This window comes from Lissotriton helveticus, chromosome 3_1 (assembly GCF_964261635.1).
Source record: "Lissotriton helveticus chromosome 3_1, aLisHel1.1, whole genome shotgun sequence".
In the NCBI taxonomy this organism is placed as follows: domain Eukaryota; kingdom Metazoa; phylum Chordata; class Amphibia; order Caudata; family Salamandridae; genus Lissotriton; species Lissotriton helveticus.
Genome location: NC_136061.1, coordinates 1,582,739,519 through 1,582,811,607, shown reverse-complemented (window position 1 = coordinate 1,582,811,607; position 72,089 = coordinate 1,582,739,519). Strand labels below are relative to the sequence as shown.

Sequence of the window (72,089 nt, the reverse complement as noted above, 5' to 3'; positions counted from 1 at the left end):
AATGTATGCGAAGGGCTAGGTATTCGGCAGAAGTTCCACGCTGCAAATCACCCCCAATCAGGTGGATTAGTAGAATGTTACAACGGCACGCTTAAGTTAAAATTAGCCAAAATCCAAGCGAGCACGGGTCTTAAATGGCCTGACGCTCTACCCTTAGCACTCCTTAGCCCTTAAAAGATAGTCTTTGGCCGACCGGCCAACATATGGGGAGTGCCTAGACCCAAAAAGTTTAGCGAACTAGAACATCCTGTTTTACTTGATTAACTGTATGAATTGACGGCTAAATTGCGTGTTTTGCATCAACAGGTCAACGACACCCTGCTTACGGTCTCTGAAACTCCAGGCCATGAATTCAGCCCTGGATCCTGGGTCCTCGTGAGGAATTTTCAGAGAACAAAAAACGACCAGCCCAGGTGGACCGGGCCGCACCTCGTCCTTCTCTCCACAAGATCAGCGGTCCGAGTGGAGGGGAGGAAACATTGGATCCACGGGGTCCACTGTAAGAGGATCCCTCTTCCTCTACCATATGACCAGTGGGTCCAGGAAGGTGTCGCTGACTCAGAGACTAGCACTGTGCCGAAATTTGTACCTTTCAGTGATGCACGAGTAAAAGGAACTAACTCTGAACGTGAAAACAAGAACATTCTACAAGAAGCTGTGCCACCGTCAAAGCGATTGAACACTTTGGAGCCTGAACTTCTGTTTCAGGACCACACCATACCAGGACGAAAACGGTATAATTTGAGACCAAGACCTATGGACCAATAAAAGAATCTTTTTTTTCCCTCCAAGTACCTATGGACTAATAAATAAAAGATTCCTTTTTTCCTCCAAGTACTTTTAAGCGCAGCTCTCCCATTAGAAGAAAACTTGCTCAATTTTGTTTTTCGAACCGCCATCCGGGTTCCGCTGCTAGGGCCGCGGTTGCCTAAAAGTCTTTGGGGTGCAGCTGACGACGTTAGGTCGGTAGTTCTGGTTGGTCTAAGGGAGTTGCCCTGGACTGACAGAAGCATCCCTTAGCAGAATCAACCTCCCACCGCGGGCAGCACTCTAGAGAGGATGGAGTTTTCTGAAATGGAGAGACCTGCCAAACAAACGAACTCTGAACACAAATTATGTAGAGTGATGACAAAGAAAAGTTTTTTAATATTGTGCATTTTCATGATATTCAGTGTGATGATATTTTTAATAGGATATGTTTTATTCTCCTTTCATGTAACATTCACACCACCTACATCCCCTACACCTCCTCCTCCTACTGTCTCCTCTCATTCTTTCCACTCCCTTCCTGACCATGAATCCAATAGAAGATTAGAGTTCATTAATAACTCCTTCGTTCAGCTCTTGCACCAGCACCAGCTAGTAATGAACACAACTAACTGTTGGGTTTGCGGCCTTATGCCTCACACTACTGATAAAGGTATCCCTTATCTAGTCCTGCCTTTCAGTCGTAATGGCTCTGTGTGGGCATACAGAACGATGTTCATATATGCACGAGAAGTCCAACTCCTACGTTCTGTAAAAGACAACCTCAAGACTAGCGCCCTAGTCAAAGGAATAGTTGACATGATTAAGGAAGTAACTTCTTATGAAGATACTCCGGATGATGAGATATCTGCATATGTAGGTTGGAACGTGACCGGATATGGAGCCACTGTAAGTGAGAAACAGCAAACGAAAAGGTCTTCCCCGATCTGGATTGTACCCCATCATGGCAACCTGTGTCTGCAAGGTATTGGCAATAATCCCAGAGCTCAGTTAGGGAAAAGTGTCTGTACAGAAACGTATGTTTTTGGGTCTCAGACTTCCCCTGCGTTTTTAGCAGCTAAGGGTACTTATTTCATCTGTCATGATAGAGCCTATACATGGTTGCCCCCTGACTTCTCGGGCTCATGTTTTGTTTCCTTCCTGTTGCCTCCCACCTACACAGCAGCGGCGGATTACCACAGGACAAGGATAGTTAGAGGTGTCTTGAGTAAAGAAGACACTGCAGGTCAAGAATTTGGGGACTTTGCAAGAGGTTTTCTGCCGTTCTGGGGACCCATGGTAAACAGTAGGAACATAAGGCAATTGACAAGGGTAGTTGAGTCCACCGTGATTGAAACTGCTGGTGCCCTTAGTAACTTGACTGCTGAGCTCCAGTCGGATCGTCTTATGCCCCTTCAGAACAGGGTTGCTTTAGATGTCATACTTGCAGACCGAGGTGGGGTATGTAGATTGATCCAATCGAGCTGCTGCGTTTTCATCCCAGATAACGCTCCAACAGTGTACCAGGCCATCTCCAAACTGCATAAGATTTCCGAATCTACTCATGTGGATAAAGGAGATTGGTCATTAAATGGGTGGTTCTGGGAACTGATATCCGGCTGGGGATGGAAAATTCTGATGGTCATTGGGATGGTCTTAGCCATCCTTTTCCTGTTCTGTCTGTGCGTGCAGTGTGCTCCTGCAATATGTGGCCTCTGTGTCACATCATGTGTAAGGAAACCTGTATCCAGAGATGAGCTAAGTACTAGGATGATGTTACAGCAACATCTCAATGACTTTAGGAATATCGACCTAGACTCAGATTAGCATGAGATTAGGTTAAATTGCCTATGTAAGGGCAAAAGGAGGGTTTGTAGTACTGAAAATCCCGAACTCGTGTAACAATTCTGGACTCGAGAATAAAACTTCGTCGTAACATGACGTATTTGGTATCAAAAGACCGAGAATGACGAGTACATTATATACAAGCATTTTTGTCTCGTTCGAGTAATGATTTCACCTCGAAATCGTCACTTGTACCTTGAACCCTTGGCTTCCATTTTGTATATGGCAGCCATTTTGTGTGTTGCCCTTCACATAGGCTTAATTCAATATCAAAAGGACACGTACGCCTTGATTGACTTCCCCGTGACCTGGGCAGGTTGAAACCACAGCCCCAGGTTAAACCCGTTTGGTCAGTTCCTCTCCCAGTGGCCGGTCGAGATAGCATCTAGGCGCAACCGGCCATAAAACCCTTTCATCACACACACACCCTGCCTAATCTTGCCCCCACCTGTCTCCACTCTTTTTCTTTGACTTGTTTTATGATGGGGACGTACTCGTTTTATTGGGGGAACACCGATATCTGATGGAAATGCCGGACCTTGCCGGGCAATTCATTATGGATTGGACAACCGAAATGTGAGCTTGTCATCATAACTCTGTTACTTATTTGTGTTCGCAATATGTGAATAGTATCAAGAAAATCTAGGAATGTTTGCCTGAAGCTTATTATTTTGCATAAGAAGAGAAGCCTGACTTCGTGAATTGCGGCAGTCTCCTGAGAACATACTTGCTGTGTGTTGTACTTCTAGGACGCTTGTTACCTTGGTTGCAGCCAATAAAATCGATCTTTGACTTCACTTAGAAGACTCTGAGTTTCTGTGGTCTGAATCAGGAAGAACTCGAGGTCTTTGGGTGTACCCTGGCACCGCTGGGTTACCGGATCAGTACCGGTTCTAAAAAACCCAGTACCTCACCTTGCTCACTTTGCCACTGGATTCAAGCAAGCCGGGCTGAAGACGGCTGAAATGCCAGAAACCGGTCCTCGGTAGATTGTTTCCGGTCCAGGATAGGCATGGCTTGGCAGTTCGGGCTGAACTGTTCCCATGAGGCACAGGGTCAGACTGATTTGCGTATGGCCATGTCTGAACTGGGGTGGCAGAGTGGGCTAAAGAACGGTGAGGGATTAAACCCAGATCAGTTGACTGGGGGTGAGTGCTGTATTGTCAACGCTCTGTCCATCATTACCTTTGGTTTTTCTTTGTTCGCCATAAGTTGGCAGGGTATGCTCAGACGTGAGTCCCTTGCTCACTTTGCCACTGGATTCAAGAAGCCGGGCTGAAGACGGCTGAAATGCCAGAAACCGGTCCTCAGTAGCTTGTTTCCGGTCCAGGGAAGGCATCGCTTGGCAGTTTGGGCTGGACTGTTCCCATGAGGCACAGGGTCAGACTGATTTGCATATGGCCATGTCTGAACTGGGGTGGCAGAGTGGGCTAAAGAACGGTGATGGATTAAACCCAGATCAGTTGACTGGGGGTGAGTGCTTGTATTGTCAACGCTCCGTCCATCATTTCCTTTGGTTTTTCTTTGTTCGCCATAAGTTGGCAGGGTATGCTCAGACGTGAGTCCCTTGCTCACTTGCCACTGGATTCAAGCAAGCCGGGCTGAAGACGGCTGAAATGCCAGAAACCGGTGCTCGCTAGCTTGTTTCCGGTCCAGGGAAGGCATGGCTTGGCAGTTTGGGCTGGACTGTTCCCATGAGGCAAAGGGTCAGACTGATTTGCATATGGCCATGTCTGAACTGGGGTGGCAGAGTGGGCTAAAGAACGGTGATGGATTAAACCCAGATCAGTTGACTGGGAGTGAGTGCTTGTATTGTCAAAGCTTCGTCCATCATTTCCTTTGGTTTTTCTTTGTTCGCCATAAGTAGGCAGGGTATGCTCAGACGTGAGTCCCTTGCTCACTTTGCAACTGCATTCAAGCAAGCCGGGCTGAAGACGGCTGAAATGCCAGAAACCAGTCCTCGGTAGCTTGTTTCCGGTCCAGGGAAGGCATGGCTTGGCAGTTCGGGCTGGACTGTTCCCATGAGACACAGGGTCAGACTGATTTGCATATGGCCATGTCTGAACTGGGGTGGTAGAGTGAGCTAAAAAAAGGTAATGGATTAAACCCAGATCAGTTGACTGGGGGTGAGTGCTTGTATTGTCAACGCTCCGTCCATCATTTCCTTTGGTTTTTCTAAACAAAATGGCTGCCAGCCATATGGCTAAAACAACAACCAGCAAGGAGGCAGGGCCACAACTTACAGCACATGCAGGCCTATGGCAAAAGCACACTGGCTGCCTTCATAAAATGACCACAAGCCACATGGTCAAACAACAAGCAGGAGGCATGGAAAACAAAGGACACATACAGTTGCCTATGGACACTGACTATACAAATAAATGGCCCCTGGTCACATGGCATGGGAAACAAAGACAAATGGTGGCCCATGGCAAACACTCACACACTGGCCAGACTCAGGAAGCATGGTAACACACAGAAAGCAGCCTTGGTTCAGCAATGCTCCAAAACAAATGAACTGGGCTAAAGCGTTTTATAACAATACACATCCCCTAAAGGCATCACATATGATTACCCCACCACTACACAGTTTTCAGTAAAAACACGAATTACCCCAAAAAACACAAATTTTGTAATTTAGTCAAATGCCATTGACAGCCTAAATGACATTTCAATTCAACTGACACCACAGAAACTGTTGTTTCATTCAGCCATTACGAGTACTGGGTCCACTATCTGGAAGGCCCATTGGCAGACTAGGTCAGGAACTGAATTACAAAAGAATATTGCACATTTATTTAGAAAAACTGGGAGAAAATGTACTTAACTGTGCAACATTTTTCCTTTAAAAAACAAGAAAAATTACATGCAAAAAAAAACTAGGCCTCTTCTGAAACTGCAGGCCACCCACCACAATAAATTTTACAAATCAAATAAAAGTAAAAATAAATCCTGGCGCATGCCCCCAATCAAACAAACAGCACCATTATACAACAGTTTTTGAACTTACTTCGGAAATCTCAAATACTATGGGCCCGATTCACAAAAGTAATCTGAGACAAAATCCTAATTTTACGGCTTTCGGTTTTCACAATAGACGTAGTAAAGTTAGGGTTTTGTTTTAGGTTTGTCTTGTTTTGGTTTTAAGACAAAATCAAATTCTAACTTAAGTTAAATTTAAGTTAAACTTAAGCTAGGATTTTGTCTTAAGTTTATCTTAAATTTTGGTCTTGAGACAAAATCCTAACTTAAGTTAAGCTTAAGTGAGGATTTTGTCCTAAGTTTTGGTTTTAAGACAAAATCCTAACTTACATTTAACTTAAGTTAATCTAAAATTAGGATTTTGTCTTAAGACCAAAACTTAAGACAAACATAAGACAAAATCCTAATTTAAGGTTAACTTAAGTTAGGATTTTGTCTTAAGACCAAAACATAAGAGAAACTTAAGTCAAAATCCTAACTTTACTACTCTTAAATGCCTTTTGTGAATATCGAAAGTCGTAAAATTAGGATTTTGCATTTGTGAATCGGGCCCAACGTCCTTAAATCCAATGGTATGTATGCAGCAGACAAAGACAGTGATGCTTCCAGCTTCAACAACCAATGAAAATTGACCAGGAGATGGACAAAGCACTTGGAGGCACCTGCTGGACGGGAACTGGAAGTTTAAGTCCCAATGGCAGTTCCTTCCTGTTGTAAAAAATTGTAAAAAACGGCTTCTGGCACACAAAAAACCAACTATAAATGCCAATTTGTGAAGAAAATCCCCTTGAGAAGCCTTTCAGCTGCTTCTCTAACACAAAAGCTGCTTGAATGGTGCTTTAGAAATTGGCAATACAATGGGGCCATCGTGGCTAGAAGCAGTGCAAGCGATTGCAAAGTATCACACAAGTTCACAACTGGCCCGAGTTTCGAAGTATTGCGCAAGCTCTTAAGCAGCCCCAGTTTAAAGTGGCACTCTCGAGCAGGCGCCAAAACAAATCTTGAGCACGCGAACAGAAAAAAACCTTCTGCTTCACTCTCATGAGGGTGGAATTTAGGAACTCTGTGCTCCTCCGCAGAGTGCCCGAATTCCGTAAACTCCATGAGCGGAGTGGAGTTTTACACCCAAACCTAAATATAAGTAACATAGCACAATTTAACATAGCATATTGATACATTACTACAACACTGTACGAAAACCTGAAACTATAAACAAGTGAAAATCATTACTTTTAATATTTCTAAATACACACAAACGCCACAAACAACACTATAACTAAGTATCCCCTCTAAACCCCCGCACCTTCAAAACCCTTAAAAATCCTCAGAAAATATAATTACCTGTTCTGACAAATAGCAAAACCTTAGTCACCTGGTTCAGGAAAACAGACTAAAAATAATGCAAATAGATTGCAAAAAATAAGGTAGCAGGAAAACAAAATGCTAGCTAAAATAAATACTATTTCCCCATGGAACTGAATGGATTATAATGTCAAAATCTTGAATAAATTCATGAAACAATATAAAAAATTATTAAACATGTAAAACATGTTAAAATGCAATACAAATGTTACAATTTGTACAAATTAAATAGGTGCGCAACACAAGGATCTTTTTCACAGACACGCTTGTGGGACTCGTAGAGATACAATATGGAACTTGACAGGGTTCCATGAGATACCAAATACGCGAAGGAATGGCACACATTGAAAAGATTAATACTGAATGGAGATTTACATCATAACAAAAACTATGAAAAATATCTGTGGCACTTTGAGTACAATAAATAGGGAATTACGACATACTTATTTTGAAACTCATGGACTAGTTGGGGACATAAGGATAACAGTTTTCAAATAGCAAGCCTTGAGGAAGCCCAGGAGGGCAAAACGTGCATCGGCTGCTGTGTTCATATAAGGAATAAAAGATTGATTTTGGATTAACTCTACAGCTGCGATTATGAAATTGTGACTCTTTTTGCGACATTACTTTCAGAACTCTGAACAAGAGAATGCTGGATGTTTATGGTGACAGTGCCTAATTCATGTAGGATAAAAGTAAAATTTAAAAGGTGTGCTCTGCTGTCTTTGGTTCACAAATTAAATAGTAGTATTAAATGTATACAATTATCTATTATAAACGAAAAAACTTATGTTAAAATGATGCGGAAAATATGTACATAAAACAATTTAGGAAATGTTAAAAAAAGTGAAAAATGTAGAACATACAATATTATTTAAATATAATTTACATTTTTTATTTAATAATAACAAACATTAACTTTTTAAATAATATAACTATATATAAATGTTTATTTTTAAGCTGAAATAATATATGTTTGCAAATGTGAAAATATAAATTAAATAAAGTTTGACAAAGTAAATGAAATGCAAAAAATGTATCAACACTTATATTCTATATAAAAATGTAATTAATGAAATTATTGCCTACAAAAATTCAACAGTTTTCATGATATTTCGAAACACCAACAAAAATTAATGACATAACTCATACTATTTCTGCTACATGTAAAATAAATTAAAACAAAGGGTTTCAGACTAAAATTATAAAATGAAATATACACACTGCAACATAAACAATTTTTAAGAAAGTGTTGGCATTAAAGGGCTGATATGTACTATTCCCACTAAAATCTAAGCCAATGTGGGGAAAGTATCGGGCAGTATATGGGTAACATTTAGTATTCCGATTCCAATCTAAACCAATTTAGGGAAAGTGTTAGCCATTAAAAGTGTGCGATTTACTATTTCCACTCCAACCTATGCCAATTTGGCTAAGGTGTTGGACACTAAATGGGTAACCTTTACTACTCCCACTCCAAGATATACCAATTCAAAGAAGGTTTTGTCCACTAAAGGGGTCAACAATACTATTCACACTCTAATCTTAATCAATTTGGTAAAGTGTTGAACACTAAAAGGGTGTCATTTGCTATTACCACTCCAACATGTACCAATTTTGTGAAGGTGTTGGACACTCATAATGTAACATTTAATTTCCCACTCCAACCAAAACATACACTTTGTGGAAGGTGTTGGACAGCAAAAGAATGACATTTACGATTTCCACACCAAGCAAACCCAATTTGGGGGAGATGCTGGACACTAAACGGGTGACATTTATTATTCTCACTCCAATCTAAAAATATTGGGGAAAAGTCTTGGATACTAAAGGAGTGAAAGTTACAATTCCGAAGCAAATCGAACCATATGGGGGAAGGTGTTGAGCACTAAACGGGTGACATTTACTATTCCCACTCCAACCTTACCATACTGGGTGAAGGTGTTGGAGAGTAAAGCCATGACATTTATCATTCCCACCTAAATATAACCATATTGGGGAAGGTGTTGGATACTAAAAGGGTTAAATGTACTATTCACACTACAATGTAACCACATTAAGGAAAGGTGTTGCACACTAAAGGAGTGAAATTTACTAGTCCCACTTCAATCCAAGCCTATTTGAAGAAGGCGTTGGATACTAAAGAGGTTAAATTTACTTTTTCCGCTGCAATCTAAAACATTTATACAATGTAATAAAAATTAAGCATTTTTATATACACAATAAATATTCCATACTTACACACAGTCTTTTAAATATAAATAAACTAAACACACTAACCAAAACTACAAACGTATATATTCATATTTACACATTAACATATATAGAAAATATTTTTATTACACTTCATAAATGATATTTTTCATATATTTACTACCATCCCTAAACTTTAAACCATAAAATAAAAAATACAATCATAATCCAAAATTAACAACCATAAAATAAAAAGATATACAAAAACGAATTTAAATTAAAAATATATTTTCATATAAAATTCTAATTTTAGAACAAAAAATAAAAATATTTGTATAATTTAAAAACAATTTTTAAATATATATTTTTAAATGTTTCAATAACAACATTCTCATTGTGTTACTTCTTTAATATACATGTTTATATATTTTTGATATATTTTTATAATTTCTTTTTTTAATATTTCAAAGAATATATTTAAAAACATTAATATATATTTTAAGTAATTATACATCAGAATGTATAAAAACTATTAATGTAACAAAATAAATGTAAACATTGAAAAATATAAATTTGCATATCATTAAAATAATTAAAATAACATTTGCTTTAAAATATACACTTTTCAAAAATCTCCCCTACCCTTATCACCTAAAAACCCAATATGCTGCTTCAAAAAAATTATAAAGCCATTATTCACACATATTAACCCAACTTACAATCAAAATGTAAACTATTTCCTAACTAAATAATCTTACTAAAAACACAAAAAAAATTTATACCAATATAGAATCAAAAACAATTCAATAGATTACATACTCATTAACACTTACAAACAATATTACAGACAACAATGTTTTCTACATCAATATTTGTTACAACAATATTAAAAAGAACACTTACAATTATATTTTGGCCTTCGATATTACTGTCAACAATATTTTTGACATCCTGATATTCTTGAAATAATATGTTTGTATCTCAATATTGTTTTCTAATATAAAAACCGATAAAATGTTTCCTCCAAGTTCCCACATCTCGGGTATGCAGAGCTTTCTGCTCTCCCCATCCTCCACTACCTACTCAAGCTGTAATAAACCCTGTGAAGATAATTGACTGCATTTCCCTAAGATTTGATGGGATAGCAAGTGTTATTGGTGTGATTCTTGCCTCCTGCCAGTCAGTGGTATCCAATTCCCTAATGCCCACTTCCCAGGCTGTGTTTGTCCCAGTCACTTTTTTGGCGCATTTAGTAAGAAAGATATTTAAAGTCTGGAGATTAGCCCAGGTCCTGGTGTGTCAAGCACCAATTAGCCTCCTGAAGGTTGAACTCCAGAACTCCTGGGAGCTCCTTTTTGTGTGCTGCTAGTGTGTGTTGCAACTGAAAATATTTGAGGTACTGTGATTTATGTTGGTGAAAGCCTGCCACTAGTTTCCCAAATTATCTAATATGTGGTCCACCCCGTAGATCTCCCAGTTAAGAAAGGCCAATAAGATCCTAGTTCCTAAAGCCAGGTAGTTGGAATACATGTTTTAACTGGGTTCGTGCCATTACGGCGTTAGGCTAGTCAGCTTATTAAACTATTTAATATATCTCAATGCCTCCTGCCAGCAGTACAATAGAAGCCAGGTTATCTGTGAGAGTGAGTGCGAGGGAGATTACCATAGAGGAGGTTCAGGACACCGCATTGGTCTATAGTTATTAGCTTGGGTTGAAAACTAAGGTCTGGCCTGTCCATAAAAAGCCATCCAGCTATATTGATTAAATATGTGGCCTAGTAGTAGAGTGAAAGATCGGGATGCCTAGTCTCCCTTCAAATGCAGACATAGTGCCATTGGCATATGGGACTCTAGGAACCTCCCCCCCCCTCCCCATATATAACTGGTAACTAGGGTTTGAAGTTCTGAGAGTGAGGAAGGGCATACGGGTAGTTTAGTAACAAGGACAAGTAGCAGGGAGGCATAATCATTTTATACAGAGCTATGGGCCCATCAGTGCAAGCCGTGGCTTGACCAAATAGCAATATGTTTATGACTATGTTGCAAAACTATGTACAAAAAAGGCTATGTTCCGGCCACATGCTGTATCTGCCTGTAGGTAACTGCAATTCCCAGAAGAATTGATTTTTCCCCATTTCCATCGGAACCCATAGGGTGTCTGGCGGTCTGGTTCTCTGTATTTGTATGTAAGTGGATTTATGCCAATTTGCAGAAAGACCGGATACTTCACCATATATGGGCAGGATATCCAGCAGACAGGGCAGGGTGTTCTCTGGCTGTTGAGTGTACTGTAAGAAATCATCCACACATTGGGATATTCTGTCTTTAAATCCATCTGGCCGGCTGAATCCTCTAAATTGTGTATTGGTGCACATCCATACTACCAACAGCTCTACTTTCGTAGTGAAGAAGACTGGGCAAGGGGCAGACCAGTTGAGTACTTCTTTGTATGCTAAATGGGTCAGAGAGCACCCGTCTATCTTGACTTGCAGTCAAGGACCACATATAAAGCAGTGATGTGTGCCAGAAAGAGCGAGGCAAAATTCAATTTGTGTAGTAATGACATTAAAAATGACCAGTGGATGGTATTAAAGGCAATTTCAAAAGCATGTAGGGCAATGGCTGCTGAGGCCACCAGGTCATTTTTTTCTCTAGAGTCAGCTGCACACGTCTTAAAAAATGTCTGGTTCTTTCACTAGGAGTAAATTCATTTAAATCTGCTTGGATTTTAGGTGACAGATGGGTAGTCAGGACCTTAGGCAATATTTTCAGTTTGGCGTTGATCAGAAATACCATTCTCTTCTATATGAGGAGCAGAAGCCAGCAGGTGTCTGTGGTTTATGAATTGCAGTTATTGTGACCAACTGGAGGTCTGCTGCACTGGGGCCCTTATTGGCTGCAACCTGGAGGAGGTGTGGCCCTACCATGGGAGCATATCCCTTAAGTAACTCCATTGTTATACGGCTCGTACCATGGGATTTCCTTTTGGGGGATGCGGCTATGCCGGCCAGTTTCTCTTCAACCATGAGAGAGGAATTTATTTCTGCACTCTCTGCTGCATAGAGGGTTTACAATAGAATAACCTTGATAACTGGATTTGACTCTTCAGTTGGAGGAGGGGGGCGTGCTTGGTAGAGTTGCGCATAGTACTTGGCAAAGGCGACGGAGGCAATGTCACAGGAATTAGTGATGGGTTCATTAGGATCAATACGGATCAAGGGAGTAAATCTGGAGGAGATGTCTCTGCCATCTAATACAAAAACTTCCCTGTTTAGTTGCTTTGTTCATAGACACAGTACTGGGAAAGAATCCATGCAGTTTTCACTGTGTTCATTAATTTTTGCTTTAACCCCTAGCTGGAGGAGGGAACGTTGTGCCTGCTCTGTGTTGGGGAGACTAGATGAGCCATTCTGCAGAAACATTTCCTGCATTATGTATCTCTGCTATATGGAATCCTTCTTTTCCTTGGGCCCAAGAGAATGCTTTCCCTCAGATCACTACTGTGGACGCTACCAGTTAGTGGCAGGTGACAAGACAGAGTAGGTGTTTAGATTAAAGTGCTTGGTGGTGGCTTCAAGGAGCTAGTCTAAGAATTGTTAATCCTTGAACCACCAGGCATTTAGCTGCCATTCGCCGTGAGGGGCTCAGTTAAATTGTCCCAAAAAATATTTATTACACTGTATTTAAATCTTTAGACAGGCATTTCAGATATTGTGTTACATGCTTGCACGCAGATTAGAATGAGAAAATAATCTTTGTTAGGCCCTTTTATAAGGTACTGTATAACATTATTTTTGTACATATATGTAATGTGATCACTGTTTCATTTAAGGTTGCTGTTGTACTTGGCCTTTTTTACTTTAGGGTCATCCCAGAATGTCTGCTTTCTTCCTCCTCATTATTGCAGAATCTCTTTTTGTTTGCCTTAGGACTCTGCACATCTTACCACTACTAACAAATGCTAAAATGCTTCTGCTCTCTCCTCCAAACATGGTAGAACTGGTGCATACCCAATTGGCCGGGAAACATCCTTTACAATGCAACTTTTACCACGCAGTGCTTGTACATCGCAACTTTTACAACGCAAACCATTACAACGCATTGCGCTGGGGGGCGCTCTAGGATAGGGAATAGATTTAATTTACTATACAACACCTTCCCTACCATCCACGGGGACTGGAGTTGGAATAGTAAATTAAACTATTCACTATCCAGCACCCCAAAGCGCTATGCGTTGTAATGGTATGCGTTGTGAAAACTGCGATGTAAAAGCATGCGTGGTAAAAGCATGCGTTGTAATGTCATACATCCCAATTGGCCTATTTACTTTACTTATAAGTCCCTAGCAGAGTGGTACTACATGTACTCAGGGTCTTTAAATTAAATTTTACTAGTGAGCCTGTAGCACAGATCTGATCGTTCCACCCACTTAAGTAGCCCTTTAAAAAATGTTCAGGCCTGCTATTTCAACCTGTGTGTGCAGTTTTAAACTGCTATTTTGAACTGCCAAATTACTTTTCCCCAGGCCCGAAACATCCTTTTTAATACATATACATCACCCCTAGGGTAGTTCCTGGTGAGCACAGAGGACAGGGTACAGTATATTTAAAATGTTGGACATGTACTTTTATGTTTTACATGTCCTGAGATGAAAACTCCTAAATGTGTTTTTCATTACTACAAGGCCTACCTCTCTCATAGGATAACATTGGAGTTACCTTATTACCTTTAATAAGCTGCTGCTTTGAAATGGGAATCGGTAACCAGTTCATGTGTGGTGTATTTGCCATTGTAATGAAAAATGGTCTCCTATGTTAAAGTCAGATCTTGGATTACTATTTGAAAATGTCACTTTTAGAAAGTTGAAACTTTTCTGCCTTAGCCATTTGGTGCCTGCAGCCTGCGTCAGATGACTTGCTGTAATTGGCAGTTCTCAAAGACAGCCACACACAATAGAGAGCTTAGGTGTATCTGGATAGGCCATCACTGCCAGGATGGGAGGGAGGAGCTATACACAGCCATTCTGACACTTGAATAGACTGTGTCCTGCCACCACACAAAGGGCTGCAAACCCCTTTTAGTTAGTCTGTAGCCAAGGCAGGGGGGTGGAAAAGCTGGGCACTTCAAAGAGAATCCCCTAGAAGCTTCTACCAGGTCAAAGGAGGCACTTAGTATAAATATTGGACCTCAGTCACCAATGTTTGGACCTGTGTAGATTCTGTCAGAAAGAAGGAAAGGACATTCAGATGGACTACTACCCTACTGGACTACTAACTTGATGAACTGCTGTCTTTCTGGATTGTTGCCCTGCTGCCCTTGGACCTGCACCCAGTACTCCCAGAGTGAATCCAAGGGCTACTCCACTGGTCTCCTGTTCAGAGGACCCAAAGGGACATAACAGGCTCACAACCACCTGAATTAGCACCTGGGCCAGCTGGAGTAATACCTCGATACCCAAGTGATGCCCCACAGGTCAAGGACTCTTGGTGTGGACTCATAGAGCCTGAATTTAAGTTTTTGGACTCTTCGCAACCATGAACAGGCCTGTTTGTTCCAAAACCTTGTCACTCGCACAGTCCGCCATCGTGAAGTTCTGTCAAGCCAACTCTTCCACGATGCCACCTGAGCTCTTCCAGCTACATCGACGACTGTCTGTGAGACTTCTCTGCTCCTCGCGGCCCCCTCCACTGTGAACAGGACTCCTTGTGCTGAACTGAGAATTTAACTTCTAAGCAGAACTAATCTGGTCCCTATATCTAACACACGCTACATCGGAGTCAGCCCGAACCTGTGACTTTCTTCCAGTCTTGCACAACTACATAGCCGTCAGTGTCACTGCTGGCTTTTTTGGCCACTATTTTCACTTAAATCTATAAAATTGCATATCTCCAGCTCTATTGATTAGATTTTTGTTGTTTTGATTGTGATTTATTTATAAAACGTTGCTCTATTTTTCTACATTGGTGTGGATTTTTCTTGTTTGGTCTTTTCACTTCATTACGGTTTGAAATGCTGCATAAGTACATTATACATTACCTCTAAGTTAAGCCTTACTGCTCTTTGCCAAGCTCTTGAGTACAGGTTGATTTATGGTCTGCATGTGCCTCCCCTGATGAGGATTGTGGTTGCTGATTGAGTAGGGTTTCATCTTCCTCAACCAGGAACCCCATTTTTTACAGTTGCCATTGTGTAAAGCTTACGTTCAGTGCAGTAGTCCTCAGTTGGGTATAGTGACACGCCAGTAATTAAGGACAAAGGCCCCGGGGGTCTTTAGGAAAAGGTATGCGGTATGTTATTGGTCTGATCTCTTCATTATGAAAATTTAAGGCAAAGACAGTAGTCCCGACCTACTTATTGTTAAAAGCATATGGTAGTGTCAATAGGCCCAGAGGGTAGATTATCATTACTCTGTCTTAAAACCTGCAGACAGGTATTTTTTGCTACATTAAATGTTACAGATTACCATACTAGTCAAGAGTTTTGGTGTTGATCATCCCCTCCGATAAACCTTTGGGCTAGACAATTTGCACTGTTTTAACCATTGTTTGGCCCAGTCTCGACCATACGTGGCAAGTCGCAATTAGAAATCCGACTGCCCGCATTGAAAAATCTCCCCAGGAGGTTAATTTTCCACGTTCACAGTCGCCAGCTTGATTTTGGCGATCGCAAAAGAGGAAAAATGTCGCCAGGAGTTGGATTTTTCTTGCTCGCTCTCGTCAACTTGACGAGCGTGAGCAAGAAAAAAAACTCTGCTAGTTTTTCGGAGCTCCACGTAACGCAGAGTGCGGAAGACTCCGCAAACTCCTGAAGCGGAGCGGAGTTCACCACCCACACTTACATTAAAGTCCATGGATTACTACCGTAGGAAACGATTTTGGTGTTTGGGAACCCTTGTGACTAATCCTGGGGGCAGACGATATGAGTAGCTTTAGTCCTTGTCAGGTCACTCAGCAGGGTTGTATATTGTTTTGTCAACTTTAGCTTTGCATGCAGCTGTAATTTTATGACTACATTTTTGACGGTTGCCTTGTAAGAATGCTTATGCTCAGTGCAGTAAGCTTGCATTGGTTATGGTGAAAAAGCAGCAATAAAGTCTATGGGCTTGCTTTGGTTACACAAACAGCTAGTCTAACTTATTTAGTGTGAAAAGCACATGTTACAGGAAATAACCTTCAAAGGCTGAGTATTGTTACACTGTGTTGAAACCTGTAGTTACAAGGAATCTTAAAGACTAATGTAGTAGGTTAGATTGTTTATATCAGTTGCTCTCTCTCACTAGTCTCGAAGTCGAAAACTTTGACTGTGATATTTCTGATTAGATCTTCTTGGGAGGGACCGTATATTGCTTTGCCAAACGTAATTTGTTACATATTTGTGTCTGTATGACACAGGTAAAGTTTGCCTTTTGGAAAAACGTATGCCCCATACAATAGGCTTAACTTGGTTATGGTGTCTGGCCAATGTGGAAGGCTATAGGGCTGATTAGTTCATTTAGAAAAGTTATGCTGGATTCCAGAGATCTGCTTATTATGAAAAGTCATGACAAATGTAGTATGACTGATACATCTCAAAGCAAATAGGCCTTTCAAAATGGATTGTATTATGCTATATATACAATATGCACAATACTATTCCAAGATAGCTGCCCACTGATATGTTTTATTTTTTACTTATTTGTTATCGCCAGCATATGCCTGCCACATTTCAAAGGGCATTTTTTCATTTAATTTTCCTTGCTTTTCATTGTTGTGTGTGTGTGTGTGTGTGCGTGTGTGTGTATTTGGGTGTGCGTGCATATGTGTGTTTTATTGGAAATGGATGAGTGGTGAATGCACAAAAGAATAAATGGTCAGAAGAGTGGATGCATGTATTCAAAGATAAGTGCCAGAGTGCATGTATTAAGAACGACTGTGCACCTAAACGTACCTGTGACTGAAGAGATAATCACAGTTATAATACTGATCAATCGGCAGTGCCAGTCTTGTTGATCTTTTGGGAAATTAACTGCAGTGTCCATGCGTTTCTATACCACTATGTTCAAACTGTTGCCCCTTCCATTTACTTCCCAGATCCCTTCTAACTGGTCTCCACTTTGTATGTTTGCATCTGCTCCTTTTTGCCTGCATTCACAACATGACCATGTATGTTGAATGGATGGAATTGCTAGGGCCAGTTCATCAAGTGGTTCATTAAGAGAGCTAAAACATCCACATCAAAATAGTGTCAGATTTACAATGATTTTGTGTCGGGTTTGCGTCACTTCTGTGGAGCAGCCCTGAGGCAAAGTATTTTTGGCATTTATTAAACCACGCAAAGCCACTTTCCATGGCATTGCATGGTTTAGTAAATACAAAGTAATGCAGCGCATAGTGCTGCCTTGCAATACTATGCATTGGGTAGGCATTACATGGGTGGAGCATGGCGTTTCCTTGCAACCACCCATGAATTTTGGCACAACCCCAGATTTACAGAGTAATGTAAACCTGAGTTTGCATCAAAATGGTTCACCTACCCGACAGAGGCATAATAAGGAGAAATATCTTTTTTTTGCCATGGCATTTCTTCTTTCTTCTTTTCATGCACCGTTCCATTGCTGTGCAACGTTGCATGACACAAGTAAAATGTGCCCCTTAAAACTCTAGATCGAAGAACACTCTTCAAGTGTTAAAATAATTTAACACTGCTGGAAGAAGATAGCTAAGAAATTAAACTGGCACTGAAAATCAGTGGAAGGAAAAGACAAAGAAATGCTTTCTTTGCAAAAAAAGACGTAACAAGGTAAATTAATTAAAACAATATACAAATGGGACGAGGGATCATATTTCTCATGCAAATATTAACACAGCATTCACCCAGGGGCATAGCTAGAGCTTGTGGGGCCCGGGGCTACCCCTCAGATTGCCGCCCCTTGGGGGGGGGGGGGGTGAGAGGGTGCTGGGGAAAAAGGACGGTGAGCACTTGAAAGATGTCCGAGGAGAGACACATAGTATTGCTGCTAACAGTTACCTCGATCATGCAAGTTACATGCACCCATTTGAACAATCAGCAATGAGACACTCTAAAAGGACTAAAACTGTTGCAAATGTCTGTGGCGGCGGACTCATGATTACAATAAAATTATGAAAATATCACACCTAGCAATCTGAAAGCTTGGCAGCTATGCACTTTGAGGCTGCTCTTTACCAACTGATGTTGGAACTACTCAAAACAACAATGTACACAGTAGAACGCTTCCTACTGTGTATCATCTGTGAGTGACTTGTCCATGCGTGTGTTATGCGTGGCATTCTAATGTACAATTAGTCGCACTTTGAGTGACTCTTCATTGAGAGTAGAACAAGCATTTACATCATGGAAACTAGATGTCCTTTTTAAATTTTGGCGGTCTTTTGTGCAAAATAATGCTCTAGAAACAACAGTAAAACATTTGTAGGGCTGTCCATCATTGTAACTAACTTCTGGAGCTACTGAGCACACTATGCGACCCGCCGCATACATTGAATCTAAAATGTCTCCACAGTGTGTGTAATTAATCAATGTCATCAATGCTGCGCGCCGCGCTCGCTCCTCTCGCATACAACTTAACGCACCTGGCACTGCAGCTCTAGGATAACCCCTTTGTAAATAAATAAAAAACTAAAACTAAGCTTCCTGCTCAGTGCATCTATATGTTAAACCCCTAGTAACATCATTGTTCTTGGAAATTCATATGTCCTCAGGTCATGTGTCAGTGGCTCAGCCACGGAGATTTAACATCCATACTGGGCATCAGAGCTAATGGACAAAAGAGCCAAGGGCGATAGCGATGACACATGAACCGAAACCCACCCATCCCATCGCAGACTTTCAAAAAAGACAGCATCCATCAACATCAGAGTCACTAAAGAGCCAGAGAAAGAGGTGCGCAAAATATGTCTTTCTCTTTGGCGACTGAAGATTCGTTGCCATCAGATATTGTTGACAAAAAGTGTGATATATAAAAAGGCATATGCATCAATCTATTTTGTTCTTTGAGCAGCCACATACGCCACGTTCAGTCAGACACGTTTCACACTGTCAATCAGAGCCGAAGAACACCCATTCACAAAATCAACATGAGCAGTGCCTTCCATCAGACTTTTGAATGAGTGCGAGAGACTGCCTTGTATTGGTGGTCGTCTAACATCCTAAATAATTATCTGTGCAAAATAAAAAGCGCACCAACCCAGCACACAAAGCCTGTACTATTAGTAATACCTATAGCTCCCTTTGCCAAGGATTAACTCAGGCTAAAGTATTTCAAAATTATAATGCACAGAACTCCATCACTCTAAGCCCTTTTCTGGCGCGGAGACAGGAAACTTGGCAACAATATAATCCAACCACATTACAGCATGGCACAGTCGCAAAATAAATGCCCTGCTAACCCCGACTGCAGTAAAACTGGTCTAACAATACCACATTCCTCTATTCCATCACAGGGCTATCACCAATACCATAGAAATACCACCTGAGAGACCCACATTACCCCCTGTCACTACCAAACTACGATTTCCCATCACTCCACTACATAATCTCTTTCTATTACCTTGTCATATCACAAGCAGCAGCACCCCCTCACATTACAACCACTTCACCTCTGACAACCACACTATCCCTGTTACACTGCCACCTGACTCCCAGCTCAGAGTACCACACACCTACCCCACCACTCCACTAACTTCCAGGAAAGTCCACCACTGAGCCCGAGCATCACACTGCCACCCGGTGAAGTAACGGTCCAACACTGCACAACTGAGGAAGGATGATAACAGGTCAAATTACAAACCATCCCAGGGTATCAATACTGGCAGCACATGTACATACACAAGCGAGCTTTAAAAGAACACAAAATACTTTTGGATGACTGGTGCTACCAGGATATTGGAAATGTTTCATGCAACTACTGATCCCAGTGTAAGTTAATATCAAGCATTTAATGACCCTTATGAGAAGAACTTTATTAATTCTGAGACTGAGTCTTCCTTGAAAACTCATGCCCTGGTTTATTTTTCTAGAAGAACCTTCACCAGAAAAGTATCACATACTTCACAGCGTTCGTTTATAGGGGTTGTTGCAAAATTAGTTCTGTATCACCCCTCTCTAAAACTAAAGTAACTAATAGACCATTGGTTCTCTCCCTAACTATCTGTTAACTATCACATTAGTATTCAAGCTCTTGTAATCTACTATAACCATGAGAGTGTGTGATTGTGTGATGCTTCTGTGTGTTACCATAAGACAGGACACACAGAAAATGCAGCAGGTTACAGGTGTATCTATCACTCAGGCACTTCGAGCCCTTATGTTAGCAAACGCTGACACTCTCTAACTCGTCATAAGAAAAGGTCGTTTTCCTTCTGTTGGATTGGATTACAAAGCTGAGCTCTGTCCCTCTACTGCCAGAAGCCCCACAGTCACCAGAGACAAGCACTGCAAATCCGCACACGAGGCCCTGGAACAAGGGCCGAACCAGAACAATCAGACAGTCGAGCCGGGGCGAGGTCTTGAGAACTGAACAGTCACTCAAACCACACTTGAGTAGGAAAAACTCTGGGGCCAAGCCTCCAGCAACCACCGGAGGTCTGATTACCAAACTGGAAGCCTCCATTCATCCTCCCTGAAATCCAAGAATCTACGAAAATGAGTAGCCCCAACTAAACTAGCACAACATTAATGCATCCCTCACCCTTACAACGCCACCACTACAACCAGCAAACCAGGTCTTGCTGCTGCCGAAGCGACGTGGAAGCCACCAGTCTCCCACCTCAACAGGACTTGGCAAAACCAAGCAGCAGTGGCTGGTACTCAACTTGGCAACATGGCTTGCACACGCATGCAATAGTGTCACTATCATTTATTTAATGTCGTTTTTCCTTGCAGGTTGTCCAAGGGGAATTCTGCAGCCAGTAACATGGGTTTAAGAAGTGCACATAGATCCAAAATCTAACTAACGGCAGAGTGCAAAACGAGTCTGGGTGCTTGTTGGAACAGGTAAGTAAGAGTGTCCTTGCCCCTCCTGCCCCCCAGTGCAGCTGACGAGGGGTGCACCCGTCCGTTGAAGTGTGAAGGGGAGACATGGACTGGCCTGTGGGAGTTCATCTCAAAATGGCCCTTGAAGAAAGCTCGTTTTTGGCGGGATCTAGGAAGAAGAACGCTGTAATGAGGCAGCATGGAAGATCACTTGATCCCTAGATTCACCTCAGAGGGGAGCTGGGGGAGACCTTGTATGACAGAAACTATGCTCAGGAAGAGGACATGGAAACGACAGAGTTAGGAGGGAACTCACATTTAAAGGGAACTAGGAAAGAGTCCATTTTATAGAGAGAGGAGTATTTCACCTTAGAAGGGAGTTTGGGAGGTTCTTAGCTTGAAAAAGGGCACTTTTGCTATGCGGGCATATGTCTTTGAGGGCGACAGTTAAACCCAGTGGTGTTCCTCTAAGGTAAGAGAGGGAACTTATGGAAGGTAGGAGGGAGCTGGCACAAAAAATTTGCTAAGCAGGATTTCTCCCTATAACTACTCTGTGGAACGGAGCTCCAAGCAGCCTTCTGTCTGGATGCCCCGGCAGGGGCAAGTTATCCCCCTAGCAGGGAGTTTTGACGCAGCTGAAATAGGAGTTAATGCAATATAACTGCCAGCTCACGATACAGTGACTCCAAGAAGGGAGCTCACATTTAAAGGTAGCTCAGGGTCTCTTTAGACGTGTGAGATCACTATCATTATAAGGTAGGAGGGCGCACACTTTCCTGGTCGCTCAACAACTATGTGCTACACTGGAGCCCTCAACTGATTGCCTGTTTTAGTCCTGGATTGTGTTTAAATACGCTGTTAAACAGGATGGTTTATGAGGAAAGCCACAGGTAAGTTCCCACTGTGTGCGCCTCAAAGTGATGTCTCCTCATTATGTTTCTAAAGTGTAAGTGTTTCGGAGCAGGTGTACCAAACGTATATCAGAGTAACAGTCTGCGCTGCTGCACAAGTCAAATTAACAAATATTCATGGGCGGGATTTCATCAGTACTGAGAGAAAACAATATTGTTTTCTGAGTATGCACTACACTGACTGAGCAAATGCCTAAAAGATATCAGAAGAGGTGCTGCAGCCAATGAGGCCAGCTGATTGGCCCCTCCCTGACCCATGGACTCCGTAACTCCAGTCAGTGCAATATGACAACATGCTTGCGCTCTGAGGTGAGAGGAGACCTGTGGTGTCTTTGCTTCCCAGAGCTAAGTTGAGGAATTCACAATACAGCTGGGCTGGAAGTGGACCAAGCCCAAAGGAGCCATATATGGCTGCCAGCAGCGAACAGGTAGCAGGCACCACCAGAACGAGGCTGGGCTTGGCTGGGCTGCGTCCTGCAGTTCCCTGGTGAGGCGCCTATTATTAGGGCATGCCCTGGTGGAGCGGCACGGCACGCGCCCTCTGAAGGGGGGTTTCAACACCTCGTGGTACAGTAACAGAATGCACAATCCAGTCAGAGCGGGTCGCTCCAAAGGTACCTTTTAATTAATTAGCAGCGTTGGAATTAAACGGAGTGTGATGTACCTTTGGAGTGGAGAAACGGTTACAGTAACAGCCCGAAAAAACTCCCTATGCCAGGCACACTTTCATATTCACCAACGTGCACGGTGCACACACAGACTGCCTGGAAGGCATGTAAGGCACACGCACACCTTCTTCTTGGTGCCATCGGGTGCAATGATAATTGGTCATTGGACGGATAGTCACACCAGCTCACCTTGAAATGAATTATTTTATAGTTGTTTCGTCAAGTGCGCAGCCAGGCCAGGCAAGAAGAAGAGAATGGTCTCCACGCACTCCTCCGACTCCTCGACACGACGAGGGGCAGTGAGCGCGTAACGCGTCACACTGCTACGGTGCGGCGAGGGCTGGCCAAAAATTTTCTTACAGGGCCGTCATTGGTTGCGCTCGCGCGTGCCACGCACGCTACCAATGGATTTACGGCCCTGGAGGAAAAGTGAGCGAGGCAGAGGGGGGGGGGCAAGTCAGGACAATTGTCACATTGTTGATTTTCGAACCGTTACCAATACCGCAGCCGCAAGTTTACAGTATTTATTTATTTATAATGCCATGCATTGCCCCATAAGAAATTGTCTGTGCTCAGGTGCTGGCTAGTGCTAACTTTACTTCAGATGGCTGGCTGGGAAAGTGAAGTGACTGTGATGATGATCATGATACAGAGTGCCGCCTCCGCCCTACAGTCACAGAGGCCGCCGCGGCCGCAACGGCCTCGGCAGACAGTCAGTGCCGGTGTTCTATAATCCACTGTCCCCCATGTGGCAGTGTCCCCTCATCGTTGTGCGCATGCGCACTAATGGTGCGCATGCGCATTTTAATTTTCATGACGTCTCACTACCCCGCCCATCAGGGACTGTACCCCCTGTTTGTGCACACATTTACGCAAGTGTGGGTGGGGCCAGTTCTACGTTGCCCGTCGCGCGCGCGAGCTCCTCCGCCGCTGTGATTAGTCAGTTCTGGCAGGCGCTGCGATGGCGCTTCCTACCAGAGGCAGCCTCGGCGGCAGAGGGGCAGCGCTGCGGGCGGACGCGCCTGAGGCGACCCTGCTTTGACCGGCGGCAGCAGCAGCAGCATGTCCCGCTGCGGCTGACGGGGGAGCCCGGGGCTGCCGCCACCTCTCCGCCGACCCCCGCCCGTGAGCCTGAGGCGACCCTGCTTTGACCGGCGGCAGCAGCAGCATGTCCCGCTGCGGCTGACGGGGGAGCCCGGGGCTGCCGCCACCTCTCCGCCGACCCCCGCCCGTGAGCATGGAGCCCGCCGCCGCCGTGCCCCCGCTCAAGGAGGTGCACTGGAGTTCGGCCTCGCTGCCCCTGGACCAGCTCATCAGCTCCTACAGGCTGGCGGCTGCCCCAGGTAGTGCGTCTGGACACCGGTGAGTGCAGCGGCGCCGCGCCGGGAGGGGCCTGTGGGAAGCGGGGAGCCAGGGTCCGACGCACCGGCTACGGTCACTGGCTGTGCAGGCGGCACCGGGCGCAACCAGCAGCTCTCCTGACTGACCTCAGCCTCCCCTTCAAAGGAATGGCTGCGGCATCAGCTCTGGAGATTTTAATTCATATTAGAGTAGAATTCCTTTCTTAGGTATTACAACGTTCAACAGAAGTGCAGGTGACTTAAATACCAAGGGACAGATTTAAAAGCCCCTTGCGCCACTTTTGCGTCACTTTTCCTATGTTAAAAATGACGCAAAAGTGGCGCAAGGGGCTTGTAAATAAGCCCCCAAGTTTGGGGGGCGGTCAAGGTTGCGAATTTGCAACCGAGACACAACCAACTTTATTTCTCCTTGGACTCCAATTAGGAGTGATATTGTACTTGGGACAAGTTGAGGATGGTTGCTTGTCTAAAAAGAAGCCGATCTCTTGTTCAAAACGAAGACAGACTTGTGTGAAGTAGTTACCGTCCCACCGTCTCCCTACCTCCTTGCTGTTGTGAGTACCAGTGTTCTGAATATGATAGGTCGCTGAGGAGTCCTGGTGCTGTAATTATGCCATACATCCCCACCGGACGCTTGTGTGGCATGGATCTCTACCTGGCATGCCCCTCAACTCTGCTTCATTTTCTGATGATTTGTTTGTTGGGCTACAAGAGAGTAGTAGAATTGGGGGTCTCTCTATCGCCCTCTCTCTCTATCGCCCTCTCTCTCTCTCTATCGCCCTCTCTCTCTCTCTCTATCGCCCTCTCTCTCTCTATCGCCCTCTCTCTCTCTCTATCGCCCTCTCTCTCTCTCTCTCTCTATCGCCCCCTCTCTCTCTCTATCGCCCTCTCTCTCTCTCTCTATCGCCCTCTCTCTCTCTCTCTATCGCCCTCTCTCTCTCTCTCTATCGCCCCCTCTCTCTCTCTCTATCGCCCCCTCTCTCTCTCTCTATCGCCCTCTCTCTCTCTCTATCGCCCTCTCTCTCTCTCTATCGCCCTCTCTCTCTCTCTATCGCCCTCTCTCTCTCTCTATCGCCCTCTCTCTCTCTCTCTATCGCCCTCTCTCTCTCTCTCTCTATCGCCCTCTCTCTCTCTCTCTCTATCGCCCTCTCTCTCTCTCTATCGCCCTCTCTCTCTCTCTATCGCCCTCTCTCTCTCTCTATCGCCCTCTCTCTCTCTCTCTCTATCACCCTCTCTCTCTCTATCGCCCTCTCTCCCTCTATCGCTCTCTCTATCGCCCTCTCTCCCTCTATCGCCCTCTCTCTCTCCCTCTCTCTATCGCCCTCTCTCTCTCCCTCTCTCTATCGCCCTCTCTCCCTCTCTCTATCGCCCTCTCTCCCTCTCTCTATCGCCCTCTCTCCCTCTCTCTATCGCCCTCTCTCTCTCCCTCTCTCTATCGCCCTCTCTCTATCGCCCTCTCTCCCTCTCTCTATCGCCCTCTCTCCCTCTCTCTATCGCCCTCTCTCCCTCTCTCTATCGCCCTCTCTCTATCGCCCTCTCTCTATCGCCCTCTCTCTATCGCCCTCTCTCTATCGCCCTCTCTCTATCGCCCTCTCTCTATCGCCCTCCCTCCCTCTATCGCCCTCCCTCTCTCTCTCTATCGCCCTCCCTCTCTCTCTCTATCGCCCTCCCTCTCTCTCTCTATCGCCCTCCCTCTCTCTCTCTATCGCCCTCCCTCTCTCTCTCTATCGCCCTCTCTCTCTCTATCGCCCTCCCTCTCTCTCTCTATCGCCCTCCCTCTCTCTCTCTATCGCCCTCCCTCTCTCTCTCTATCGCCCTCCCTCTCTCTCTCTATCGCCCTCCCTCTCTCTCTCTATCGCCCTCCCTCTCTCTCTCTATCGCCCTCCCTCTCTCTCTCTATCGCCCTCCCTCTCTCTCTATCGCCCTCCCTCTCTCTCTCTATCGCCCTCCCTCTCTCTCTCTATCGCCCTCCCTCTCTCTCTCTATCGCCCTCCCTCTCTCTCTCTATCGCCCTCCCTCTCTCTCTCTATCGCCCTCCCTCTCTCTCTCTATCGCCCTCCCTCTCTCTCTCTATCGCCCTCCCTCCCTCTCTCTATCGCCCTCCCTCCCTTTCTCTATCGCCCTCCCTCCCTCTCTCTATCGCCCTCCCTCTCTCTCTCTATCGCCCTCCCTCTCTCTCTCTATCGCCCTCCCTCCCTCTCTCTATCGCCCTCCCTCCCTCTCTCTATCGCCCTCCCTCCCTCTCTCTATCGCCCTCCCTCTCTCTCTCTATCGCCCTCCCTCTCTCTCTCTATCGCCCTCCCTCCCTCTCTCTATCGCCCTCCCTCCCTCTCTCTATCGCCCTCCCTCCCTCTCTCTATCGCCCTCCCTCCCTCTCTCTATCGCCCTCCCTCTCTCTATCGCCTCCTTCTCTAACTCCCTGTTCTCTTCTCTTCTCACGTGCTGATCTGCTGCTCTCTTCCACCACACCTCCTTCTTTAACTCCCTGTTCTCTTTTACTGTGCTTATCTGCTTTTCTCTTTCACCCCGCCTCCTTCTCTAACTCCCGGTTCTCTCAGACACAACCACACCACACACAACCACACCACACGCGCAACCAGACACAACCACACACATGTTTATAAGCATTTTATCTTCTTTATTTCTCAAGCTCACTAATGCAAATGAAAACCTGTACAGCAGTGTCCTTACTGCAGTTTTCAGAATTGTAGCCAAGAAGTATCTACACCTACCAGAATGGCAACAATTGCTGCTTAGCCGACGAATTCCTTGACCACCCAACATTGGTTCTTGGATTATGCCTGCCATTATTATAAAACTGTTAACACATTTTTGCACACCATGTAACTTGCCTTATCTGCATACTCTCTGCTAATTTTATGTTATCAATTTGCAGGATTATGGCGGTATGCAGAGACCTGGAATTGTTGTCGACTACCAGACAAATCTGGTATTTGGTCGGCCTGCTGGAAGGTGGATGAAAAGAAAGATGATGCAATCGCTTAATAAACCCATTGGAGGGGCGTTTGTCGACAAAAAACCTAAATTGAGAAAACCTGGATCAAATGGCAATGAGGTCAAAAAAGGTATGTTTCTAGATAGACAGCTTCTGTTTTTTAGGTTTCGCCTCTCACCCCTGGACCAGAGCACCCGCTACTCACCCCTGGACCTGAGCACCCGCTACTCACCCCTGGACCTGAGCACCCGCTACTCACCCCTGGACCTGAGCACCCGCTACTCACCCCTGGACCTGAGCACCCGCTACTCACCCCTGGACCTGAGCACCCGCCACTCAGCCCTGGACCTGAGCACCCGCCACTCAGCCCTGGACCTGAGCACCCGCCACTCAGCCCTGGACCTGAGCACCCGCCACTCAGCCCTGGACCTGAGCACCCGCCACTCAGCCCTGGACCTGAGCACCCGCCACTCAGCCCTGGACCTGAGCACCCGCACTCAGCCCTGGACCTGAGCACCCGCCACTCAGCCCTGGACCTGAGCACCCGCCACTCAGCCCTGGACCTGAGCACCCGCCACTCAGCCCTGGACCTGAGCACCCGCCACTCAGCCCTGGACCTGAGCACCCGCCACTCAGCCCTGGACCTGAGCACCCGCCACTCACCCCTGGACCTGAGCACCCGCCTCTCACCCCTGGACCAGAGTACCCCCACTCACCCCTAGATCTGAGCACCCGCCACGCACCCCTGAACCAGAGCACCCGCCACGCACCCCTGGCCAGAGCACCCGCCACGCACCCCTGGCCAGAGCACCCGCCACTCACCCCTGGATCTGAGCACACGCCACTCATCCGTGGACCAGAGCACCCCCCAGTTGAAAATTAACTTGGGTGAATCTGAAGGAGCTACATTTTAAGGTGTATTTCAGAGTGCAAAGTCTGTTACGATGAGACCCAGGGGCTTATTAGGTCTGTGGTGCATTGAACCTAGGGGGCAAGTCAGAAGTGCTCACTATATCCTAGTTGGCTATTATTACTAAACCTTAGGCTTCCATTAGAGTCTAATGGGCCCCTTTCACTTGGACGCAACGTGTTGCTTGTATCTGATTTAGGATATTACATAAAATGTGACAATCGTGGCAGATCAGCTCTTACCTGTGCCCTCAGCTCTTACCTGTGCCCTCAGCTCTTACACCTGTGCCCTCAGCTCTTACACCTGTGCCCTCAGCTCTTACACCTGTGCCCTCAGCTCTTACCCCTGTGCCCTCAGCTCTTACCCCTGTGCCCTCAGCTCTTACCCCTGTGCCCTCAGCTCTTACCCCTGTGCCCTCAGCTCTTACCCCTGTGCCCTCAGCTCTTACCCCTGTGCCCTCAGCTCTTACCCCTCAGCTCTTACCCCTCTGCCCTCAGCTCTTACCCTGTGCCACACATTGAATTGGAGATCTCTGCCTCGTTCACAGTTGATAGATGGACCATATCAGTAATATTCATTGGCAGTCTGGGATGGGACAAAAACCTGACTGGAGGTGGTAGGGGGGTTTTGGGGAACTTGGACGATCACATTGTTTAAAGTTTGTCACTGTTAATGTGTACTCGCCAGCCTGGCACGCTGCTGCAGCCGGTGACTGCTCCTCTGAACTCTTCTCTCCTTCCCAGAGCTTAACACCAAGATGATTGGCTTTGACGAGTTCTTGCCCATGCTGCAGACAATTGCGAAGAACAAGGACTAGGGTACCTACGATGACTTTGTGGAGGGGCTGAGGGTCTTCGACAAAGAAGCCAATGGCTCTGTGATGGGCGCTGAGTTGCGACATGTACTAGTCACTCTGGGTAAGAGGCCATTTTGGCACAGTACTATTTTCAAGGCAGAGTATAATTGACTGCTGAACTCCCCAGCCCCCCTGCAGTGTTCAGGGCCCCCCTTTCTGATTCCGAGCTTAGATTTCTACCCGCGTCTGGATATTACAGTTAATGTGCCCTGTTTCAGCCTAACAAAGTGTCCTATCAATCTCATTTAACTGTACATTCTTTTGGGGCGAGGGAGGACGGGGACACGGTTGGGTTACAAGTGGTTTTTGGATTGCCCCTTCTACAGGCTAGAGCTTTGACTGACTAATAGTTAGTCTTGGTGAGCCATGTCCTGGAAATTGGTGGCCTCCTTGTCTTGTGGGTAGCGGCCACTTCAGAACATCTGCTCTGTCTGGTTTTACCCTGGTGGCTGGCTAGTCTCATCAGCCAGTGCTGCTTCTGTGGCGGAAGTGTATTTGGTGGGTAAGTGCTGGGTCTGAAGCTGTGCGTGCTGCTGCATTCTGGGCAGTTAATCTGGAAGGTGTTTGATCGAAGCCTGTGTGCATTTTTGTCCTTTCCATTGTGCAGGTGAGAAGATGTGTCTGTGTGTGTGGCTGTGTCTGTGTGTGTGGCTGTGTCTGTGTGTGTGGCTGTGTCTGTGTGTGTGGCTGTGTCTGTGTGTGTGGCTGTGTCTGTGTGTGTGGCTGTGTCTGTGTGTGTGGCTGTGTCTGTGTGTGTGGCTGTGTCTGTGTGTGTGGCTGTGTCTGTGTGTGTGGCTGTGTGTGTGTGGCTGTGGCTGTGGCTGTGTGGCTGTGGCTGTGTGGCTGTGGCTGTGTGTGTGGCTGTGTGTGTGTGGCTGTGTCTGTGTGTGTGTGTGGGTGTGGCTGTGTGTGGGTGTGGCTGTGTGTGTGTGGCTGTGTCTGTGTGTGTGGCTGTGGCTGTGTGTGTGGCTGTGGCTGTGTGTGTGGCTGTGTCTGTGTGTGTGTGTGGCTGTGTCTGTGTGTGTGTGTGGCTGTGTGTGTGTGTGGCTGTGTCTGTGTGTGGCTGTGTCTGTGTGTGTGTGGCTGTGTGCGTGTGTGTGGCTGTGTCTGGCTGTGTCTGTGTGTGTGTGGCTGTGTCTGTGTGTGTGTGTGTGTGTGTGTGTGGCTGTGGCTGTGTCTGTGTGTGTGTGTGTGGCTGTGACTGTGTGTGTGTGTGTGGCTGTGTCTGTGTGTGTGTGTGGCTGTGTCTGTGTGTGTGTGTGGCTGTGTCTGTGTGTGTGTCTGTGTCTGTGTGTGTGGCTGTGTCTGTGTGTGGCTGTGTCTGTGTGTGGCTGTGTCTGTGTGTGGCTGTGTCTGTGTGTGGCTGTGTCTGTGTGTGGCTGTGTCTGTGTGTGGCTGTGTCTGTGTGTGGCTGTGTCTGTGTGTGTGTGGCTGTGTCTGTGTGTGTGTGGCTGTGTCTGTGTGTGTGTGTGTGGCTGTGTCTGTGTGTGTGTGTGTGGCTGTGTCTGTGTGTGTGTGTGTGGCTGTGTCTGTGTGTGTGTGTGTGGCTGTGTCTGTGTGTGTGTGTCTGTGTGTGTGTGTGTGTGGCTGTGTCTGTGTGGGGCGCTCTGTCTGTGTGGGGCGCTCTGTCTGTGTGGGGCGCTCTGTCTGTGTGGGGCGCTCTGTCTGTGTGGGGCGCTCTGTCTGTGTGGGGCGCTCTGTCTGTGTGAGAGTGGCTCTATATGAATGTCAGTGCAATCCATCACGTCATTAACAATTACAGACCTTCACATCGCCAACACCTTGGCATTGGTTTGATAGTTGAAATAATTGGGCAGTGTGGTGGTTATAATATTAATTATGGGTATCTCAAAATAAAGGCTTTGTCAATGTGAAGGGCATGTCTTTGAAATTGGATGGCCTCTTCTCCCTATTTCATTTTTTTCCAAATCCTTCGGCTCTCTCATTGACCAATCTGTGTCCTTCAAAGGGCATGTCCAGAAAAGAGCACAGACTTCTGAGTCCCAGCTTACATTAAAGCACATTATAAAGCTTGCCCTTCATCTTAAACATTTGTGGTTCACGTTCCAGGAACTTGTCTTATCATTTGCCCAATGAGGCCCCACACTACTCTCCCACAGTTCTCATTAACACCTGTCAAAGTTTCTCTTACGCGGTCGCTTTTCTAATCGCCAACAACAGACAATGTGAGCTTGTTTGCCCTTCTTTGAAATAATTACATGAGTTCCCTCTCCATTTCATAATCCACCTCGAAGTGTGTTGTGTGAGCTACAAGGCACTTCTCTTGAGTAAACCTGAATACATTGCCTCTAAACATGGCTGGTGGACCAAACACTGCTGGCAGTTCATCTCTGGCTATGTTCTGTTATCTGCCGACATTCCATTAAATTCAGAGGCTGCTGTTTCATGATGCTTTGATTTGCATCTCTGCACCACCACTGCCATGCACACACACACCACCACTGCCATGCACACACGGACACCAAAAAAGAATTTATGCAAAGCATTGTCATTTACAATGCCAGTAACTCAAACTTAAATGCTGCGAGACCTATTGCATTGCAAATGCTTATTTTATATAGCTTTGCTTTTGAAGCAATTGCACCTCCTTGTCTTTATCTTACGATGTTTGCAGCTAAAGCACGAGTGCGTCAAAGGTCTCGCATTTGAGAGACTTTGATCTATTTGCATTGTAAATGACAATGTTTTTTTATTTGTCTTCAGAAAATCTACCAGAGGTTTTTCAAACCATTCAATCAGACTCGGTGTAACCCGTTGCCTTGCAGTCTGCCTTGGAGTCCTGCTCGCCTTGTCTCTTGGCTGTGCTCTTTTCCCTTGAGGGTTTCAGGTCACGGCCTGCTTGGTGGGGTTTGATTGCTTGCTTGTGGAGGGAGCGAGATTGCGGGTCATTCCCTAATAAGAGTCCCTGGTGTTTTTTAAACGCTTATCTGGCACACCCTGGTGGCAGAGTAGTTTCTAAAGGGTTTCTGTCCACATTGAAGGCCTTCTCTTCTAGGTTCCAACCAAGTTATTGTAGTTGAACTAGCAGTATGTGTATAAATTAACGTTTATTTATCTAAAAAAAATTCCAGGCTTACAAGGAACAAATAAAAAGGGAGAGCGTACTCATTGCTACAAGTATCCTAAACAACCCAACAGTCAAGTCCTGGTGCGTTTTCAGCTTGCCCTCGTGGGTGACTGGGATACCGAGTCCTGAGAGAGAGATACCAGCCCTCCAGCATTCTAAATCCCAGGTACTGAACTGACTAAAACCGTATAGAGAATTCTTGAGTCAGATTCTTGGCAAAACAAACTTAACTTAAACTGCTACTTACTTACTCCCTCCCACGTATTAGGCTTAGGTCAGGTACACCGGGGTAGGCGTAGTTAGAAGCACCATTGACGATTAGTCAATGTATATATGTATGTATATCTTTTATCCATTTTAAAGTATCATATGGCTAAGAAACCATATCAATGCTTTTACAGTATTTTATAATCCTGCTTTTACTATATGCATTCTACTTAACCCTAAGTATTGCAATTGTAGCGATTCATTTCTCTTGTATGAGAAAAGAGACTGATCAATAAATAACACCTTTTATTGAAAACGCCCGTCTCTTTTTTTCTCTACAATCTGGTGAAACTAAGAATGCACGTATTGACTGAGTAAAATAGCTGTCTTTTGTTTTCACACGACTCTAGAGATGTACTCTTGATCAGGGAGAGCAAAGTTGTCATGTTCTATGGTTGTCAGAAACTAAATCCCTTCTTGTCTATCCAGGGAGGTTAAAATCCTCCTCGCCTATTCGAGAAAGTTTCTAGTGAACTCTGAGCTAGCTGGCACACAAAATTTAAGTCTAATATAGTCCGTAGAAGACCTAGTTACCCTCTGTCCTACGTCTATACTATTGAAGATATTATTCCAATGCTCAGAGCCTATTGGGAATATAGGAACTACACTACACCCCACTGACCCCACTGGTGCGGCCCTCAGGCACAAACCACAGTGTAAATTTGGCCCCTGAGAGAACGTTTGTGAGTACCCATGACCTATGCTGTGCTTCCAAGCGCTGAGATACCCCCCTGGGGGTGATTCAAGCGCTATACACATTAAATAAAATCATTAATTAAATTAAACAGGTACACATGCTGCAAACGGATAAGTTAGTTACCATCAACAATTAGCTTGCAGCCTGTAATGCTGTGGATGCACTTGCACCCTTCCTGCCACCAGGGCTCACACTGCATATTGAATGTTCAGATCTGTGTACTCCTTCCTCAGCTTTGCAAATAACACTTCTTCCGTACTGAGTTTCACCCAAAAAATTGTAGTTTCGCAGGAAATGAATTTCTTGGAAATGTGATGCCCACCCTCAATATTCCAGTCATCGCCCCCTCTGTACAAGGACTCCTCGGAGCTCATGGGCGTTCATAGACCTGGCATGGATTTTTCCATCCTATGGTCTGTCTGGACATACTCTAAAATTTAGAAGTCCTGCATATGTTCTCTCCGTTGTAAGATGCCTTTTCTAATAATATATTCTTTCTGCTTTTTTGTGATCTGAAATCTGATTTCTTTACTTGCACTGTACACAAGACTTTTGCTGTTACTTTTGTAATAGTTGGTGTGCATTTGTTCTTGAGAATTTTGCTAAAGATGGTTTAAAACTTGTGTTTACTTTTAGGGTGAGAATCCCTTTGAAATCGTTGAACAAACGGGAGAATCGGTAGTTGAGGAAACAACTGATGCGAATGATGAAGACAATGACCAAAACGAAAAGGAGGACATTGATGGTGAAAACGATGAAAATGAGGAGCAGATAATGTGGAGGCAGAAAGTGCAGATGCGGATGATGCTGCTGACCCAAATGATTACTCTGGGGACTTAACAACCACTGATGAAAAGTAGTTGAGAAACTGCCCTGAAAGACCAAACACTTTAGCACACTGCATTGGTGGACTTTAAGAACAATTTTCCGCAAAGTTGAGCAGTTCGTTCACCCTGCATGCATTCCACTTCTGTTTTAATTGCCTATGGGCAAACCGGTTTTAAGTTTAGTTTTTTTATTAAACTAAAGCTTGTATTAAGCACAGCAAATGCGTCAGTATTCTTCCAGTGTAAATTGATTTGTTCATGGTTACGTTTTGAGGAAATTTGAGCAGTTTGGGTTCTAAACATTCCAATGTGATTTTTTTTTCTCAGTTTTTAGCGCCCAATGTAGTGTTGTATATAATTCAAGCTGTTGTAGCAAAGAAACCCTGATTATGTCCTGCAGTAATAAAGGCTTACAACAAGATTATACACTTATTTTGCACCTCTCCTATATGGTACTGTCTACCTCAAAGAACGGGTACACTCAAGGTGGTGTATAATGTGTTTTATGCCCGGAGGTAGCGCCCCAGGGGGGAGCACTTGCCTGTTTAATGCTGATCAAAGGCTCTTTGCTGAGGTGTGAGATTGGAGAGGGGGCCGAGGGTATTCTGGGCGACGAGGTGTTACTGTAAGGCCTGGTAGCCTCTGGATAATGAGCAGAGGTGGGGATGGCAAGAAATATCCGCTCTGCCTATGGGGGCCTTGTGACACCAGCTGGGTGATTCACCCACCGAGGTGTTCCTTTCTTGCTTTAAAGCGTTCGATTTGTCTTGTGTTTTTTCTGCACTTTTATTTAGCGCGAACCCTATCGGAAGGTATTGCAGCGCTTTAAATGAACACTAGTTACATCACACAAGGTCACTTTTTAAACCAGATAAACAAGCATTTTCGGAAATTATGTAGAATATTCCTTTTGTGGAGTGCTGCAGTCGGGCCGGAGCTGAATTTTAATCAGGGGGGGGACTGCAGTGATGGACTGCAGTGTGTCTGCTGTTATACCAATGGCATAAATCACGCCAAGCCAGACTCTGTACCCACAGGCACCAGCTCCCGACTGTCAGGGTGGTCGGGAGGCAGCTGGAAAGGTCTGAGGTACCAGGGAGAGGGGGCTGGACACAGACAGGGACGGAGGAACAAAGGAAGCAAGAAAGAGCGGGAAAGACTAGGAAGGAAAGGAGAGGAGGAAGAAAATAATATGATAAGGAAGAAGGAGGAGGGGCGAAGAGAGGGATAAACGGAGGAGGGGGTTATGAGGGAGGAGAACAGAAGTGGATTGACAGAATACAGACTACGGAAATAAAGCGCGAAAACGAAGGAAGCAGTTGAGGCAGGCATGCAGGGTGGAAGGAGTAGAGGGGAAAGATCAACAGGATAGAAAGAAGAGAATGGAAGGAATAAAGCTGGAAAGCTGCACATTGGGGACACAAGAAATAATGAGCAGAAGTAGAGACGGAGAAAAGCAGAAGCACAGAGAAAGAGACTGAAGAGGATGGGGCAATGTTGGAAAGAACGAGGAATGAGGTAAGAAAGAGAAAACCGGAGCGAGAACAAGGAAGGTTGAATGAAGAAGAGGAAATCAAATAAGGAAGGCAGTAATAAAGAAGATATGAGAATACAGGTGATGAAGTTGTAGAAAATATGGAGGAAGGGGAAGAAAGGAGAAAGTACACCAAAGCATGTAAGAAAATAAAAGATGCATCGAAGATGAAGAATGGGAGACGGAGATTGACAAAGAGGAATACATGAAGGAGGAGACTGAGGGAAGGTGATAGAAATGGGAGGAAAGTGAACAAGTCAGTGTAAAGTGGTAGGTGGAATGAAGCATGGGCCGCAAAGAACACCAAATAAAAAGCGAGAAAAACTAGCTCTGGCATTGCGCGGAGTGGGGCGGGGGAGCGGCTTCCTTTCAAGTCTGATGCCGAGGCATGGTGTGGGATGTGGCTGGTGATGTGCACGCGCCTGGCTCACATGAACTGAATTGAATCTGCAGTTTGGGGAGACTTTTCGGAACAACTACACAAACACAATTAGGAGGGGACCCAAGGGAAAGTTTAACGACCGAGCTCTGGATACATTCCCTACAGTATACTCATAACAACAAAGGTACCAGAGGGTCAAATAGTGGCAAGTGTACTCGGACTGGGACTAGATACTGATACCAGCAGCTACACCCTGACTCTTATAAAACTAGTAAGATAAGACAAACCTGTGGATGGTCTTGAACACCCATCAGTCACCACTCGGAACCGCCCGTCATCATTTGGGGTTCCGTGAGAGACCCCCACACACACACACCAAGATGTCTTTTAACAAACAGGAATGGGCCGAGCAGATGACCATTGGTCCCTCCCCAGTCGGCACAGATGCCGGTTTGAAGTACCGACTGAAAGAGCGGTGCTTCACTTTTGCCCTGAGCCGCTGCCAGGTGGGGTGAGGTCTTCACACCTTACAATTCGGTGAATAACTGAAATTGTAAGAGGAGACGGGACATTGCACCTAGGAGTTCCAGGTGATATTTGTGCCAGTCTGTCTATTGATTCACTATTTGTTTATTTATTTCACAATTTGAGTACACGTTTTGGTATTCATTTGCTGCAGTAGCCATAGTCGTCAAATAGGTCCTGAAGAAAGCAAGGCATAATGGCCGTGAATTGCTGAAACATGTTGACCACGTTCCACCATTAGACAGTGTATATCTTTACCTGTCTTGACTATTTTTAATGTTGGAAGAGGAAGCATTATCCGAATAAATTTGTTCTTCACTTCCCAATCCAATTTTTTTTTTTCACAACCGATTTTATTAAGGAATTCAAGCAAGGCAATCAATGTGGCACCCCACAATCAGGAGAAACCACCAAGCATTTGGATACATTACATCTAGCAGGATCGAAGGTCGAAATGAAATCATCACAAATCTTATTTATTTGAAACAACCCCCCACCCCATCCCATCCCAACTCCCCACCACCCTCAACTAATTCCACCCCGCAGTCCCACCCTAACCCTGTGCACGTGTAAAAAGGGGGAAACAGCGTTGTGTGAGTATAGTGTATCCGCCAAGGCGCAAGACACAGGCCCATGCAATGGGGGAGCTTAGGGCTCCTCTTCGGGGTCGATCGGGGGGTCCAGTGGCAAGTCCCTGTAATCGGCCCATCTTTTCCATATCTTAAAGTGCTTGCGAGGGCACCCTCGCGCTTCAAAGATCGGGCGCTCCAGACCCATACAGAAGTCTAGTCCCGCTTTCCATACACACAAAGGAGGTGCCCGTTCGTCTTTCCATGGTCTCTTGGCTAGGTCTCTTTTGGCTAATACAAGTCCCAACAGCAATAGATGGCGCTTATAGCAATTCCCCCCCATTCCTGCAAGAATATGGAGCAATCCCAGCCGGTGGGTGCGGGGTAGATCCCAGTGTAGTACCTCAGACAGGCAATTCCACACACCTCTCCAAAAGCCAGCTATCCCAGGACACAGCCACACCGTATGAAGCAGCGAGCCCATCTCCATCCCACAACGCAGGCATTCCGACGATTCAATCAGTCCCGCCTTCCAGAGGCGTTCACGGGTAAAATAAGCCCTGTGGAGAATTTTAAATTGAATAAACCTGAGCCTCATTGCGATGGCAGTGTCTCGTGGGGATTCCAGGGCCTCTCGCCAATCATCCTCGTCCATGGGACCAACATCTGCCTCTCAGGCCGTCCGCAGGGGAAGTAAATCAGAAGCGCAATGAGTGACCACCGTTTGGTATATCCGGGATACTTTTTTGTCACCGAGATCACCCATGAACAACTTCGCCTCAATAGGGCTGAATTCGGGGAGCGAGTCAAGATCGGCAATGTATGGTGTTAGCGCATGCCGGAGCTGTAAATACCGGAAGAATTGGGACCGTGGCATGTGGAACTCCGCACTGAGGTCCTGGAACGATTTAAGAGCACTGCCAGTCATTTAGGATGAGCAGGTGAGCTGCTTGGTAGTAGGACAGGAGGTCCGAGGTGGCGAGGCCCCCACAGTACGTAGATAAAAAGCACGTACGTAGCGCCACCCGGGCAGAACCCCCAGCCCATAGGAACCGCCCCAAGACCGAATTCACCTGCCGAAACCATGAGGTCGGGACCGGATGGGGATAATTTTGCAGTTGATACAGAAGGCGTGGAAGCGCTACCATCTTAAAGATGGCGGATCGGCCAAAGATATTAAGGGGCATTCGGGACCAAGTTTTCACGTCGGCTTGCACCCGCTCCCAGACCGGAAGTACAGAACGTTCCCACGTGAGGGTCGCAGATTCCGACAGGAACACTCCCAGGTATTGCAAGCCAGTGGTCGCCACCTGCAGGTCCAATGTCCAAGGGTCCGACACTGTGCCACCTCCAAGGACCCACAGGGTAGATTTACCCATGTTCAAATATAGGCCGAGACCTCTCCAAAGACCCGCATAATTTCCAACACTCGCGGCCCGGAGCGTCGCAGGTCCGTAAGGAAGAAGAGAACGTCATCAGCGTATAACGCGATCCTATCAGAGAGGCCCCAGGGCCACACAAAGCCACGCATCTGCGCGTCCATACGGACCCAGGCGGCCAACGGCTCCATAGCAAGGGCAAAGAGGTACGGGGATAAAGGGCATCCCTGCCGGGTCCCCCGGCCAATGTGGAAGGTCTCCGACACCGCCCCGGCAACACGCACAGTAGCTGTGATGTCCGTATAGAGCAGCTTAATATATGATAGAAATACGGGGCCCAGGTTAAGACAGGGCAGGAGCGCGAACAGAAACGTCCAGCTCACCAAGTCAAACGCTTTGTTAATATCAGCAAGCAACAAGGCCGCCTGCTCACCTGTGGCCCCCATGGCATCAATCGCAGCCCACGCGTGCCGAATATTATGGCGTGTAGCCCTACCGGGCATAAAGCCCGATTGATCGGGGTGTACCAGTTCCGTGATATACGGAAGCAACCGATTAGCCAGGGCCTTGGCCAGTATTTTGGCTTCTATGTTAAGCAGCGAGATAGGGCGATAAGAGTCGTGCCTATCAGGGGGCCTACCCGGTTTCTGGAAAACCACAAAAGCCTACCCTGCGCCGCTTCAAGCGCACGCCGAAAGTGGGGCCCTAGTTGCGTGTGGAACTTTTTATAGAATTCACAAGGGTAACCGCTCGGTCCGGGGGCTTTGCCCACGTTAAGCTGTCCCAGAGCATCTCCCAGTTCTTCCGCTGTGAGAGGAGCATCCAGATAATGATGGGCGGTCATAGGGCTTACCACACCGTGTTGAGGACTGTATACCTGGGGCCCTGGTGACCGACACTGGGACGGAAAAATCCCGATTGGCACCGAGTGCATTCTGGAGCGAATGCTCCTTTAATGTACGTTTGATCCTCCTTGTAACTCACCCAGCCTTGTAAGGGTGTCCGAATGTAATATTGTAGTGCCAAGCACCAATCACGCCCGTGTAAGGGTGTCAGAATGTAATATTGTAGTGCAAGGCACCAATCACGGAGGAGTAAGAGGGGGAGCCAACCCTTTGCACACCAGAAGTGAAATTAAAAATATAACCGGCTCCTGAGCAGAGCTGTAGTCCAAATCATTGCAGCCCACAAAGGCGTAAGAGCCATGTCTAGTTATAAGGAGCGTGTGCGCACTCCGAGTGCCCTCTTGTTGTTACAGCCGGTAAGGCGTAAGTCAAAAAATTGCTCCGTCTGACCTTGAGGCATTAAGAGCCTAGGAGCAATTTGGGAACACAAGCGAAGGGCGTAATCCAAACTGGTATAAGTGGAACCTGATTGGGTTACGCCCCCCGGCTCGTAATCGGCTCTAATCCGCACTCAGCCACTTGGGAAGGCCTGTAGCGGATAAGCGCGAAACTGCGCCATGATAGGAAGTAGTCCCCGACGTACCCATGGAAGTACATTGTGAAGGTACTAGTTTGGGACAATATATAGTACCTACCTGCACTGAATACGGAACCCTTGGCATTAGTAAGATACCTTACCACCACTGACAGTGGCGTAGTAGTAACGCTGGAACCCCAGAGCGGGGCCAAGCTCTCCCAGCCCCGTCTGGATTTAGCGTCCAGTTGGGCCAACGTATGTAGAGTCAATCTATAAAATGAGAGCACGCCATCTCCACACCAACGTGAGCGTCTTAAGGCTGCGTGACCGGAAGTGTTAACCATTTCGTGTTATGACACAAAGACATCGTCTAGGCAGTTGAGGCATGAAGCTTATATGCAAATTGCACAGGCATTGCAACTAGAAGCGCACATTGGTAAAACCCCACCGGTCAAGGAACATTTCAAGTATCCCGCCCGTGGGCGAAAACAATTCCTGGCGGGAACACTTAGTAAGCGTGAGAAACCAAGGGACAGTAAATAATACAGAAAAGCTGCAAGATCCCTTCTATAACAGGTGGAAGTACATATGAACACATATAACAGAGATCCGTCAGGCCTTTATTGTAAAAGGGGTGTAAACGGGTATAAAAACTAAGTCTAATAAGGCCACCCGCGTTGCGGATAGACCGCCGTATTTTGATCTTAATTTGATTTTGATTTTGACTTAAGACTGACTCCTGTGGTGGCGCAGTCTAGTTTATGCACGTCACGTACCGACGTGACGTACAGGCGCCGGGATTAGCGCGAAAGCCGAGAGCGGTGCACCATCGGCTCGGCGCTCTTTAGAGGTTATAAATTAAATAAACCTGACGCAAATCCTCTACACTTGCAGTGTCTTCATTTATGGTAACCACTACGTTACACTGGCGACGAAGGTGGGATGTTAGATCCACCCACCACGAGGAACGACACGAGCAGGAGCCACCGAGGGAACCAACAACCACACCGGTGTACAGAAGACACGTGGCAGAGGAGCAGGACCACAGCGCTGAAAGGTCAAGAGAGCTGGAGGTCGGGGCGAGACTAGCCAGAATCAAACACACAGGTACCAGCCCTAAAGAGCGTGGCAGAGCCCAGGATCGCCCAGAAAGGCAGAACAAACCTACCGAAGGGACAGGGCACTACCCAGAAGCCCACAAGATAGCGCGCCAAACCAAGCAAGCCCAAGGCAAAGCGCGCCAAACCAAACAGCAACCGGCGAGACAGAGAGACAGCGCTGGATCCCCCACCGAAGAGCGAGGGGGCGGACGCAAGTAGTCCCCAGTCTCACACAAGCAAGGAAGAGCAAGACAACACACCAGGCAGTCCCAGGAACCAAGGGAGCACGCCCTCCGCGATCAAGAGTGAGAAGATGAGTGCGCAGGCGGGATACGCGATGGCGCCAGTACAATTTCTACCCAGGCCAGGGGAACCACTAATGAAGTGGGAGGACTGGAGAGAATACATAGACAATTTTATAGAAGTATTGGAAGACGAGAGCGAGGAGGTGTTCAATCCTAAAAGAAAAAAACGTATCCTATTACTCAACCTAGGCCCAGAAGGTCTGAGAATATACAAGAGCCTGGTGCCAAAGGAAAGAGGAAGCACGGAGGACAACGTGCATGCCAATGCCATCGATGACCTAAATGAACACTACAGACCGGCGGTGTGTGTGTCGGTAGACAGATTTAATTTCCAGCAGAGGAAACAACGTCCAGGCGAGACAGGGGAGGAATATGTTGCAGCCCTGAAGAGACTGGCGTCCACGTGCAAGTACGATAATTGGGAAGAAGAGTTCATCAAGGACCAGGTGGTGATGCACACCACGAGCACAGCAGTGCAGGACAAGCTGTGGGCCAGCGGAGACACCACCCTGAAGGAAGTGATGGTGATTGTCAAAAGAGCAGAACTGGCGCGCAGGTGTGCGGAAGCAACGAGGAAGGAGACGGCACCCACCGCCATGGTGAACAGAGTAGACGATGAGGAACCGCGCCGGGACCACAAGTACAAGGGGTCGGCGGCGAAGGGACCCAACAGATGGCAAGGCAACCCAGGCCCTCCGGGTAAAGAAGCGGGAAGCAACAAGAAGTCATGCTACCGGTGCGGGAGCTGGTCCCACGAGGCGCACGACAGGAAGTGCCCAGCATTACGCGCAAAATGTATGTACTGCGGGATAGTGGGCCACTATGAGAAGGTGTGTCGGAGAAAGGCCGCGAAGAGCGTGGTGAAATACATCGGACAGGACAGTGAAGAACACGAAGAGGGCACGGAGGAAGATGTCGTCACAGTCATTTATATCAAGGATCAAGTACTAGGCGTAGATGGTCAAGTACCGAGTGTTGACGGCAAGAGAACAATGAAACCCGTCCTGGAGATGTCGATTGGAGGAATACCGATAAACGTGGTGGCTGACACGGGTTCACCTTACACCATCATTCAGAGAGCAGTATGGGAGGAGAGCTTTGCACCACACCTAGGCCCAGAACTGGAAAAGCTGGACATCCGACCAGTGACGTACAATGGGGACCGAATACCCATGGCTGGGTTCAGACCATTACATTTCGAGTTCAGAGGCCGATCTGCGTTCTGCAAACTCTACATATCAGAGAGAGGACCCTCGGTCCTAGGATGGCTTGACCAAGGCGACCTGGGCATCAAGTTGGATCCAGGGGGCAAAGAACAGATACTACTCACGGAACCGGGAACATGGCCGGACCTGGACAAATGGAAAAGTGAGTACCCTAAGGTTTTCGGAGGCACAGTTGGAAGGATGGAGAAGTTCGCGCACAAGATAATCCTGAAGGAAGATGCCATACCGGTCGCCCACAAGGTGAGGAATGTGCCATTGGCGGTGAGAGACGCAGTGCAAGAGGAACTACAGGATCTGGAGAGGAAAGGGATCATCGAACCCATCACATGCGCGGAGTGGCTCGCGCCCTTGGTAGTAGTGATGAAGCCAAGCGGGAAGGTCAGGCTGTGTGTCGACCTACGCGAACTGAACAAGAACATTGTGGTGGGGAAATTTCCCTTGCCCAGGATCAAGGAAATGCTGGCCAGCACAAGGGGGGTCAAATGGTACTCAACCATAGATTTGACCTCCGCCTACCACCAGATTTCCCTGCACCCGGAGAGCCGCAAACTAACCTCGTGTATCACCCCATTTGGGTGCTATCAGTTCCGCCGCATGCCGTTCGGGCTAGCATCAGCGGCTGCGGTGTTCCAAAAGCTGATGCACCAACTATTCAAAGACACAGATGGAGTCCAATACTTCCAGGACGACATCCTGGTAATGGGATGGGACAGACAGGATCATGACAACAAACTCGGAAAAGTACTAAAGATCCTTGAGGGTAAGGGCCTCACAGCTGAATGGACCAAGTGCCGGATAGGGATGGAGTCCGTGACGTACCTAGGACACGAGATAGAGGTGCGAGGGGTTACCCCGAAAGCAGACAACGTGAGAGCCATTTGCGAAGCACCACCGCCCTCCAACAAAGAAGAAGTCCGATCGTTCATTGGAATGGCGGAATATTATAGTAAGTTCGTGCAGCACTTCGCCTCCAAGACCCACCACATGAGGCAACTGACGAGAGACAACACAGAATTCTGCTGGACGGAGGAAGCGCAAGGCAAATTTGAAGTCATCAAGAGAGAGGTGGCAGGAGCAGTACCACTCCAAGGATATGACCCCTAAGGTAACACAGTGCTCACCACCGATGCCAGCGACAAGGGGCTGGTTGCCGTCCTGATGCAAGACCGAGGTCAGGGGAGAATGGAAACGCTCAGCTTCGCATCCCGCGCACTGAGTGAAACTGAAAAGAAGTACAGCGTAATTGAAAAAGAAATGCTAGCGGTCGTATGGGCCATGACCAGATTCAGGCAGTTTTTGTGGGGCACACGTTTCCTATTGAAAACAGATCATAAACCCTTACTGAAGGTACTAACGTCCAGCGGACACGCAAGTGCTACGCCCAGAATCTCAAAGATGACTCTCAAACTGCTAGAATTTAGATACGATGTCGAACACATCCCCGGCAGTAGGAACAGGGTGGCAGACTATCTGAGTAGAGCAGTGGCCATGGATCAGAGTGGAGAAGACCAAGCAGGGGCGGAAGAAATGGTGGCACTCACAGAAGACCAAGAGAAAACCATAGAACATCAGGAATGGAAGGAAGCATATGGAGAAGACCAGATCCTAGAAAAAGTAAAATCATACATCACGAAGGGATGGCCAGACAAAATACAAACCCGTGGGGACCTCAACCCATACTTCGAAGTCAGAGAAGAGTTGTCGATGGACGACCTAGGAGTGTTTGTATACAGAGGGGAGAAAGTCATCCCCCCGGCAGGAATCATCCCCAAACTATTGGACATTCTCCATGAAGGACACTTGGGGATAGGGAAATTGAAATTGAGAGCCAAGCAAAACTACTGGTGGCCAGGGATGGACGTAAAGGCTGAGAGGCATGTCAGGGACTGCTCACAGTGCCAAGGGGCGGATAAGACACTTAAACCACTACTCCCGGCTCTCGGCAAGTTCGATCCCCCTAGGAACCCATGGGAAGAGTTATCAGCGGATATTCTGGGCCCGATACTGGACATACACGGAGTCCAAAAGTATGTATGTGTTCTTATGGATAGGTACTCCAAGTGGCCTGAGCTGAAAATAGATGAGGCGATGGATGCGGAGACCATTATTAAGTTCCTGGCCGACACATTTGTGAGGGAAGGCATCCCTAAGTCCATCCTGAGCGACAATGGTCCCCAATTCAGGTCAGAGAAATGGAACAATTTCATGCAGAGAAATGGCATACTGGTCAAGCACATGTCAATATATCACCCCGCAGGAAACGGACTGGTGGAGAGATTTAATAGAGTGGTGACGGGGTCCGTTCAAGCAGCTATCGCCAACAACAAGGATTGGGAAAAGGAGATATGGCACTTGGTATGGGCGTACAGGATCACCCCTACAGGGACAGGGTACAGCCCCTTCCAGATATTAAGAGGCCGCGAACCATTCACTCAAGACAATAGAGTGTGGAAGGAAAAGACTATAGTGAGCGAATGGTCCCCTGCAGTGGTGCGAGCCAACTTGGAAAGGGCGCAAGCCATTTACTCAAAACACTACAACAACCGGAAAAACGTGAAGGAGACAAGATTGGAAAAAGGAGAATGGGTGCGAGTAAAGTTGGCAACGCTGCAAAAGAAAGGAGACAGCAAGTATATCAAGCCTATGCAGGTCAAGGAAGTGATGGGCAGAGCAGCTCTGCTAAGTGACGGAAACGTGTGGTCACTGGACGGCATGGCAAGATGCAACAAAGTACTACGTTGGGACCAGGTTGGAGCAGACCTGGAAGACAAGGAGGAAGGAGCTGCAGAGCAAGAACATTCTGAGATGCATCCGGATGAGAAGAGCCGAGAGCAGCAGGAAGAGATACCCGGTGGTGCCAACCAAGCGTTGGCTAGTGAAGGTAACGTGAATAGAAGAGAAAATAGTGAGGCTGCATTTAGAAGTGGAAGGAGCGATGAAAGGACTCAGGAAGGAGGTACCCCATCCACCCCGGTGAGACTGACCCGGAGGGGGAGAGCGGTGGTCAAAACAGCCTGGTTCAGAGACTTTGACATGAACGGCGGACTGTGAGTTAACAGTTTCTGTATTGGGAAAAAGGGCGAGATATGTGGTGGTGCAGTCTAGTGTATGCACGTCACGTACCGACGTGACGTGCAGGCGGCCATGTTCTGGCTGCGCGCACACAGGCGCCAGGATTAGCGCGAAAGCCGAGAGCGGTGCACCATCGGCTCGGCGCTCTTTAGAGGTTATAAATTAAATAAACCTGACGCAAACCCTCTACACTTGCAGTGTCTTCATTTATGGTAACCACTACGTTACAACTCCTCCTCCAAAGACACCTCCAAATCTAATTCACACCCTCGCTATCATCTGAAGGAAGACCTCCCATTATTGAAAAGTCTATTGTCCAGGACTATGGAAGTTCCTTCCGAGTGTGTTCTGGTAGTTTGAATGTTTACCATTTTTTCCAGTATTATCCTTGTACCTGTTATGGTACCCTTTTGTAACTTGAACATGTCACTTTTCTCTTGTAACACACTGTTTGCTACCTCTCACATTTTGTTTGCTTTAGATACTTGCACAAGTGCCACCATTGCCTACGTAACGTTTGTTCTTGTGCTGGAGTGTCTGCCATTTATTGCAGTATTATACCTCTACTTGTACTTTGTGTGCTTTTGTAACCTGCACACATATCACTTTTTTCTCCTCTAATGTACCGATTGCTACCTCATGTATTTTGGTTGCTCACTATTGTCACTTTTGATCATGTAACTTAACGTTTGCTTTTGTAATTTGTTAATTTGCAATTGTTTCCTCTTGTATCATTACTGGTCCTATTGTGAAGCGCTCTGACACCTTCGGGTAAAGTCCGCGCTATATAAAATAGCATAAATAAATAAATACAGAAATAAAATAAAAATAAAAGCACAAGTTGCATCTATGCCGAAACCCGGGATTGAACCAGTGTCCTCTAGCTCTGCAGTACAACGCTCTCCCAACTGAGCTATTGAGGCTTGTTTGAATCAAGGCGACGCGCGCCTGCCTTTTTTTCTGAATACACTAAAGCACCTGAACAGCTCCTCCCCCATGACGTAGGGGGTACAAAGCGCCATGGGGGGACGATGGCGAATAGCTCGGTGCTGAGATTTGCTGCACCCCCGTGACGTAGGGGGTACAGCCAGTCATGGGGGTACAGCGCTTCTCAGAACACCGGCCCGCGCGGCCGCGGTCACCTCAAAAAAGGTGCCGCCCAGCAAAGGGTGCCGCCTGGGGCGGACCGCCCCCCCCCAGCTATGGCACCTCAGCTCTTCCTGTTCCAGATTTTGACAAATTCTCCCTCAAACAAGTCTTGAATCAGAGGCACTTGCCTTTTTCTTCTCCCTGTCTCTTGAAATACTTTTCTCAAGAACTCCCAAGTCATTGAGGATAACCTACTTTTCCACATGCCAGTCAAAGCGGCCTTCAGTCATCGCATTCCTGTTTTCTCAGTATACCCTGCAGACCTTGGGATAGAAATGATAGGAAGTGCCTCTCTACAAATGGTCTAATTTCATAAATAAATAAATTCATAGCCAACCCCGTCTCTCGTCCACACTCCGGAGGTCATCGGAGAATACTTCAGTCTGTTTGAGTACTCGAAAAAGAAACCCAAACAATGTTTTGAAGCCCTTATCTATACAAAAGAACCGCTCAAATTCGCCACAAAACTAAATCAATAACTTCTCAACCAATATCTACATTCTTTCATTTTTCTTCCCTCTCTGTTTCTTGTCTTAGCCTTGCCTCAGCCTGTCCCTTATGGTTTAGTTTCTCTAATATCCCATGTATATACTTAATTGTGAAATGCACTCATTTTGTAGCTCGTTGACCTGAAATGTCAACTGCAATTATTTATATTGTTGAATTTCTTTACCTTTCTATTGCATTACTTCCTCCAGATTTAGGTTCTTGAGAATATTTTCTGTAAAGATCACCAAGTAGTGTTAAGCCTTACTATAAAAAAGTGTTACATGAAATCAACAAAAATGAATGATTTTAGGCATTTATGTAACAGGACTTTTTTAGTTCCCTGAGAGAAAGTTGACATCAGGCGATGTTGCAAGCAGCCTGTCCTTGATTCAGGTATAAAAGTATAAAAGATCTTGAACAAATAAACTGTCCTGCACATTTTGAATCTCTGCCATTTTATGGGTCATTTGAATGGTGTTATTGAGAGGCACTGCTACTGCTTTTGTTACAGGGGCTGATATTGCAGCACTGCTCTCAAAACCAGCCCCCAAGTAAAAAGAAACAGCCCCCGGCACTCAAAAAACAGCCCCCACCCTTCCAGCCCACTGGGATACCGCCCGGTAACCACTAAGGACAGTCTGGCCCTACCCTTGTCTGGGCAGGGCTATGAGTGCTTGCTGAACATATAAAGCCCTGCAACTACATCTTTGGATTGCATCATTTCAGCAGTAACCTGAAGGCAAACCATGGCTTCAGACTTTACCGGGAAACAAATCTATCAGCGGGATTTCGACCCCAAAGACTATCTGGACACATACTACGGGGCTACAAATGGAGTCTTCATTAAGGACGGTTTCATGGAATTTGCGCTGAGAAAACTCCACAATGCTTTCACAACAGGTATATCATTTATTTGTGGGGTATCTGTCCAAAAAATATTTCATGGGTCTGACTGGATGGCAAATTAGACGAAAAACGGTCTTGTTTAGCCCCCGGTCTGCGAAAGCTCCCAAGAAGGAATTTTTTTTTTGCATTGGATTGCACATACTTTTGCATCTAATTGAAAGTTGACTAAAAATAAATAAATAATGTGCATTTTTACATTTTACATTTTGTGTGGGCATCTGCCCCAAGGTATGTGCATGGTTAAAACCTGAGTGAACGAGTATTTCCACCCAGCTCCTTATTGACTCTAGTGCCAAACGGGTATAAGTTACATCTGTTTTGGTACTAGCATATATGTGTAAATGACACTGTAAGTTTTGATTTGAACAAGTGATTGCAATGTATGTTGCTAGGGGTCATTTCAGTGGATCACCCTGCCCTTTACTCATTGCTTTCTATACATTGTGGTAGGTCTTACCTGATATAGAATGGGATGTGTTGTGAAGGGAAAAAATGCAGGGAGATAATTTTTACCGGAGACTGCACATAGGGCCACCATTTAATGGAAATTTGACCACCTTTCAGTCCTTTGGTCCGACCGCCACATTTCAGTGCTGGCGGTTGGACCACAGCAGTCGGGGCCTAGACCGCTGCCACCGCCAGGCTCGCAGACCCCGACGGCGCGACAGTCGGAGTCGAGGTCCTGAATGGCTACGGTGATGAGCCGTGTACCACCGTCTAGATTTGGATATCCCTTTCCGACAGCCTGTTTATGGCGGAAACACAGCCATGTAGAGGCTGTCAGAAAGGGATATTGTGGGAACCAAACAGGGCCCGCGTCTGTCATGGGCTACTGGGCAGTGACCCTGGGGCTATATATAGTGCTGCCACTCACTCACCTCAATGCACAACATGGTGCCTGCACATAGTACATGGAAGAGCAGGAGGAGCTGCAACCCTTTTCCTTGGCCGCAGCACAAGCCTCCATGATATGGAGCACTTTCTCACTTTCTAGCTGGCAGCAGTCACATTGATATGCTGCGGTCGGACCACAGCCTGCTGTCTGCCCGTCTCATGGTGGGGATATCTTGTGCCATTCGCTCATCACCCTTTGATCACCCCTCCCCATTGAAACGCTTACAAGTGACTGGTGTCCACTGCGTAGCTTTATTATTATACCAAAACACCATTTTATTTGTGGGTAAAACCGACAGCGGAAGTGAATTTGTGCAAACTTTGACCTCCGGTGACACCTCCTACATTTGCAGCTTAGGGAGATTCACAAGAGCAAAGAGTGGACCATTTCTGAAGGTAAACGCGGCTCTCACAATCCATTTAATTTATGTCCATCTACTTCTGCCTTTATTGCCTCTGGCACTAGAAGTATCGAAGGACAAGCAAGGAATACCAGGGGCCTCATTTATGAGGCCTTGCGTCAGTTTTGCGCTGCTGATGCATCACTTTTTGTGACGCATCGGCGACGTAAAACATGCCTCCTGATGCGCACTATTTACAAAGTGACGCATCTAAGCAGATGCGTCACTTTGTAAACCCCTGCGCTACATTATACCCGCGTCAGGTATAATGTATGCAGAGGGGGCGTTCACCTGCAAAAAGCCTCGTAATAGTGACGCAGTGAAATCTATGAGATTTCACTGCGTCACTTTTAGGACGCTGTTGCGTCAAAATCTTGCGCCTGCCTCACAGCAGGCGTAAGACTGACGCAAGCCCTTTCACATGGGGCTTTCCCCATGTGAAAGGAAGCATTGCTGGAGTTGCGTCACTTTTGTGACACACTCCAGCAATGCGTCACTTTTGCGCCTACAGATACGTTAGAATCTGTAACTCCTTGCGACATGATGCGTCATATTATAAATATGACGCATCAATCATGTCGCAGGGAGAGCGCAGTGAAAAGTGACGCATCGCTGTTTTCACGCAGCGATGCGTCACTTTTCATAAATGAGGCCCCAGGGGCCTCATTTATGAGGCCATGCGTCAGTTTTGCGCTACTGAAGCATCACTTTTTGTGACGCATCGGCGGTGTAAAACATGCGCCTTGTTGCGCCATATTTAAAAAGTGACGCATCTAGGTAGATGCGTCACTTTTTAAACCCCTGCGCCACATTTTACCGGCGTCAGGTATAATGTATGCAGAGGGGACGTTTCCCTGCAAAAAGCCTCGTAATAGTGACGCAGTGAAATCTATGAGATTTCACTGCGTCACTTTTAGGATGCTGTTGCGTCAAAATCTTGCGCCTGCCTCACAGCAGGCGTAAGACGGACGCAAGCCCTTTCACATGGGGCTTTCCCCATGTGAAAGGACGCATTGCTGGAGTTGCGTCACTTTTGTGATACACTCCAGCAATGCGTCACTTTTGCGCTTACAGCTCCGTCAGAAATACTGACGTATCTGTAACTCCTTGCGACATGATGCGTCATACATTAAATATGACGCATCATTGGTGTCGCAAGGAGAGCGCAGTGAAAAGTGACGCATCGCTGTTTTCACGCAGCGATGCGTCCCTTTTCATAAATAAGGCCCCAGGTGCTTCCCATCTCTACCCCAGGATTGCCCTAATTGATGCCGATGCATGAAAGATGAGTTTATTTCATGAGCACACCCTTGAAAGCTAGAAAAGTGTATGGGTGTGTTCAAGAAATCCAAAAATATGATGGAATCTGCGCATTAGGGTATTTCACATGTGCTCTACCTTCACCACTTGAAAGAACACTAATGATTATTTTGACAGTACGATTATATTTAGCCAGCTGCTATCGACATCTACTACAATCTCACCCTCCCCTTTCACTCAGTTTTTTTTTAATATAAAATACCTATTTCTGTTTACTTTGCAATAACACAATGAGAGAACAGCTCGCCTGTTGAAGCAGATGGTTCAGTCGTAGGATAAATTGGGGCAAACTGCCATCTGGTTGCAGGGTCAAATCTGATCATTGTTTCACAATCTCTCTGGTGGCGGAATCAGTGACTAAAGTAAAAAAACAATGTCGAACCTGCCAAAGACAACGTAAAAGTGAAAACAGAAGTAATTGACAGTGAACTTAAAAAGAATCACAGCTCTGAAGATATTTGGTGGATTTTTAAAAATGTAGGACAACATATGTATATGCTTCTGGTTTTCCTCGAGTTATGTTGGCCCTATTTATGAACTGTAGCTAGTGTGCAGGTTGGTTGTTCCTCTCAAATGTGTAGCTACAAATTTGGGAATCTACATCACTCTGTTCCACTGGAAAAATGTAGGACGTTGTTCTTAGATAATGAAATAGAATTAGTATTGTTTCATTATCTACACGATGCATGAAAGTAACAATGTCATTACTTAGAAAGTGAACAATTAACAAAGTCGATGATATTATTTTAACATTGCGTTTTAATATTTAATGTGTCCATCAGCATTTTTAAATAAAACTACACGCAAACATTATTTCAAAGTAGGACCTAAAGAAAATACAGTATCACAGAACATAAAAAATAGTGAGTTCAGGTTGGAACTTCAACTGCAACACATACTTTCCACACCTAATCTCCCCTACAAATGTCCTCACAACACAGTTAAGGCTACACTGACATACGTCAAAGACAAGAAACACATAAGACCCACACTAATAAATAAATGGTAGCCTTTTCAATTTGCCACAGCGCCTCTTCGATCATTCAAAAAACATTGGACGGAGAGAATGGCTCCATTTCCGAAAAGGTCTTGAAATTGTTTTAGATTAAAATGATGACCACATTCACTTATGCCTATTTGCAATGTCCAAAGTTTGTTATTAAGCAGTTGGAAATTCAGAATATTATTCGGGAAAGTAAGCTAATCCGATCTCCAGGATGTAAAATATTTGAATTTTCCACTTCCTACTATGGGTGCATGAGGAATATTTTGATAGAGACATGTGAAACGAGGCCATGCTTTCAGACTTTAGGGATGATGATAATCCAGAAAAACTGATGCTTTTATGGAACCAAGCAGTGGATTTTCAAGGCAATTATAATCTTCAAAGGAGGACCTGGTGACATTGGTGAATTTTAGAATTTATGATAAAGTGTGAAGTTCCCCGACTTCGCCTGAGATGTACCTTCAGCTTTCCAGTACGATTCCCTGTAGTCAGATGTCCAGTCCTATATACAGGCTCTTTTTTTGCTGCCCTTTCCCTACTATTTTCCTATGGTTCTCTAGCTAAGCCGTTTGAAAAGCTGGGAAAGGTTTACAAAAAATTGAAAAGCAGGCAGGTGCAAAATTTTCCAACTCCGCACACTGATTATTTCAGTAAGAATTTGGGGTGGAAACATTTAGGGGCAGATTTATGAGTTCTGGCGCATCTCTGCAAATCAGCAGGGATGCGCCAGAACTGATGCGTCACGCAATTCCCTCCTTGCGGCACCACAGATGCGCCGCATTTACAATGCGGCGCACCATGGTGCAAGGAAGGGCAGATGCGTGACGCATTTTGTGGTGTACGGGCAGCGCAACTCCTGCAATATACAGAGGCCACCCATACATAACGTGGTGCGTCACTCCTTACGCCTGCTTCAAGCAGGCGTAAGGATTTGACGCAACAGCGTCGTAAAACTGACTCCGTGAAATCTAGTAGATTTAACTGCGTCAGTTTTGCGGGGCTTTCCTACGAGGGAACGCCCACCCTGCGACAGAACGCCCACATGAAACCTGACGCAGGTTCCATGTGGCGCAGGGCTTTACAACGTGACGCATCTGACTAGATGCGTCACATTGTGAATAGGTTGCAGGGATGCGGCACGTTTCCGCCCCGTTGCGTCACGCAACGGCGGCGTAAACGTGGCGCAAGTCCGACATAAATCTGCCCCTTAAATTCTAAAGAACACTCAGGATTCCTATTTGATCTGGATAGTTTAGCAATCTCATTGAATGAGCCGAATTTAGGTCTTGGACACAAGTTATCCTCATATTTCTTACAAGTAGGTTGCCTTTATTTTTCTCACTGTTTACAGGTGGAGTTAAGGGAGACACCCTGATAGACATTGGCCCTGGACCTGCCATCTACCAGGAGCTGTCAGCCTGTGAGGCATTCAAAGAGATCATCGTTGCTGATTTCACAGACCGAAACCGCGAGTACCTGGAGCGATGGCTGAAGAACGAGCCAGGCATGTTTGACTGGACCCCGGCTGTGAAGTTTGTCTGTGATCTTGAAGGACAAAGGTAGACCATATAGCTATTACCATTCAATCTATGTGTCAGGAAACCTGATATGTGACATGAACTCAACAAATGCCTAACATAACATGTATTCTAAAGGTACATTCACCCTACAGGACATCTAGCCATTCTTAATAGATGGAATTCTGTGTGGAGGTACCGACCAGTAACGGTAATTCCCGTCACTGAGAATGATCAAATGGAATTCACCTAACTCCTAATCTGGGCCTCAGTGTGTGCAAATTCAGATTACTTGTACTAATAACACAGGGTCATATTATCAAGAAACAGCGTTAACATTATCGCCACTTTAGCGGCAGAAAACAGCAGCTAAATTGGCGATAATGGGCTTGATATTACGCCCTTGTGAATTCACATAGAAGCCCATGTTCTGGTGTGAACATGGGCTTCTATGGGAATTCTCTACGACGTATTATCAAGCCCATTATCGCCACTGTAGCGGCAGTTTTCTGCCGCTAAAATCTGCAGTAATGTTAATGCCGTGCTTGATAATATGCCCCACATTTTTCTAGTTGACGACTGATCACTCGGAGTTACACATGTTGCCTGCTTGATCTTTAGACAGTAGAAAAACAGATGAAAAAAATTCTGTATTGGATTCTCCCCACACAAACTTTGAATAAGGGAATAGACTGTGGGCTCATTTATGGCATTTCAGCATAGGGCAGTGCAGCAAGGCAGCTTTCTGTGCTGCCCTACGCCAAAGTAAAAGGGCCGGAATGCACCATATTTAAACAATAAGGTGCATTCCTGTACCTCCTGCTGCACTGGCTCTGTTTCCGTAGCCTGGAGCCAATGCAGACACCCATGCGCCATGGTGCAAGGGTGCTTCCATTGCAGGCAGGATTGTTTTGTGCAGGACGGGGCACCAATCTGTGCAACAACAATTCTATGAGGTGTTTTCTTCTGTGTGTGCTGCGAGGAAAAAAGAGGAGAAATTAAGTTATTTCGCCTCATTACGCCTCACTTTGGGAGGCGTACAGATTTGGCTCTTCCCCAGGTTTACATGTTTTTGTAAATCTAGGGCAGCATGAAATCCCGTGAGTGTTGCATTGGAAAACCCACCGCAACAACCATGGAACTCGTCCTGGGTGCAGAGTAAGACAACGCAGTGATTTGCGCTGCTTCAAGTTACTCATTATTTATGAGGACACTCAAAGCCACGCAGGGTGGCTCTTCCTGGCTGCATAAATGTTTATGAGAGCCCTGCATCAGTCTATGCCACTTTACGTGGTGCAAATGTGATTCAGGACTCTCATAAATAAGCCCCTGTGTTTTCTAGGAGTGGTCCTAGCTATCAACTCCAACTTATTCTTTCTGAAAGCATTTTGAACCCACATATTTAGTAAGGTTTTCCAAGCAAAGAGGTGAAAATTGACATTAAAGCGTACGTCATGAAAGAAAGACAGACCATAACACCACTTTTAGAAGAATAGTTCTCAAGTTCTCCGGAATTATGTATAAATTATTTTTTTTAATTACACTTGCCTCGCAGGATAAGTTGTGTGAGGTACACAAACTTTGCCACTTGTCTGTGGAATTTAACTTTTGCAACCCTTTTTCAATTTCGGCTCCTCCTGTACAACTCCATTCTCAAATACCAATTGGTTACTAGGGTCCACTTTATAGAAAAAGAGCACTGTCCCACTGCGCGGCAGTGCACACATAAGTCTGTGTGCTGAGTGGAGTCTGGGACAGTGCGCTGTGGCACAACAAATGTGCTGTTCCCAGGGCAGACATGAATCCATGCCTACTGGGAAGAGTGCATTTGTGAAAGGCAGGCAGTCCATTTGAAGCTGGCAATGTCCTTTTCACTGTGCAGGTTGCAAAGCCGCTTGCACATGAAAAGGCGGGAAAAAGGGCGGCGATCCCCCTGTAGGCAGGTGCAGTGAGTAATTACTACTGCTTCCTGGGCTCGGGCCCATGGTCTCACTCTTCCACCATTACAAGCAAAGCCCTGGGGGGGGGGGGGGGGGATGTCACTAACTGGAGCCACCTCAAAGTGGCACATGAATTATTTCTTTTCAGTATGCCAAAAGAAAATGTCCAGTGACTCACACTCCTGATAACTGACCTATTCTCAACAAGTGTAATTCATCCAAAGGTTTTGAGCAAACGGACAATGAAACACGTCAATTCTAATTGATATGAAAGTATAATTTTGTGTGAACATAAAGGGACACCTTAATTGGAGGTAGGAATTCACTTCCCTCTGCCAAACTGCCATGCCTGAAATGTCAATTGTAAGACTCAGCACGGGAGGTGGGGGAGGTTCCAATAAAATATTTGTGGAATCCAAGCTCTGCCTCGATTGGTTACCACAGAAATGCCATTAGCTTTGAACTAGGTGGCAGTGCTTATCCCCTAACAAAAAAGGAGTCTTGGGGTGGCTTCCCGACTGGCTACACATGTGCAGGTGGCTTTGAGACAGTCTGAGCCCCTGTGAAGGTGGAGATTGGTCCTATCACTCCTACCTCACAAGAGGTAACTTTTAGGATTTCCTTCAATAGGTTGCTTGGATTGCTGAACCCCCACCCACAGTCACCTATAATGGAACACTTGGGATTTTAGGAGGGAGAGAATCCCAGATAATTCCCAGGTACAGGGCCGCAGGTAGCTATAGTGGTAGCCATAGTGGTGGCTACCAAGATTGTGTTCTCTGGGTAGCCTTGCACACACTTATAGCAGAATTAGAACTTCGCCATGGAGACATATATTTTGGCTATAGCCTAGCCGAAATGCATAAGTATATTGGTATACTAATTAGGCCTGGGTGCAGTTCACAGAGTTTTGCTAGGCGGAACTCCGCAAAGTTACAAAAAAACTCCACAAAGTTCCGCGAGTGGCGGAGTGCAGTGCGAACTGCAATTTGTGCTGGTATTTCTACCGCTCGGGTAGAAATTCTACCCAAGCAGCAGCTCGCGAACTTACTGTTTGCGATCGCGAGCAGGGGAAAAACTCCGCTGCACATCGTGAAGCGAAGGTTTCTGCACTCCGCGGAGTGCAGAAAACTCGGCAAACTCCACAAACAGAGCAAAGTTCACCGTCCAGGCCTAATACTAATTAGACAATGACCCTACAGAACACTTTGCATAACAGTTCTCCATACTAGTTCTAAGCATAAAAATTAACAATACTCTGTTTCTCCACATCCTTTTGTTTCATGTACATCAACAGACGTCGTACTACCTTCCATCTAATTAGCCTTAGTTGCAAAATGTTAATGTATTCTTTTGTGCACTTTCACCAGAAAAACACTGCTTTTTGGGAAAGTGCAAAATAAGGTTGATTCTTAAAGACTGATTTAAGAAACCGGGAATTATCTGTCTGTGCAACTTACAACTTCATAAAAAGGTGGGTGGAAAATGGCACAATATTATGATCACTCCGTTTGCATAAGCAAACAAAGAGAGAACAAAAACTGCGAGGCAATATAAATACCAATTAATTTCACACATATCCCTGATTCACAAGAACGGTACAACTCATTTGCCTCTAAGTTACTTGATGCCAAAAGGCTACTATCCACAGCAGGTGCAAGTCTGGAAAATGTAGCAGCCGATTGGCTTTGGCGTGTCTAAACTGTCTTTTCTAAGGGAACTAATGCTTTGTAAAAAGTGAATCAATTGATCAGATTTATTTATTTATTTATTTATTTATTTCTTTATTTATTTATAGGATTTTTAGTGCGCAACTAATACCCTAAGGTGTCTAGGCGCAGAAAATACTCAGGATTACAGCACCAGTCAAAGCACGTTCTCATTGATTGAAAAGCCAAGTTTTCAGTGATTTACGGAAATTAATAAGGGTGGGAGCAATTTTAATGTCCAAAGGAAGAGAGTTCCAAAGCACGGGAACTGTTACCAAAAATCGTCTGTCACCCCAAGTAGCCGTTCTTGTCCGGGGGACAGTCAAAAAATGGCTGGCCGCTGATCTTAAATTCTTTTTAGGGATGTATACCTGGAAAGCCTCTTTTAAAAACTTCGGTCCGATCTGGTGAATGGCCTTATAGGCTATACAAAGAGCTTTAAATTTGATCCTGCTTTCGACCCTTAACCAATGGAGATGGCGAATGGCTGCAGAAATGGACTGTCGCCTAGGGATGTTAAGCAGGATCCGTGCTGCCATATTTTGGATGGACTGAAGTTTATTTAAGATATATTTGTGTGTGCCAAGAAAGAGAGCATTTCCATAATCTAATTTTGAAAATACTAGAGTGGTAACTAGCGTTTTTCCTGCAGATGCTGGTAGATGCGGCACGAGTTTTTTTATTTTCTTCAGTACAAAGAAAGCAGCTGAAACCACCTTGTTAACATGGCATCCAAAAGATAACCTGTTATCAAATATTACTCCAAGATTTCTGACCTTGGTGACTGGCACCGGAGGGGGGCCCATCTGACTGGGCCACCATGTGCTTGACCATTCCGGGGAGATTGTGCCAAAAGTCATAACCTCGGTCTTCTCCGCGTTAAATTTCAGGCAGTTACTGTGCATCCATGATTGTACATCCAGTAGTCCCTCCTGAAACTTGGCGGCTACCACAGGGCCATTCTTGTGCACTGCCAATACAAGCTGGGTATCATCGGCGTAGGTGGTTACACGCATCCCATGAGATTTAATGACCCTCGCCAAGTCCGAAACATAAATGTTAAAAAGTGTGGGACTTAGCGAGGATCCTTGAGGAACCCCACAAGGCAATTCTGTGGTGGGCGAGTAATAATTGCCCAGCTTTACTGCCTGTCTACGGTTGGCTAAAAAAGAAGCTATAAGGTCTTTGGCCCGATGATTGATTCCAAGGGTCGCGACACGGTCGACCAAGATGGTGTGGTCGACCGTGTCAAAGGCCGCCGACAGGTCCAATAATATAAGAACTGCAGCTCCTCCTGAGTCCATAATCTCTCTAATTTCGTCCGATGCTTTTATTAATGCTGTCTCAGTTCCGTGTTCCCTCCGGAACCCGAACTGAGTGTCATCTAAGAGTTTATGATGTTCAATAAACTCTGCAAGCTGTTTATTCATGATTGCCTCTATGACTTTGGACGTGAAGGGAAGACAGGCAATAGGCCTGTAGTTGGACGAAATGGTGGGGTCTAAAAAAGGCTTTTTAATTAAAGGTTTAACAATGGCCTTTTTCCAGCTTGCTGGGTAGACACCTGATTTAAATATGGAGTTGCATATTTCCATTAGCGGTTGTGTGATGACATTTTGTAATTTATTCATTATAGTAGGGGGGCAGGAATCAAGGGGGGAGCCTGATTTGATCTTACAAATCAGTGTACTAATCTGATCTTCAGTAGCTGGTTGAAACTGATCGAAGGAGGGATGGTTGAGTACTGGAGAAATGATGGGTAGAGCATCAGTTTTTCCTGCCTGTTCACTAGAAAAAGTAGAATAGATGTCCATCACCTTAGTTTTAAAGAAAGTGGCTAGTGAGTCACATAATTCCTGCGAGTTCTCGATCACCGGTCCACTTGGGTTAGAAAGAGAATTGACCACTTGAAAGAGCATCCTAGCTGAGTTGTGTGCTTGCTCAATTTGGGCAGTATAAAAAAGATTCTTTTGTATGTTAATCGCTTTTTTGTAAATTGCTAGAGCGCTCTTATACTCTTGCTTAGCAGAGGAACTGTAGTGTTTCCTCCATCGTCTTTCAAGATTTCTACAGTACTGGCGCTGGAGGCGCAGTTCCTCTGTATACCATTGAGCAGATGGAGTAGCTCTATTGGGGCGGTGACATTTTTCAGGTGCAACTTGGTTGGCTGCCTTTAAAATCCATTCCTGAAAAGTTGTGGACATAGTTTCAGTATCACCTATGTTTTCTGGAATAGATGATGTCCAAAGATTAATAAAATGCGGCATATCTGCCTTATTCCACATCCGTGCTCCCACCAGCGGGCAGACTCTAGTCTGGGTAGGATTAAGAGGTAACAGTGTAATCCTGAAGATTATGGCTTGATGGTCAGACCATATCAAAGGAAGTACTACTGGTGTCTCAATGTTGGGATCGTTGGTAAATAATCCATCCAGTGTGTGCCCAGCATTGTGCGTTGGGCCCCTAACTAGCTGCTGCAGTCCTATTGCTTGCATGTCAGCAATAAGTTGGGCTGTATCATGATTTTCCATGTTTTCAAGCGGAAAATTAAAGTCCCCAAGAATAGTATAGTTTGGGGAACCTATTACTGATTCCGTAATATCAGTAAGAGCGGCTATGAATTTAGTGCGTGTTCCTGGAGGTCTATACACGAGTGTCCCTTTAAAAGCTTGTTTCTGGGTAAGATTAATAGTGAATGTAACAGCTTCGCAGTTATTGCTGTGGCTAGGATCACATTTTATTCGATAGATGTCCCTATAAATGAAGGCTAAACCTCCACCTCGACCCGAAATCCTGTCTTGTCTAGCTACGCAATAGCCTTCTGGGGTAGCTAGTACAAAATCAGGGCCAGATGCTTCATTTCCCCATGACTCGGTAATAAGAAGTATATCCAGTTCTTGATTGGTAATAATATCCCTTATTTCCAGGCTATGTTGGGGGAGGGAGCGTACATTAATTAATGCAGCTGTAACATATTGCTTAGTTGATAGAGAAGCCCTGGGAGGTTCCTGGGAGTAGGATATGGTGTTTATTGCGTGCTGTGGGGGTGGCAAGGTAAAGGTACAACCTACACATGATATAGAAGAAGTATGCAGGTGTTTACATGACGATGGTAAATTGCAAGACCTACCAACGCCTGTGTTCCACTGTTTCAGTTCTGCGGAGGTGTAGCATAAAATAGATGAAGGTTTGTGAATGGCAGCAGGGCCAGGGGGGGTGGCCCTGGGCCCGGATCTGGCTCGGACGGGCACAGACGGGCTTGTCTTAGGCGCGTCTTCGGCGCTCGCCCGCTGCGCACGTCCGCTGCGCATCCTGGGTGAGCGAGGCCTGTATAGCTCTCTCCCGGAAGTGGAGAAGAGCTACAACGCGTCCCGAGCCAGCCCTAAGATGGCGGCTGGTACTTGTGGCCGAGTTCGAGTGCCCTGTTCCCCCCGCTCTAATGAGTCGGGTAGGTGCCGATTTCAACTACTAAACACAGGGTGGGGTGCAAGGGATATTACAAGCGCACACAGATTAAAACAATGATTAATTAAAAAATATTATAATTTTCTCAAAACGCTCTAATGACAATCTAAAATTTCTACATCAGGACAAATAGCAGCGCTAATGAATCTCAACGTGGTTCGTGCTCTGTAAGTGTATAAATGAGTATCACAGAGCGGCGGGCTCGCTCGCTCTATATAGCTCTCTCCCGGAAGTGGAGAAGAGCTACAACGCGTCCCGAGCCAGCCCTAAGATGGCGGCTGGTACTTGTGGCCGAGTTCGAGTGCCCTGTTCCCCACGCTCTAATGAGTCGGGTAGGTGCCGATTTGAACTACTAAACACAGGGTGGGGTGCAAGGGATATTACAAGCGCACACAGATTAAAACAATGATTAATTTAAAAATATTATAATTTTCTCAAAACGCTCCAATGACAATCTAAAATTTCTACATCAGGACAAATAGCAGCGCTAATGAATCTCAACGTGGTTCGTGCTCTGTAAGTGTATAAATGAGTATCATATATATCAGATAGCCTTTGTATAGACCTTAATGATATTGCTTGGGAGCAAAATGTGCCATTTTTGTCTCAGCTTGCGTGGCTTAAATATCAACTTTACGGACAATTTTCTCCACATTTTATGCCTGGTCTTCATGTGTATTTGTGTGCATAGCAAAATGCACCTTTCTGTGCACAGGCAACAACTTGCTGCTTTTATATCCTGGACCTTGGTTGTAGGAAGCAATTTGATCACATTAGCTGCCACGTGTGGTCCATATTTGACATCCTCTAAGATTATACAGTGCTTGCTAAATATTTTGATTGCCACTTTTGTCCTGCGTTTGGGATTTTTATTGGCAACATCTAATTTATTCAACTTTTTGTTTTAGTGAGAACGTTGCGGGGAAGCAAACGAAATTGAGAAAAACTATCAAGCGGATTATAAAATGCGATGTCACGAAAAGTAACCCCCTTGAACCAGTGGTGCTGCCGAAGGTGGACTGTGTGACGACACTTGGCTGCCTGGAGTGTGCCTGTAAGGACCAGAGTACTTACCAGAACGTTCTGAAGAACATTTCTTCTTTGCTGAAGGTTGGGGGTCACCTCATCATCACCCACATCCTTGAGAGCACCTCCTTCCTCTCTGGCACCAAGCGCTTCTCCCTTTTGAACTTGGATGAAAAGTTCCTCAGGAAGGCAGTCACAGAGGCAGGCTTTGTTATTGTGGACCTCGAGGTCCTGCACCGAGATTATGATAAAGCGATGTTTGACATTTGTGATCATTCTTCTAGCATTTTCTTTGTCGCCCGCAAAGTCAAAGAAGTTCAGTAAGTTCGAATCATTGCAATGAAGAGTCAACATGCAAAATTAAAGGCTGTAAACAATCAACAATGTGTGAAGTCTTTTAAATAAGATTTTAATCAAATGTATGTTTTTTTTGACCGGCTATCAGAAATAGAGAAGTTAGGACATAGAAAATACTAGAGAAGAAAGTACTAAAACTGTGATACAGACGGGGTAACAATCAATAATAAATACATGTTTCTTTAGTCGTGTGTTACTACTACTTAACTCCTTGAACAGCTGTTTATGTTTACGTCTCTCATATTTATCGGTGTGATTGGGCCACATATTTGGGAAAAACAAAGAAGGATATAATAATAACAATCGAATTATGAAAGGAGGGAAAGGTTATTTAGGTCCAGTTCGACCTTGCGAAATATATGTACATTATTCTAACTTTTTTTTAAAACCCTTAAAACTTCAGGAATCCCAGACATCCACAACAGCATTAATGACTACACAAAAGGGAAGACGCTTGTTTTGGGAAGCTATAACTTGGTTAACAAGCATTGGCAAAGCTTATAGGTCTCGCATTTGGGACCTGATAAGTGTTTGATCATGCAGCACAATATCCTTGGTGCAACATCAACCGTTGCATGGCTAAACAATTATAATGCCCCAAAGGTGAGACCTATTGGCTATGCCAATCCTTGTTCTTTGAAGTCTGGGATTTGTAGTCATTGTTTTTCAATGGCTAAACAAGAGAAGTCCTAGAATACTAAGAAAATACCTGGACCAGCACAGAGTCACGCGTGGACTTTGAAAAACTTCACAGGGCTGCTTGCTACACCTGCCTTACTAGCACCACCCAAGGCTGAATTGCACTACTTCATCCATAAATTTGAGACATTTGTGAGGTTATCATTGAGGAGTTATGTCGCGAGAGACAGGAATCTGTAGCACAGCCAGAGCCACTAGAATTATGCAATTCTGATGCTTTTCTCGCATAATGATGGATTTGCGAGTGAATTCTTAAATCAGGTTTGGATGTTGGACTATATACCGCGCTACATCATCAGCTTGGGTGCGGACCTATGTATAATAGTGTAAGAGTCACACAGGGTTTCCATTCCTTCTCAGTTACCCATCTCCTTAAACAGTTGTTGCTCTGATTAAACAGAGCAGTGGAAGAAATCCTGGCCATTGTTGCACCTGAGTGACCCAGTGCTGGCACCTAGAGTGAGTGTCTACAGAACTCTGGGACTCAACATGGCACTCATCACATTTGAGGGCATCGCAGAGCAGTGGAAGTTACTCAGACCTGAGTCGCCTTACACGCTGTGGTTACCTATGTTATTGTTTGTAATGTACTGGCATCCCTGGGAGAGCAACAGTTCAGAGCACTTGTGATCTAACGCATTATCAGCATCATTCTGTTCACAGTATGCACACCTGGGCATAGGCCAGAGTACACCTGTGATGTGTTCTGCAAGTACATATGGTTTATGTCCCATGCCTGTGATACAGAACATCTGAACACCATGCATACACCCATGTTGCAAAGCAGATGCTTAGCCGCCATGGGTAGGGTCCAGCTTGTGACCAGTCTGATGTCAGGTGAGGAGATTAGAAGAGAAGAAGAGACATTACTACTTTCAAAAACATGGGGAATGGATTGAAGGTATCTGTGGGTATAGACAACATTCACAATACACACAATACTTTTGGCTCTGCATATTTCAGATGTCTAGGTGTGATTTACTGCCATCCAAAGCCTGGGGTAATCATACATAAACAGTTTGAAAGAGCAGGAGAACTTTCTATTCTGTTTTAGAGGGGGATATTCACAAAACAACAAGTATGAGGTGGAAGGTCGATAACTCCCCCACCAATCTCAGTACACTTTTAGCAGGCGGCATGGAAAAAAGTTCACTAAAAGGCTGCAGGCTGTCAGCTGGGCTGGAATGAAAGGCTCGTCACCATGTTATGGGACGACGGACTCTACCCTACAAGGGTGTGTGTCCCAACCCCACACCCTCCCTGCACACAACATCAAATATGAATAAAGCTGTAAGTAACAACTCTAGTCAGTGGTTGCAGGGTGGACTGCAGACTGACATGGGGGGGGTGTTACAGACACCACCAGAATAACAAGGAGCGCCGGGCAGTCTTACAGAGGCAAGGAAGGAACCCATGTACGTATGGCCCTGAAGGAAGTAATATTGGTAACAACAAGAGGGGCAGTGGTAGTATCAGCTGTACCATGCGTGGAGAGGTCCCAGCCAGGGTGTAAGCTGAGACAGGCATGGGGATGCCAACCCTCCTAAAGATGTCCTCCTGGCTGCGTGTTATGAGACACAAACACCTGTGCTATTGTGATGTGACAAGGCAGCAAACAAATGAAGTGTGTGCTCGTAAATTTAAGCCATCAGATGAGCAAAAGCCGATTCAAGCACAAATGTGGAGGTGGGTGTGTCCCTTGCCGGGGGGGGGGGGGGGGGTGGGGAGAGGGTTGGAGCAGCAGGGCCGCTGCACAGAGGGATGATTAGTCCTGTCTGGCCCCTGTAGTCGCAGGAGAGGAGTCCAGGGGAGTTGGGGCGTCTGTGGCTGAAACCTCTACAAGTGGTGGCTCGTCTGAAATCCTGCACCGTCTGTAGCTTCTAGGAGGGTACGGGGTAGCTCAAAAGAGGGGTTCTGTGCACGGACGCAGAAAGGACAGCGGGATCGCCGACACCTAGATGGGAAGATGAGACAATCCCCTTTCACAACCATTGTCATGTTTAATTCTCAACCTTGTTCTGTCAGAATTTTAATATTTTCTGGATTAAATCACTTTCAATTCTAATTGTTTGTAGAAAAATGAGTGTTAGAACTTAGTTGGCAGAGGTAGGTACCTTTGACAAAATTGGAACCCTTGCTTCTAAGTCAGGGAAAGGAATTACACTACTGGATAACCCCTGCTCACCCCCTTGGTAGCTTGGCACGAGCAGACAGGCTTATCTCAGAGGCAGTGTGTTAAGCAATTGTGACTACACACAGTAATACAGTGAAAACACTACAGATGGACACCACACAGGTTTTATAAAAATAAGTATTCTTCATATAGATTTAACTCAAGACCACAAACAACAAAAATCCACAATACTGAACTCAAAATTGACTTAAAGATGGTAGAAGTTACTTAGTTCATGTTGGTGAAAAATGCTACACAGTTCTAACAAAAGTACCAGGATGCGTAATGCAAAACAAACAAAAGGCTTGCAGAGTGGAAGATGTGTTGGGTCCGTGCTTTGGGGGAGATGATGCGTCGCGCCTCAATGATTCTCGTCCTGCAGCCCGATTGCGATGCGCGATGCGACAATCCGGTGCGATAAGATGGCGCCCTTGATGCAATGTTGCAAAGAGATGCGTTCACGCCCTGGCAGCCTTGCGACAACTCTGTACTTTGGAGCCGCGACAGGCCCTGCGACACGCTTCTCCGATGATGCGACGGCGACCCTCTCGGTGGCATCATGCTTCTCCGGTGATGCGATAGCAGACAGCTGCAACAAAGTCACGCTTCTAGGGAGATGTGGCGGTGGCACGCTTCTCCGGCGATGCAACAACTACAGCTGCAGCGATGACACGCTTCTTCTCATTTCATCGCGCTTCCAGCTCCCAGCGACACCAGGCTTCTGCAGATAGAATTCCCAGCAAGGAAATTCAGAGGGGAGATGGTGGGGAAGTCTTTTGTCCCTGAGACTTCAGCAGGAGGCAAGCACAAGTTCAAGCCCTTGGAGAAATATTCTGCCAGATGATGAAGTACACACAAAGTTCCTTCTCCTCTCCTTGGCACTGAAGACACCACTGTAGGCCAACCCAGCAACACAGCACACTGGCAGGGGGGCAGTCCACTCCTGCAGCTTTTTTTGGTTCTTATCCTTGGCAGAGGTTTGTCTTGTTGTTCCAGAACTGATCTAAAGTCTTGGGGTCTGGGTCCCCATATTTATACTACTTTTCACTTATTCTTTGAAGGCAGAGAGGACTTTGCCTAGTCCAAACCAGTTCCTGTCAGTCCTGGAGCACTCTGTTTACATGACTCCTTCTTTCCTTTCACAGTGCAGGGCAGGGACATCAGACGCACCACAGGAGGTGGAGCCAGCATTGTGGAGGGAAGGCACAGCCCTATTCAGGTCGCAGGTGCAACTCCTCCCACCCATCTGCATGTAGATCTCTCAGTTCAGTCCTGTGCTGACTTACCCTGTTTCCTAAAATTCCCCAGCCCCTGTCACTCACAGAACCAGACACACAATACAAAACCTAGCAGAGGCAGGCTTGGATAGTTAGGCTAGAAAATACCTACTTTCTAAAAGTGGTATTTTCAAACACAGAATGTTAAAACCAACTTCACTAAAAGATGTATTTTATCATTCTGAGTTCAGGCATACTAAATTCGAAATTCGAAATTCTACCATGTTCCCTGAGTCAGTTAGGATTATAGGATGTAATAATCAAACTTCCCATTCTGGCCTATGGGGAACAGGTAGCCTTACAATAGTGAAAAACGAAAATGGCTGAAATTCACTATTAGGACATGCCACATACACCAGGGCATGCCCTACCTTATACTTACAATGCATAGGGGTGTCTGATATGAAGAAAAGGGAAGGTTTATGGACTGGTAAGTGGGTGCACTGGCCAAGTTGACATGGCAGTACTGGACTGCCCATAGGCTCTGCAATGGCAGGCCAGAGACACACTTTATAAGCAGCTTCTGTGGGTGGCACAACCAGTGCTGCAAGCCCACTAGCGGTACAAAAGGGGGGTGGTGATGGACGGAGCATCTGAACCAATCAAACACTCACACCCAGCATTCCCTGGACCGGAAACAAGCTTCCTAGGACCGGTTTCTGGCATTTCAGCCGTCTTCAACCAGGCTTGCTTGAATCCAGTGGCAAAGTGAGCAAAGGACTCACGTCTGAGCATACCCTGCTAACTTATGGCAAACAAAGCGGTACAAAAGGGGGTGGTGATGGACGGAGCATCTGAACCAATCAAACACTCACACCCAGTCAACAGATCTGGGTTTAATCCATCACCGTTCTTTAGCCCACTCTGCCACCCCAGTTCAGACATGGATATATGCAAATCAGTCTGACCCATTGTAAAAACTAGGTCATGGACAATCAATATTTGCCCGGCGGTATCGCCTCTTTAACCCACAAAATATTAATCAATGAAGAGGCAGGCGCTGGAGACTGGAAGGCAGGAAACAAGGTTTATTCTCTCCGGAGACGAACACATCAGTTCAGACAGCCAGTATCGTCACGAGGTGCTCTACCCGCATCTCTGAGGCCTGGCCTCTTATACACATTTTCATGATCTTTATTGCAGGTAACACATTCTTGTAATGCTTTGAAGTATGAAAGGACATCCTCTGAATCTCCCCTTCAGGCCCGTTCCCACACACATTTACAGTTGAAGTCCCCACCCCGGTCACAACAGGTGATGATTATCGCGCGGCTGGACATCCCGCCGATTCACGGGATGTGGGGGGTTGATCGGATCTCATAGGGTGGGGGCTTTGATCAACTCGAGGGTCCTTTGATGAGGGAAGCTTCCTACTGTACGGGGGGGGGCAATAAACAGTATCCGCAGAGCTAGGTGGCGGCCTGGGAACGAGGAAGACAAACGGGCACACAGGAAAGGGGGTTTGTATCAAAGGGCCTGGGACCATGAAAAGGAATGAAGGGAGGTGTCGCGCTGGGAACAGGATGGGGTTCTGAGGCAGAGCTGCGCTGAGGAGGGGTTTATGACCCAAGGCATGCGAGAGCGGGGGGGTTGTCAGCGTGCGGGCTTTGCGAGGGCGAAGGGCTATGCTGGGGGCCAGTGGCGTGCAGAGGGTGGTTCTGATCGAGGCACCTAGAATGGCGGGTGCACACGACAAAAAGTGTGGCATCCGGGGAAAAGGCAAGATGGCGCAGATAATGTTTACCAAACCGTACTAATTTTCCACAGTCCTCCCTTTAACATATCCAAGACATCTTGCTGGCCTATTTCCTATCCATGTCTACTGTGGTGGTCATAAGTAAAGAAGTAGGAACCCAGGTGAAGGAGCTATAAACAGTACATTTAAAATCTTTCGTCTTAGGAGGCGGGTCTATCGATAAACTCATTTGCAGGAAAGTCATAGTAATGCAATATCGGGCAAAAACGATTCTGTAGTGAGCATTGAGTACATTTCATAGATACTTGTAGTCATTCGGAATGTGAACTGATAGGTTATTACATATGTAAGTTCTGTTCATTTTTGGTTGGAGCATAATCAATACAATGGTGGCTGGGAGAGAAATGAGACGTAGTAAAAACAATAATCAGGGGTGTCATTGTTCGAAGGGGAGGTCCTATTGTCATGGACCATTATTAGTGAGTTCTCGGCATTCTTTGTCGTCTTCTGTTGGCACGGTGGAGCACCGGCGGTGGAGCTATGAGTCCAGCTCTCTTCTAGGCTCCGCGTTGCAGGGCATGACCTTTTCCTCGCTTTCCTGGTCAAAAAGGTCCTTTTCGCCCTGTGTCCTTTTGAGTCGATAGTCAAAAAGTTCAGGTGGAAGAAGTGTGTGTGTAAGTAGTCCATAGGGTAGGTCGGAGAAAAAAGGGGGGATGGAGCAGGGCCAGATCGGGAACAGACCAGGGGGACAGAACATTTTTGGTAGGCGGGCTCATGACCGAATTCAGAGAGCGGGGACTTTTCGGCACACGTTGAACATCGAGCAGGGGCATCAGATCAGCCCTTTCCTCTCATTTTGTCGGAAACAGTGCCTCGTCCTGCAACTCCTTTCTGTCGCGGTCTCGCCTTGGCCAATGTCGCAGATGTTCCACGATCTGTAGTCAGGCCGCGTGCTCCCACATCCGGTCTCTCTCTCCTCCGACAGTGGTACCCTTAAAGGAGTTTGAAAAGACAGTCTTTAGAGAATTGGCAGAGGAAGGTAATCACATAAGTCTATTTCTCTCCCGGCTCCAAGCAAATGAGAAACATCCGTTATATTGGGGTATCACAACCAACATATAAATAATTGATGATGGGTCTGTTGGATTTCCCATAACTTTCCTGCGTAGCTATTTCTTTGGTGCTTGCTGGTGTTACATTCATTGTCGTGGTACGAGATCTGGTACCTATTCATTGCATTCTGTGTATTATAGTTACATTGTTCTTCTGACAGAGACCCACCTTCCTAGTACGAGCCTTACAACGTTATACCGTTCTCCAGGGCTTTATATTTTTTCGAAAAAGTGCAACGTGCTATTACCATGGTTTGATGGGTATCTTTCTGAGGGACGAACATAGGCTAAACAATTTTCCATTCTATCAATGCTTCCTACCTTTCAGCTAAACATTTTACTTTCAACAGGGTTCATTGCAACGATTTCTTCATTTCGGTCTAATCTTAACTTCGCAAACATCATTCTAGTTCCTACATAGCCTCTTACAACCTGACTACTTCATTAAAAACCGGGGTCTTATGGAAAACAACTAAGGACATAGCAAACTGTGGTGAGGGACTATCGTCTTGCTTTGTGTCATAAGGGCGTTATTTAGCAGAAGGCCACAGTTCAGTTGGTAAGCGTTCAGTGACCTTTTCTCGAATTCTAAACTCTGTAGCTTGCTCCTCAACAAATCATTTCTAGGAACAACGGCCGGCCTGTGTTAGTTGTAAATCGACCCATCTCTTACAACCGGTGGTGAGGGACATTTTTGGAACTCTCGTCCGGGGCAACTGATACAAAACTGAGGGCGTTCTGGGAAGATGGGGATGTTTCGATCACTTTTACTGTTTGGGTATTGAGACAATTCGGGACGGGGAAGGTCGCGTTTATCTGAGGCATTTTTTGTTATCATAGAAGCCACTGACATGTAGTTCCCTTAATACGGGTCAGATTAGGGAACCTCAGTCGTCTTACCTGTCCTTTCCTTTTTGGCCAATTCTAGGTTTCATCAATATTTAGCAGAAAGGAGAGGTAGAGACACGGCATCAAGGTGATTTTATTTAAGACAGATTTTGTGCAAATACTTGCGGTATTTGGGGCCAATTGGGTGGTGCACCAGGGGTGGCGGTTTGCCAATTAGGTGCTAGTCGTTTGGAAGAGCGAGAGTGTGGAGGGGAGGGAGAGAGAGAGGGAGAGGGAGAGAGAGAGAGAGAGAGAGAGAGAGAGGGAGAGAGAGAGAGAGAGAGAGAGAGAGAGAGAGAGATGTGCAACAATAGGCTAAATAGTACACGTGCGACATGGGGAGTGGCCGTGTATTAAGATAGGCTATTCAGCGCACTACACAACATGAGACATTATGGGTCCGTGTTAGAATTTCGAAAGCATGCGGTTTGGGACGGACGAGCATTAGGCAGGGTAGAGGGGACATGCATTGAGTAAAAGACACCATTGTATCGCACTTCTCGCACTCTCGGTCCTCCGACCAGTCAAGTCAGCGCCTCAGTCGCACAAAAACATTTTCTCATAGTTTCAGACATACGTGACACGTGCCCATTCACGCAGCACGGATTAGGGGTGACCGTGTTTTCAGACATACGTGACACGTGCCCATTCATGCAACACGGATTAGGGGTGACCGTGTTTCATCATATCATACAACTTATTGGCTCTTTCGTTACAAGAGCAGTTTGTGGGTGTCCTTAGGTGCCACCTTGCAGCGTTAGTCCGCTTCATGTATCAGACATGGCGAGGCTTCAGATCTTCACCATACCTTGGTCGTAATTTCTGGTGTAACCTGTAGAGGGAGGAAAAGAGGGGAAGGGAGGGGGACAACATTCGAGCATATCAAATGCATGGATACGAAAGTCCTTTACTTACCTCATACTCGTCTTATCTCCTCGGTATAGAATCCCTGGGGTCTTTGGTTTCTGAAGCCAAAAAAAGGGGGGCAGTGTGTCCTTATAGGCCGTGTGTAGGAAAACGTTAAAAATCAGAGGCACTTAGTGCGAGGTATCTAGTCGGTAGATGTATTTAGCTATCGGGGTCCTTAAATCTTTTCCAACGCTGTGATGTTCTAAGGCATATCGGCTCTTCGGCCAACCCTGTTCCTTAGTACCTTTGAGTGTCGTACCTTTATAACATTCTATCATTTACACCGCTTCACTTTACCCGTCCTCAGAAGTCGAGGCCCTTCTTCATGCGTCGGTTCCTGAGCCAGTCGCATACTTAGAGGCAGAGTATCGTGTCTTAGATTCGATCCTCCATCCGGGGCTGAGCAACCATCCTCTAATAACCTTAAAAAGAGAACAAAGCAGGGTGCACAGAAAAACTCTCCCGCTGACCCCACATTTTTCAAAAAGCATGCAATACCCATTTCATAGTTTGGAAAACCTTTATTTGCACAATTGTTCAGCATGTAGATATGACAGTGCAATCGTATTTGGCCGGGCACGGTAATGGCTAAAGTGCGTACAGTAGGGGGGGCTATTTTGCAGTATTAAAAATATTAAAAATATTAAAAAGGTTTATTCATTCATTTGCAGGGAACTAAAACGTCTATCGATAGTTGAGTGATCAACGGGCATTCATTTCATAATTGGAAGCACAGTCGGACTAGTTGCAATCAAATTTCCTATATGTATATATATATGTATATGTGGGCGTGTGTCATAAGCGAGGTTATGTATCGGCTACAATAATATCATAATAAATCGTACATTGAAAAAAAACATTTTTAACGGGGTCCTTTTACAGGTTCGTCGAGTGAACCCTCCCTCTTTTTCGTCAAGTGTACAAAGGATCATATACATCTCGGAACATCGAGACTTTTTAGCTAAAAACACCACGAGGTGTTCGTAAGTTCTCATTGATACCGGCGCCATTTGGGCGGGGCCGGGTTAGTCCGGAAGTAGCATCAGGGAAAAAATGTTTCCTACAACCGGCGGTTGGACCAGAGTCCTCTTCGGCAGTTCAAAAACTCGTGCTAACAGAAGGGGTGGCTATGTCGTGGTTATTTCGTTAGCGACCAAGGCAGTTGTTCCTCACCGGAAGCCTGCAGGGGCCGAGGGCTCCGGGGACTTTTGTAGAATCTTCAAGGCTGTGGGGATGCTGTCGGAGGTGGGGGCTCGTGCCCCGGTGGGCAAGCGTCCGAGTTACACTGCTGGTCAAAGTTACTCTAGCGGCCTAGACCCGCCTTCCAGGGGGCCCAGACGCCATTTTGAGGCCCTGCAGCAGCCGCCCTTCGTCGAGTCTGCAAGAGTGGAGGAGACCTTTTGGGGTGAAAGAAATGGAACTCCGTGCCGTAGGAGCAGGACATTCGGCTAGGGTGCAGCTGTGGCGCCCCCACCTGGGGGGGCGAGGGAGGCTCGTTCGCGCCGTCTCCCTCTCCCAGTGCACCCCACGCCGCCCCTTCTCACAGGCATACATGATGGCCACTCCACATCCCGTGCTCCACAAGTACTCTTGAGGGCCATCGTATGTCTTGTGCTGCGCAAGTATGGCCGCCGTTGTATGTCCGGTGCTGCGCAAGTATGGGCGCCGCTGTATGTCCGGTGCTGCGCAAGTATGGGCACCGTTGTATGTTCGGTGCTGCGCAAGTATGGGCGCCGCTCGGCTGGAGGATTTCGGTGCCGGGCCGGGGGCTGGGAAGCCTCCTATCCGAGGAGGTGGGAGAGGCTCGTCCGCGTCGCCTCTCCCTCCCAGCCCAACCTGGACTAATTTCAGCGGAGGTATTTGTGATGGCCGGACTGGGGCTGGGAAGCCTCCTATCCGTGGAGGTGGGAGAGGCTCGTCCGCGTCGCCTCTCCCTCCCAGCCCACTCCGCGAAGAAGAGGATGGGACAGCCATTTCATGC

At 46.1% G+C, this 72,089-nt stretch overlaps 1 protein-coding gene and 1 long non-coding RNA gene across 2 annotated transcripts; both read left to right on the top strand.

The window, feature by feature from the left end:
• Nucleotides 1-28,356: 28,356 nt before the first annotated feature.
• On the top strand, nt 28,357-34,093 carry LOC144825060 (uncharacterized). Its single transcript, XR_013609252.1, has 2 exons — nt 28,357-28,843; nt 33,471-34,093. It is a non-coding gene; the product is annotated as an uncharacterized LOC144825060 (long non-coding RNA).
• A 13,433-nt stretch (nt 34,094-47,526) lies between these two features.
• Nucleotides 47,527-61,539, top strand: LOC144823652 (indolethylamine N-methyltransferase-like). Its single transcript, XM_078682340.1, has 3 exons — nt 47,527-47,713; nt 52,692-52,899; nt 60,880-61,539. The coding sequence occupies exons 1-3, from the start codon at nt 47,560-47,562 to the stop codon at nt 61,319-61,321; spliced, it is 804 nt and encodes a 267-aa protein (XP_078538466.1). The 5' UTR covers nt 47,527-47,559; the 3' UTR covers nt 61,322-61,539.
• The last annotated feature ends 10,550 nt before the right edge of the window (nt 61,540-72,089 follow it).

Bases quoted from the DNA above. Each gene is read 5' to 3' on its own strand.
- LOC144823652 (XM_078682340.1), top strand. From the start codon at position 47,560: ATGGCTTCAGACTTTACCGGGAAACAAATCTATCAGCGGGATTTCGAC. The intron at 47,714-52,691 runs GTATATCATTTA...CACTGTTTACAG, and splicing joins CCACAATGCTTTCACAACAG to GTGGAGTTAAGGGAGACACC. The intron at 52,900-60,879 runs GTAGACCATATA...TTTTTGTTTTAG, and splicing joins TGTGATCTTGAAGGACAAAG to TGAGAACGTTGCGGGGAAGC.